This window comes from Oncorhynchus gorbuscha, linkage group LG20 (genome assembly GCF_021184085.1).
Source record: "Oncorhynchus gorbuscha isolate QuinsamMale2020 ecotype Even-year linkage group LG20, OgorEven_v1.0, whole genome shotgun sequence".
Classification (NCBI taxonomy): Eukaryota; Metazoa; Chordata; class Actinopteri; order Salmoniformes; family Salmonidae; genus Oncorhynchus; species Oncorhynchus gorbuscha.
In genome coordinates, this window is record NC_060192.1 from 35312243 (window position 1) to 35383664 (window position 71422).

Genomic DNA, 71422 nt, shown 5'->3' on the forward strand with positions numbered 1-71422 from the left:
ACGTTCACGTGCTCGACAGAACTAGAAAACTCTTGAAATGTCCAACTTGCTAACTATTTAGTTGTACACGTGACGCATTCAACCACTTACCAAGTCGTAAATGTCAAGAGTTCCCGACTGGCACGTGAACACGGCATCACAGCCATGATTATTCCCAGACAGGACAACCCATAAGGGCCATTCATGACTGAATGTATTATTGTCTGGCTGTCAATTAGACACTTGTGTTGACATAGCAGTGATGACATTCCTCCTGGGAGGAACCCTGTGGATAATATAGTCAATACAGAATCAGTTGACCCTACATCAGACGAGTTCATTGATGAGCTATATTACAGGTAAACACACCAACAACAACACTCTACTAGCATCACGATAGGTAAACACACATCAATCTACTCTACAGTAAAGCCTCCATCCTGAGAGAGATGGAATCTCATTTCTCATATATTTACCCTCTGATATTTTTCCACTGTTGGAGTGTGAGAGAGAGAGAGAGAGAGAGAGAGAGAGAGAGAGAGAGAGAGAGAGAGAGAGAGAGAGAGAGAGAGTGTGACATAGCAGTGAAGATGACATTCCTCCTGGGAGGAACCCTGTGGATAATATAGTCAATACAGAATCAGTTGACCCTACATCAGACGAGTTCATTGATGAGCTATAGCTGCATTGGCTTGAGTTACGACTTCCATCCTCGCCCATTCTATTCAAACGTCCGTACGACACATTCAAAGGCCGGAAAAACAGGAACAGTATGATTTGTATATATTAACCATGATAATCATCTAGTGGTGCTCCATCTACAAGAAAACATTTAATAATAATTAAAAATATATATATATTAAAAAAAATGTTTATTGATGTCAGAAGCAATTCAGAATCAACCAAAACAGATGTAATCCTTTGTTGTTGTCGTTGTAATTACAGTGGTATTCAAACAGTACAGTAAAATAACCTTGATAATACGGTATCTAAAAGAAGAGAACAAATACACCGGCCATTGAAAACAGAAGAACTTCTAGGACCCCCACGTATAACTAGGTAGTGTGCTGCTGTGCATTGCTACATAGGGAAAATAGACCCATCGGTTTCCCCAGACATTTTTTTGCGTGTGTTTTTTAAATTAATTTTTTTTTACAACCGCTTTAAAACTGTACCAGGTAAAGTATGCGTACCAAATGGCAACCCTTTCCCTATATAGTACACTACTTTTGACCAGAGTCTCATAGTGAACTAAATAGGGAATAGGGTTTCATTTGGGATGCAGCCCAGGGATAAGTGGTATAAATAGTACCTACCACTGGAAGAGAAGAGCACTAGACAAACACAAATGACACTGTTGTAGAAAAGGAGAAAAAAAACTGTACAGCTTAAAAACAATTCTTATACACAGCGGTTACGATTTTGTTTTGTGTTTTCTTTTTTGGTACAGGTTTTTTGTGTCTTTTTTTCTTTCTTTTTTTTAAATGTTGTTTTGTTTTCAGTAAGTGTTGTGTGTACAAGGGGGGGGGTTAAATGCTTTATAAACAAGACATTGTAAGTGCTATACGTAACAACGATAATCTACTCGTCATCCTCATCATCGTCATCATCGTCATCCTCATCATCGTCGTCGTCATCATCGTCGTCGTCATCCTTGGCGGGTGCGGCGGCCTTCGCTGGCATGCTGACCGGCACCTTACCCTTGTTGCGGTACGCAGTGATGTCCTGAGAATAAGGAGAGATTTTGTGAATGACACGTGGCTAGTGTTTCAGATGACTGGGGTTTAATCATTACTCCAAACAGTTGCAAAATGTTCCAATTTTAGAACAAAAACTTGTATTTTATTGGACAGGATCAGCATACGGAGGGGAGGGAACGCTAGTTTACGTTGCAAAACAATTACACCCCTGGTGTTAGTAATAGATCTTTTCGACTGTTAACATTAAGGTGTTTCTAATCAAACTGTAGAATTTATTGTTGGTTACTTGGGTCCCGAACCCCATGTTGAAATCCACAAGTCTAACTTGAATTGTCACACTATTGACATGAACTACGAGAAAGTCCAAATTAGACACAGCCCTCAGTATACACCTGTCACTGGCTGACTGCACTGTGTTACAGGTCCTCCAAATTGACGAAGGAACAAAAAAGGGTTGTTTGTTTACCTTCTCGTACTTCTCCTTCAGCTTGGAAGCCTTCTTCTCATAGGGTACCTTGTCCTCCGCTGTTAGGTTGTTCCACTTCTCTCCCAGCTTCTTGGCCACATCACCGATAGACAGGCCCGGGGTCTCCCCCTTCACCTGGGGTCTGAAGTCAGCGCAGAAGATGAAGAACGCAGACCTGGAGGATGGGAGAGACGACGGTGGAAGAAAGAAAATAGAATTCTTACTAATGTTGTTTGGATATCATGAATTGATTGTTGTTGCCAAAAAACATGGGACACCCTGATTTTAATTGTGGTGTTAAATGGGTGCATTAAATGCAGTAGTTGTTTTATTCAAATGTAATCCAATTCAAATCACGTTTATTGTTCATTATTTTATTATAGTAATTATTTCATTAATTTACTTTAGACATGCTTCTCTGAGACATGAGCCATGGGGGGGAGATGACTGTCTTTTTCTGTCAGGCAGTACTCACGATGGTCTCTTGGGGGCGTTGGGGTCCTTGAACCTCTTCTTCTTCTCTCCCTTGGGAGGAATGTAGCTCCTCATCTCCCTCTCATATCGCACCTTGTCCAGTTTGGCCAGATCCTCAAACTTCCCCTTCTCCTTGGCGGACATGGTCTTGAGAGAAGAACAACAACATGAAGAAGGTATTTAAGTAGTAAACACTGGTGGTAAGATGCCAATAGTGAAGCGTGTGTTTTGTGTCAGGTAGGGGCAACACACAGTGGTAGAGGAAGACAACGTTTACAAGAGAATGATACACAAGGGGTGGCAAATAAGTATGGAACAACTTAGCTGTGACACCATTCATTTGAAACTAAGTTGTACCAAAGACAACTATCAAGGGATTGATAGTGGTACAGGACAGTTTCAACTAAAGGGGCTGGCTCCCAAAATGGCACTATATTCCCTATTTAGTGCATTACTTTTGACCAGGGCCCATGCGAGGTGCTGGTCAAAAGCAGTGTACTAAATTGGGAATAATTCAAAAGGGTGCCAATCAATCACAGCTGAGATGTGTTCCATACTTACCTTCCATCTCTCAGAGCACTTCTTGGAGAACTCTGAGAAGTTGACGGAAGCTTCTGGGTGTTTCTTCTTGTGCTCCTCCCGACAGGTCTGGACAAAGTAGGCATAGGAGGACATCTTGCCCCTCGGCTTCCGTGGATCTTTCCCCATCTCAATATCTAAAAAGGAGATGTTTTAGAAATTAGCAAAACAGGCAAAGAAAAATTTAACAACGTTAAATATTATAAACATTGTAGGTCATTTTATTCAGTATTTTTTGACAGAAAAACTATTTACTGCCATATATATATTATTTTTTTAAGTGTCACCTAAATGCTTTTCTGCAAACTCTGCACGTGATTGGAGATCGCTGTTTGCTTTCTGTAATGTTCTTCTTCTTTCCGATCGGCCATACCGGCTACATTTGGCGAATGATCGAGCTATAGTTGATTCATGGACATTTTCTCCCATCTCAGCCATGGAACTCTGCAGCTCTTTCAACGAGGCAGTTGGCCTCATGGTGAGTTCCAGAGCAAGAATCCTTTTCGCCCAACTGCTTATTTTGGAAGGCCGTCCTGATCTGGGCAGAGTCTCAGTGGTGCCATACACCTTCCACTTCTTAATGATTGACCTGACTGTACCCAATGGGATACTCAATGTATGGGAAATTTTCTTATAACCTTCCCCTAATCTGTGCCGATCTACAACTTTATCCCTGAACTCTTCTGAAAGCTCTTTGCGCCTCATGGTTTAAATTGACTACCTGACTGAGGGCCCTCACAGACCCAGGTGTATATTACACACAGCTGGAACCCCTTTCTCAACTTATTACAAATATTTGTTGTAACTGAGTTAATTAGATTTGCTTTGATAAATGGGTTGAAGAAATTAAATTATATAGTATTGGTTATTGATTTTGATTATTCATTTTCTAATCATTTGGATCCCCCTAACAGCCTGCACTAAAGACGGTTTCCTTCCCTCACTCTTGGCATCAGAACTGTAAACGCAGCCCTCTGCGAATAAACACCTCTGGTTCGTTCGTTCTGTCTGCTTGACGATACGTTTGTGGGAAACAAACCCTTTCTAGAGTGTTTGTCACAGGGACAGTGCCCTTTGCCGAAAACGCATCCGTTATGTTTACTGGTCAAATCATGACAAATGTAACTTTTTAATACAATTTAATTAAAACTATTTTCATGCATTTTTGTTGACTAAATTAGTCACATTTTATATATTTTTATTTAATGCAGAATGCTTGTCATTCGATGATTTGAGTTTTAGCTACAGAACGTTACAGAAGTTCTCAGTCTAGATAAAAATGCGTGCAACATTGGATACTATTCTGTATATGTATGCAAATAATTGAAATGTTTCACGCACTAAAGCGGAAAGAAAATGAGAAATACGTATCGCCACGTTTCTGATTAATTCGTGTATAATGTTAAAATTATAGTGCATTTAAGTCTACAGAAATATATTCCTTAGAAAAACAAACTCCGAAAAATCGAGAAAAATACCCTAAAACCCACAAAATAACGTTAAAAGATGCTTCCCTTTCACTCTAAACTCGATTTGGCAACATTTGAAAAAAAAAACATAAAAATTGGGGAAAAATCCCTAATATTTCCTATTGTATATTACTGGTAGCTATACAGTACATCTGTGTTGTAACAAAGCAATGCCTTTCTATCTGCCGAGTGAAGTAGTAATGGCGCATAGGCTTCTCGTTGAGGAAAAGGAGGTCAACAACGACGGCAATATTTCTTCTTCCATTTTGTAAGAATGCCTTCTTCGTGAAAGAAAGTCGCCCTGAAATGTCTCGACCCGCATTCCCGGTCGCTTTATTAATCGACAAACATGTTGACAAAGCCCGCGAGCATGACAATACTTTTCCCCGGTAGATTCCTATTGCATTAGCCGCCGTTTATAGCAATACACTGGGTCTGTGCTATGCCTATGTGCGGGCTGTGTTGAGTTAGTTTCCTATTAGCTCGGAATGGCCGCTTGTCTTCATCCACTAACATGGAGAATATGGCTCCTTCTCTTTGTGTCAATGCACAGCCATTACACGGTTTACACTAGATACCACAGCCACAAAAAAAAAAAAATTGTTAATCGTAATATTAGTGAAAACAAAAATGTGCTTTTTGGTCTTAATGGAAGGTAATTGTTAGGCATAAGGTTATCAGTGTGGTTATGGTTAGGTTTAAGATAATATTTTAAGAAGATAAATTGTAGAAATAGGCGGGGTTTAGGACTTTTTGGCTATGGTAACTAGTGACGAGCCCATTACACAGATAGAACAATGAACCAGATGTTTCACCGGATGTACAAATCCAGCAAGCAATTCCACTAGCCACCAAATATGGTGATGAGAGGAAGCCTAGTGACCGGCAGTGGGAGAAGATGGAGTGAGATGGATTTGTCCAACATTCTGCACATTTTCTAATCAATGAAACATTTGATCTCAATAAAGTAATTTGTTCCCATTACTAGAATATGTAAAGAACAGATTGGACTATGTTTTATAGACTTTACCCGTTGCTGAGTTTCATAAAATTGCGTTGTTTAGAACGACTTCATGAGCGAATGGAGTTATTGCACACGCGCACTTCATAGTAGGCGTTCTCTAACGGAAATATGCAAATAAATGCATACAACGTGCCAATGGGATCTTGCTAACTTGTGCTTTGCTCTGCCCACCTCCTTGCTTGTTCTGCCCACTATGATTCATTTGCTCCCATTGGAAACAACAGGCTGTGGTCTATCTTGGGTTAGTTAAATCTTTGCCCATTACATTGCATACAGTAGAGGGCAGCGCAACCGCGGGTACCCACCTTAATTTCAATCTGTGATTTCAACCCTTTAATCTCGACGGAAAAATAAAAAAATACTGTCGTTGGAACAAGGACAGATGGGACTTTAATTTCCAATCGTTAGATTGTACAGTTTTACACGTGTTTTGTGAGAAATCACGGTTGGAAAAAGTTGAAGTGAACTGCGCTTGTATGGCTGTCTGCATGTTTTCCTATGCGAGAACAGTCAGCCATTACAGTAAAGCGCAGATTCCTGAGGTAATTTTTTTCTCTCACTCTTTTATGAGACGATTAGTGAAAAATAACTATTAACAGCTTTTTTTCTTCCCCCCTCCCCACAATGTTTTAAAAAACTATATTTTTATTTTCGATTTTCCCACGATTTCATCTTCGCATGAGAGGCATCACAGCCTCGTAACACTGCAATGGCTGGAGCTCCTACCATCAACCGTGTCTTCCACCAAGAACATGTTACATAGCCAGCTGTCCGCTGCACATTACTGATTTTTAATTCGATAAATAAACCACATTTTATCATAACAATGCAACACTTACCTGACATGAATTAATACAATAATTTGCATTCAAGGAAATCCACGTTTGTATTGAAATTCCACCCGATTAATTTTGTTTTCTCCTTTTTTATCAACGAGCGGCTAATGTGTGCTTTACTGTACAGTAAGTAACGTTAGCTGGCTAATTTCTTGTTTTTTTTTAACGTTCGCTTCGAATGAAAAATCACAAAATTGTTTCCAACCTAACATTCAAACATGGTCAATACATTTCTGAGGTATTTCTGTATTTTCTTATCACTTTCTCATCCTTACCGAGACTTAACATTTTTGTTCGTGCCTGATTACTTACCAAAGCGGTTGCCGCTGTATCTCAATGCACTGCAATGGCTGTATGTGGAATTACCAGCGATACGCAGTGTCTTCAGTCTTAGCTTCTGTAACATTACTGTCGATGGTGCTCGCCCCCCATTGGCCACCGCCAAGTGTATCGCACGTCTGATTGGATATAACTTTTTCATTGCCCTAATATCAGACGATGCGCCATTGGCTATTTTTTTGAGAAACGTCACGGGAGTTTTCAGTGGCGCGGTGATACGAAACATGTTGCTGGTGCTGAGCTTGGGGCGCGCAGCTCGCTAGATAGTGTAGTAGTGTGTTTGCTGTAGAATTGAGTTATGTGTTTTGAACACGGTGTAGCAAATGAATGGGGCAACGTGGAGCCTTCTAGTGAGCTACAGAGAGGTAAAAGTGAACGCGATACGGGTGTTGGTGAGCGTTTCCCCTGATCATCAATCACAACCATTGACTATTCACACCACCCAATTTTAACTTTATTAGCAAATTATGACTTTGTTCATTTAAGATTAGGATGGTGGGTTTTAAATAGGAATACAAGAAAAGTGTTTGAGCGAGCTCTTGGTAGGTTGATATGTAATGTGGAAGAAATTTTAGATAATTTGGCATTTGTTTTTGACCCAATCAATAGGCTATAGGCTACACACAAGATACACTGCTATCAATGCAGGTGTATCAATGACTGTCTAATTGTTTAGCCTACTTAAGCCGCCATCGCGCTGCTTGTCGATACGAGATGGCGTTTACTGTGTTAATAGTGATTGTTTAAAATAAATACAATATTATTTATTCGCATAGGTTAATTTAATGCACATGGGGTATATTGCTATCAGTGGGCGCACCACAAACATAACAACCTGTTTCATGTGCGCTCTTCTGGCTATATGAAGCGGTGAGATGCGCAACAGGCTACAGCTCTGACTCGAACCGTTACTTTGTACCGTTATTTTTCTGCTATTGTAACTGTACGTTTTGTTACAATGTAGCTAAAGGCTAAATATTTTGAATACATTTATTAGGATACAAGCAAGAGCATCGCGGGAGACCTACTAAAATATCTTTGATGTCAACGCGCTTACAGTCGCCTATGCGTGTATGTTGCAACCCAATGTTCCAATTATCACATGCGCTCGCGCTCCAATGAATAGAACTGTATTGAATGCCACAGCCCATGGGGTATTCCAATCTTAACCTACGAGGTCCGGAGCCTGCTGCTTTTCTGTTCTACATGATAATTATTTGTACACAACTGGTGTCCCAGGTCTAAATCAGTCTCTGATAAGAGGGAACAATGAAGAAATTGTGTGGAACTGGCTTCGAGGTCCAGAGTTGAGTATGAGGGGCCTTGGTCCCTTATAGGTACATTCTATTCACACATATAAGATCAATCCATGGATTGATTGAAGCCTAACTTACAATTTAAAAAAAAACAATAATGTGTCATCGATAATGATGCTGGTAATGAGGATGATAATTATTTTGGTGATGGTGATGCTGATGATGATGACAATGCTGATGTGATGATGCTGGTGATGATAAGGATGGTGATGATGATGGTAGTGATTATGATTATAGTGATGATAATGATGGTGGGGATGATGAAGTTATTGATAGTGATAATGTTGATGGTGGTGATTATGATTAAATGATGATGATAATGGTGATGGTGATGCTGGTGATGAGGATGATGCTGGTGGTCATGATGATGAGGAGGATGCTGGTGATGAAGATGGTAGTGATGATGATGCTGATGGTAATGATGGTGGTGGGGGTGATGGTGATTATGATGATGATGATGCTGTTGATGCTGATGATAATGATGGTGATGATGATGTTGGTGATGATGATGATGAGGAGGATGCTGGTGATGAAGATGGTAGTGATGATGATGATGATGCTGATGGTAATGATGGTGGTGGGGGTGATGATGATGGTGGTGGTGATGATGGTGCTGGTGATGCTGAAGGTGTTGATGATGCTGTTTGATGGTGATCATGATGGTGGTGATGACGATGATGATGCTGATGTGACGATGCTGGTGATGATAATGATGGTGATGATGATGGTAGTGATCATGATAATGATGATGCTGGTGATGATGATAATGATGTAAGGATGTATGATGGTGATGATGGTGATGATGATGGTGTTGATGATGATGGTGTTGATGATGATGGTGTTGATGATGTGATTTTGTGATGATGGTGTTGATGATGTGATTTTGTGATGATGGTGTTAATGATGGTGTTGATGATGATGGTGTTGATGATGATGGTGTTGATGATGATGGTGTTGATCATGTGATTTTGTGATGATGGTGTTGATGATGATGGTGTTGTGATGATGGTGTTGATGATGATGGTGTTGATGATGGTGGTGATGATAATGATTGTGTTGATGATGGTGGTGTTGATGATGATGGTGTTGATGATGATGGTGTTGATGATGATGGTGTTGTGATGATGGTGTTGTGATGATGGTGTTGATGATGATGGTGTTGATGATGGTGTTGATGATGGTCCTGTGTAGCTCAGTTGGTAGAGCATGGCGCTTGTAATGCCAGGGTAGTGGGTTCGATCCCCGGGACCACCCATACGTAGAATGTATGCACACATGACTGTAAGTCGCTTTGGATAAAAGCGTCTGCTAAATGGCATATATTATTATTATTATATTATGATGATGGTGTTGATGGTGATGATGATGGTGATGTGATTTTGTGATGATGGTGGTGATGATCATGATGGTGATGATGGTGGTGGTGGTGATGTAATTATGGTTGTGAGGAGGATGAAGCTTTCCTTTCACATTCTGATATTAATTTGCTGTTTGTTAGCCACATTTGTTGGCATCATTATCATCATCTTAAACTCAACCATCCTTGATTTATATTTCTACAATCAATTTCTATGTACCAGGGCCTGTATGCATACTCTGTTGCCTGCTGTTATGTCAAGCGTCTCCATTTTCTTTCGAGGCTACATTGATACCCTTAGACCTACAGAACAATCGAAGGGTGGCACCAATCAGAATTTGCCATAGGAATACATTCTAGCACAGTGCAATTAAAAATTAAGGGAGGGGATATGTACACCCAATAGGAACAATTGAGGGGAGGGACCTAATAGACTTATTTGACATATAAGAATAAATACAGTCCAGTTTTTTTTCTTTAACAAAGGAACACAAATTAGGGGGAGGGGCAATTCCACCGCTCATATCTACGAGTAGGATTCAGGACCAGAAACTGGTCCCAGATCTGTACCTAAGGGCAACTTTTATCCAGAGACCCACTTGTCTCTGTCTGGCTATCATACTGTCATCTGTCCCATGTAGCAGCAGTAGCAGCAGCACCGGTAGTATAATGACAGAAAGCCAGCCAGCCTGTCCATGAAGCACAGGGAGGAAAGGAGAGAAGAGGAGAGGAAAGGAGAGGAACGGAGATGAGAAGATGGGAGAAGGAGAGGTGAAAATGGGAGAAGAGAGACAAGGAAAGGAGAGGTGAAGATGGGAGAAGAGAAGCAAGGAAAGCAGAGTAGGGGGATAAGACAGCCCACCACCAGTGTATTTATGCATTCTATTGAGGCCTCTCTGGGGGAAAAAAAATATGCAAATTAATTTGTCATCAGGAGGACAGCAGCGGTGCATACAGGAGGGGCTGAAAGAAGGGGTGTCGGAGTGTGTATGTGCCTGAGTGTATGCGTCCATGTGCAGGGGGGAGACAGGAATAGGGGGGTGGAAAGGAGGACAGGAGAAGGGGAACAGAGGAAGGGGAACAGGAGAAGGGGGGACAGGAGAAGGGGGTCAGGGGGATGGTGTGACAGGGGAAGGGAGGACAGGGGAATGGGGTACAGGGGAAAGGGGGACAGGAGAAGGGGAACAGGGGAAGGGAGAAAAAGGGGAAGAGGGGATTTTTTTGAGGGGGGGCGGGGGGCAGGAAAACTGAGATATACATGAAAGGGGGATTGTTTTTCAGAGATTTGTAGTACCTACCCCACCGCCCGCCCTCTCACCTCTGTACACTGAGAACCCCCATACTCTCCTTCTATAAATTAAAATAAAAAAAAGATGCTGAAGGTTATGTGGATAACAAAAGATGACATACTGTAGTTGCATTAGTACAGCAATTATTATTAGTAGTATTCATATTAGTACAGCAATTATTAGTATCAGTATTCATATTAGTACAGCAATTATTAGTAGTAGTATTCATATTAGTACAGCAATTATTAGTAGCAGTAATATTAGTACAGCAATTATTAGTATCAGTTTTCATATTAGTACATCAAATATTAGTATCAGTTTTCATATTAGCACAGCAATTATTAGTAGTAGTATTCATATTAGTACAGCAATTATTAGTAGTAGTATTCATATTAGTACAGCAATTATTATTAGTAGTATTCATATTAGTACAGAAATTATTAGTAGCAGTAATATTAGTACAGCAATTATTAGTAGCAGTAATATTAGTACAGCAATTATTAGTATCAGTTTTCATATTAGTACAGAAATTATTATTATAGCAGTTATTAGTATCAGTATTCATATTAGTACAGCAATTATTATTATTAGTATTTATATTAGTACAGCAATTATTAGTATCCGTTTTCATATTAGTACAACAATTATTAGTGTCAGTAATATTAGTACAGCAATTATTATTAGTAGTATTCATATTAGTACAGCAATTATTCACATTATGATGACCATGTAATCTTATATTATTATCAAATCTACTAAATAGATTGGACCTGTACTCCACAATGTCTGCTGTGTGTTGCAGGCAACTGTGCTGAATCTGCTGTTCTTCTTGATTTCAATCAAAATGTACCAGTCTCATAGAGGTAGATAGAGGACTCATCCTTGTGTCTGTGACAGATTTATTATTATTATTATTTGTTTTATTTATTTCACCTTTATTTAATCAGGTAGGCTAGTTGAGAACAAGTTCTCATTTACAACTGCGACCTGGCCAAGATAAAGCACAGCAGTTCGACACATACAACAACACAGAGTTACACATGGAATAAACAAACATACAGTCAATAATACTGTATGTTTGATTTGATTTGATTTGACAGTAGAAAAAAGAAAAGTCTATATACAGTGAGTGCAAATGAGGTAAGATAAGGGAAGGAAGGCAATAAATAGGCCATGGTGGCGAAGTAATTACAATATAGCAATTAAACACTGGAATGGTAGACGAATGTACAAGTAGAGATACTGGGGTGCAAAGGAGCAAGATAAATAAATAAATACAGTATGGGGAGGATGTAGTTGGATGGGCTGTTTACAGATGGGCTATGTACAGGTGCATTGATCTGTGAGCTGCTCTGACAGCTGGTGCTTAAAGTTGGAGAGGGAGATACGAGTCTCCAGCGCCAGTGATTTTTGCAGTTCGTTCCAGTCATTGGCAGCAGAGAACTGGAAGGAAAGGCGGACAAAGGAGGAATTAGCTTTGGGGGTGACCAGTGAGATATACCTGCTGGAGCGTGTGCTACGGGTGGGTGCTGCTATGGTGACCAGTGAGCTGAGATAAGGCGGGGATTTACCTAGCAGAGACTTATAGATGACCTGGGGCCAGTGGGTTTGGCGACGAGAATGAAGCGAGGGCCAGCCAACGAGAGCATACAGGTCGCAGTGGTGGGTAGTATATGGGGCTTTGGTGACAAAATTATGGTACTGTGATAGACTACATCTAATATGTTGAGTTGAGTGAGGCTATTTCATAGATGACATCGCCGAAGTCGAGGATCGGTAGGATGGTCAGTTTTACGTGGGTATGTTTGGCAGCATGAGTGAAGGTTGCTTTGTTGCGAAATAGGAAGCCGATTTTAGATTTAATTTTAGATTGGAGATGCTTAATGTCTGGAAGGAGAGTTTACAATCTAGCCAATGGGCAGTACCATTGAGACAATCCGTTCTGAAGTAATCCATTTCCTTTTTCACGCTTGTCTGATCCTTCCTGATGTCCCGGTTGGACATGGATCAGCCAATGAAGTTAGAAGTCCCACCCAGTTGATTATATTAAAATGGTGGAAGTCCTCAGTGACACCGCCCATGATAAATAGCCTTTTTTGCCACTAGAGGCCTCTATCCTTATCTATGACCAGTCTAGCCAGTAAGGTGTTATACATTGTGTGACCATTGGGGGGTGGTACACCAACAACTTTTTCCCCGTTCGAAAGGAAGCTTGCTACACAACCAGCGCCAGCTATTTTCATTAGCTACCACAGCCACAAAGTAAAAAAACCCCGCCCATTTTATACAATTTGTCTTCTTAAAATCGGATTTCCAACCTAACCTCCACCTCATTTTTAACCGTATATCTAAAAAAATAAAAAATACATAAAAATTAAGACCAAATTTGTAGCTTTTCATGAATTTTCTATAATGCAGACAATTTTGACTTTGTGTGTGGGTTATCTAGTGGAACGCCCCCAACCGGAAACACAACGTTTCGACCCCGAAAGAGCGGTGCACATGGAAAAACACCGGGGACTCGAGTTGATGAATGAATTAAATTCAGATGGATTATTGGAATCATATTCATCTCTAAATTGGATATAATAAGCGCTTTACTGAGGTATGTTAAAATATTAGCAAGGTTTGAGGTTTTCTCAAACTGCTAGCTAGCATGGCATTGCTAACAACTAGCAAAAAGCGCACCACGTTACAGCTAACGTTACTATTTTATTTCACAGCGAGATTAAATCACATTCCCTGCATTGTCATATCAACTGTGTTACGGACATTAGTATGAACGATTATGGGTGTATAACTTTTAGCGATTAATTTAGCTAACTTAGTTAGATATCCAAACGTAATGCCAACGTTTATGTACTTTGCCAATGTACTGTCTGTCAGCGTGACATTTGTTAACTTTGACGAACAGACCAGCATCTGCGTTAGACCCTTCTGACTCCCAGAAAGCTCCGACTCAAACTCCCATTCACTAGCTCTGCAAGCGTTATAATGGCAAAAATGCGTTCATTGAATTTCGCTGAGAAACTACCTTCATTTACTCCCGTTATGGCCGGTATAAAAAAGGCTTAAGTAAATCGGTCCAATAAAAATATTAGTTCAAATACCTTTTCAGTATATCCTGTTACTATCATCCGTAAAATATATTTTCAAATCAACTGGTCCTGGTTAAGCATGATCAACAGTACAACTATAAAACTCGAATAACCAAAATAACTTCGCTCATTGGTTTATAATTATAACGCCTATGAATCGGAGCATTCTGGACTTTAGAGGTCCCTAACGTAAAGATACTGGTTGAACTAGGTAACAACTACTTAATCATGAAACCCTGTATTCTACCCCTGAAAGACCGTGCTTAGCTACACTAATCTTCAGTTCTGGTGGCTAGAATAGGGCTGTGTAGTCATTAGTGTGCACATCTGAATAAATATGGTAGTCAATTGCAGGTGTCTTGTCAGTAGGCAGGTGTTCCATTGGCTGACATGGGTTCATTCTCTGACTCTTCTTCTTTAGATACATACATCTCTTGGTAAGATGACACTACTCACTGTGCCTAACATCTTCTGCTTTGTTGTTGTCCCTCCCCCATAGCCTACCATGCTGAAGTGGTGAGACTGGGTGGTCACAGTGATATGGTAATGTAAAGTGAATGACGCAGGACACTGACAGTACTGGCTACAACAACAAGACACAGCAGTGGTTTGCCTGTGATGAGTGGCGACGACACTGGTTTGGGGGCCCCTGGCCCGCTAGCAGGGTATTGGGAAAAAGTCAGTTGAACTCGTATTGTCTTCCTCTCACTTACTGTCACTTGTGCATAGCTATTTTGGGTCTGAGAGATGCTGTCTGATTGGGAAGGCAGAATCCTCTTGTATCCCAAATCAACATTCAAAATCGAGAAACTCAACAAAACAAAGAAACCGAAACTTTGGTTTCAAAAAGAACGGTTTTGATCTGTTGTGTGGGTGCTTTTGAGGGATAGATTGATTGACATTGACTGCCGGGTACAATGCAAAACTTAAAAAATTATTCTCATCGACTGGATTGTAAATCCACTGTAATAAATGATATCTTGAGATACAAAAAAAAAAAATCTATGATACTGTGTCCTCTAATCTGATACTACACTATCCTATATGAATTAAGATACTCTCTGATTCTAAATGATACTGTGTACTCTAATCTGATACTACACTGTCCTATATGAATTAAGATACTCTCTGATTCTAAATGATACTGTGTACTCTAATCTGATACTACACTGTCCTATATGACATTAAGATACTCTCTGATTCTAAATGATACTGTGTCCTCTAATCTGATACTACACTGTCCTACATGACATTAAGATACTCTCTGATTCTAAATGATACTGTGTCCTCTAATCTGATACTACACTGTCCTATATGAATTAAGATACTCCCTGATTCTAAATGATACTGTGTCCTCTAATCTGATACTACACTGTACTACATGACATTAAGATACTCTCTGATTCTAAATGATACTGTGTACGATACTCTGATGGCACTCAATTCTATTTTGACGATACCATTATCGGGATCCCCCCCCCCCTAACCCTAACCCCCCCCCCGATGCATTAAATGAAAACACAAAGCAGGTTATACTCTTTGGTCCTTTATAAACCTGCTGTTTGTAAAATACTGTGTGCTATAACCTGGAAAACAACATGGATGACAACATGTTTACATCTGTTTACAACATTATCTTCCTAAAGAAGTAAAAATCTGCTTCGTATTTTTGTCTTCTGGCTAAGGTACTAACAAGTATCACGATACTGGTCATACTCTGTTGTATTCAATGATACTGTACAATACTCTTGTGTAATTACTGTATGTGGTCTCTCCGTTGACCAGGTTACCCTCCCCTACTGATATCTATCAGGGGTATTAACATGTTTTGTGATTGGTCCCTGCAGATCCAGGAACGCTCAGCTTTGTTGGAGACGTGTCCATGGTGTGCTGCTAAAGGACAGTGTCTGGCCCTGCGCTCCTACAGGATCAACTCCCAGGAATTCATCACTCTCTGCACTGACCCACAGGTAGGGTAACGTTAACACACACACACACACATGTGCTCACGTACACAGACACACACGTATACACACACACACATGTGCTCACGTACACAGACACACACAGACACACACGTTAACACACACACACACACATGTGCTCACGTACACAGACACACACGTTAACACACACACACATGTGCTCACGTACACAGACACACACGTATACACACGTTAACACACACACACATGTGCTCACGTACACAGACACACACAGACACACACGTATACACACACACATGTGCTCACGTACACAGACACACACGTTAACACACACACACATGTGCTCACGTACACAGACACGCATGTTAACACACACACACATGTGCTCACGTACACAGATACACACAGACACACACGTTATCACACACACACATGTGCTCACGTACACAGACACACACGTTAACACACACACACATGTGCTCACGTACACAGACACACATGTTAACACACACACACGTGCTCACGTACACAGACACACACGTTAACACACACACACACATGTGCTCACGTACACAGACACACACGTTAACACACACACACATGTGCTCACGTACACAGACACACACGTTAACACACACACACACATGTTAACACACACACACGTGCTCACGTACCCAGACACACACGTTAACACACACACACACATGTGCTCACGTACACAGACACATACGTATACACACACACACATGTGCTCACGTACACAGACACACACAGACACACACGTTAACACACACACACATGTGCTCACGTACACAGACACACACGTTAACACACACACACACATGTGCTCACGTACACAGACACACACGTATACACGCACACACACACATGTGCTCACGTAAACAGACACACGTGTTAACACACACACACACACATGTGCTCACGTAAACAGACACACACGTATACACGCACACACACACATCTGCTCACATACACAGACACACAATCAGCACAACGTCAACAAAACACAGGGGTGTTTCACCAAGCAGGATCAATGGGTGAATCCTCAACTGTCTGAACAAGACACTGGGTTTAGTAGTTTCCTAGAGAAACTGGCCCTTGCCTGGATTTGTTTTGTTGTCCGCCATAGTGGCAGTATTATGAGAGAGTCAAGTTTTGGCTGAATTCTGTGTTACTGTCAGCGCAGTAAATGCATTCAGAAACTGTGCTAAATTATCCTTTCACTCTGCTAGTTTATAGTCTGAGTGTTGTCCTCTAGTGTTTTCCTGGGCCCCATCCTTCAATGCAAGAGTGAAAACAAGTGGTAGGGTAAAGAAACAATATGAAGCCAATGTGAATTTTGAACTTCCCCGACAGTTACCCATCATTTCTTCATTCAGCCTCGCCTCTTGCCAGGCCATTGTAAATATGAGTTTACTTGCCTGTTTTAAATAAACAAATAAATCAAAGTAACTTATTCTCCCCTACAGTGCCTGTTTCCCTTGGTCTCTCGTCCTTTGGAGGATGTCCTGGCCAGCCTGGTACCCCCTCTACACCAAACTCAGACAGGGAGCAAGAGGAAGAGCCCCTGCGGATTGGAGAACGGAGACCCTGCACCTTCCCCCAAACATGCACGATCGGTGGAGTCCGAAGTGGCCGAGGACGCCGTATCACAGAGTGCAGCTCTATCAGTCAGCGGCATCACCAACAAACTCAATGGGGAAGAAGAGCGCTTTAATGGGAAGAAGGAGAGAATCCGCCAATCAGAACACACCAACATGGACGTGGTGAATAAAACCCTCAAACACACACTTCCTGAGACTGAGAGGGGAGGGGCCAACGCATATCACGCGGATTCTGGTTGGTTGATGCCAGAAGAAATGGACCAGGAACTCCTAGAAGAGGAACAAGATGGTGTCTTTCGCCCAGAGGACGGTACACCAACTTTAGACGAGGGTTTTCCTCTCCAAAATAAGACTTTACCAGTCTTACAGGTGTCCGTTTCTGCTGTAGAGTCTGCTGTAGAGTCTGCTGTAGAGTCTGCTGTAGAGTCTGCTGTAGAGTCTGCTGTAGAGTCTGCTGTAGAGTCTGCTGTAGAGTCTGCTGTAGAGTCTGCTGTAGAGTCTGCTGTAGAGTCTGCTGTAGAGTCTGCTGTAGAGTCTGCTGTAGAGTCTGCTGTAGAGTCTGCTGTAGAGTCTGCTGTAGAGTCTGCTGTAGAGTCTGCTGTAGAGTCTGCTGTAGAGTCTGCTGTAGAGTCTGCTGTAGAGTCTGCTGTAGAGTCTGCTGTAGAGTCTGCTGTAGAGTCTGAAGGTGCACAAAAGGAGGTTCTCTCTACTATACAGGAGGCTGTATTTGCCCGAGAAAATACTTTTTCTGCCCCGCAAGTAGCCATTTCTCTCCCAGAGAAGATTTCACGTCCCTTACATGTGGCCGTTTCTGCCTCAACGTCTGCCCCAGAGAAACCCGTGGCCAAGGCTGCCTTAGTGGAGGTTGTCCCTACCTTCGAGGACACAGTGTCTCTTTTAGAGGCTCTGACGGCCCCAGGGGAAGTTACACAATCACGTCAGAAGGTTCACCCTCCCTTACAAAGGACTGTCAAGGTTGTGTCTGCGCCAGAGGAGGTTGTGCCTGCGCCAGAGGAGGTTGTGCCTGCGCCAGAGGAGATTGTGCCTGCGCCAGAGGAGGTTGTGCCTGCGCCAGAGGAGGTTGTGCCTGCGCCAGAGGAGGTTGTGCCTGCGCCAGAGGAGGTTGTGCCTGCGCCAGAGGAGGTTGTGCCTGCGCCAGAGGAGGTTGTGCCTGCGCCAGAGGAGGTTGTGCCTGCGCCAGAGGAGGTTGTGCCTGCGCCAGAGGAGGTTGTGCCTGCGCCAGAGGAGGTTGTGCCTGCGCCAGAGGAGGTTGTGCCTGCGCCAGAGGAGGTTGTGCCTGCGCCAGAGGAGGTTGTGCCTGCGCCAGAGGAGGTTGTGCCTGCGCCAGAGGAGGTTGTGCCTGCGCCAGAGGAGGTTGTGCCTGCGCCAGAGGAGGTTGTGCCTGCGCCAGAGGAGGTTGTGCCTGCGCCAGAGGAGCTTGCCATGGCTCCACCTGCCATGGAAGCTGTCCTGGTGTTGCAGGATGCTCTGTCTGTCTTAGAGAATGCTTCACCTGGCATAAAGGAGGGTCTCTCTGTCTTAAAGAAAGATGAGGAAGAGGAGTGTTTAATCGAGGAGGAAGACGTGGCTATACTTGTGGCTTTGGATGATGTCCCTGCCTCAGAAGAGGTTGAGAAGGCTCTACCTGCTTTAGAGAAAGATGAGGAGGAGGTGGCTACACCTGCCTTGATGGATAATGAGTGCGGAGAGGATGATCTGTCTGTCTTTGACGAGGAAGTTGGCTCCCCAGAGGTGATGTGTAGGCCCTGTAGTGTGGACCTCAGTCAGAGCAAAGTGCCTGTTGAAGTTCATGATGATGATGATGGTCCTATCAAAGCTAGAAGAAGAGCTCAGAACACCCGGCAACTAATCAGTAGCGATGACGAGATGACCGGCGAAGCCATGGAAACAGAATGGGAAGGAAGCGTCACTGAGGAAGTGGAAGTCGTGCCATCACCGCCAAAAAAGAAAATGGGCCGGCCGAGAAAGACTCCTATTATTAAATACACGCATGTAGTGGTGCCCAACTTTGACCCGGAAGTGATCTCGACTGAGGAGTTGGTTCCGGTTCCCGGGCCTCACCTATTCTGGAGGAATGAGCATAGTCTGTGTTGGCTGGACACCTTGCTGGTAGCGCTGGTCCACCTTCACACCCTGAGGGACAGACGGCCCACCAAGAGGCCCACTGTAGGTCAACCTGTCTGGGACCTGTGTGAGAGTTACAACCGGGCCTGTGGGCTCATCACAGCCTACCAACACACTGGCACAGGTGGGTGGACTTAACTATTTAGTAAGGTTTATTTGAATTGATGTACAACATTGGCAGCTAAGAGCTGAATATCTATTTTGAATGGGGAAGAATGTATCCGCACACAGACTATCCCTTTGATACAATACATGTATTGATTGAATTGCCCCTCTACAGACTTAGCCCTGTCTAAGCTCGGTGGCGGCGGGGTTGTACTAAGCTATATGGAATTGTTTTAAGAAGGTCATACCAACGATAATTTATTTATTTGATTTTGAATTTTAAGACTCCTTGAAGTGTCATTAAAAAAATATAAATATATTTTTGTTGGCTTTTCTGCTGTTAGCCCATACAAATGAATTGCATAAAATATTTACTACACGGATAAAGAGATGGTCCACCCCCCCAAAAAAAATCTGAAGTAAGTTTGTTCTGAAATGTCTGTCCTATATTTGAGAGAGAGATAAAATAACAGGAAATACAGTGCCTTGCGAAAGTATTCGGCCCCCTTGACCTTTGCGACCTTTTGCCACATTTCAGGCTTCAAACATAAAGATATAAAACTGTATTTTCTTGTGAAGAATAAACAACAAGTGGGACACAATCATGAAGTGGAATGACATTTATTGGATATTTCAAACTTTTTTTAACAAATCAAAAACTGAAAAATTGGGCGTGCAAAATTATTCAGCCCCCTTAAGTTAATACTTTGTTGCGCCACCGTTTGCTGCGATTACAGCTGTAAGTCGCTTGGGGTATGTCTCTATCAGTTTTGCACATCGAGAGACTGAATTTTTTTTCCCATTCCTCCTTGCAAAACAGCTCGAGCTCAGTGAGGTTGGATGGAGAGCATTTGTGAACAGCAGTTTTCAGTTCTTTCCACAGATTCTCGATTGGATTCAGGTCTGGACTTTGACTTGGCCATTCTAACACCTGGATGTGTTTATTTTTGAACCATTCCATTGTAGATTTTGCTTTATGTTTTGGATCATTGTCTTGTTGGAAGACAAATCTCCGTCCCAGTCTCAGGTCTTTTGCAGACTCCATCAGGTTTTCTTCCAGAATGGTCCTGTATTTGGCTCCATCCATCTGCCCATCAATTTTAACCATCTTCCCTGTCCCTGCTGAAGAAAAGCAGGCCCAAACCATGATGCTGCCACCACCATGTTTGACAGTGGGGATGGTGTGTTCAGGGTGATGGGCTGTGTTGCTTTTACGCCAAACATAACGTTTTGCATTGTTGCCAAAAATATCAATTTTGGTTTCATCTGACCAGAGCACCTTCTTCCACATGTTTGGTGTGTCTCCCAGGTGGCTTGTGGCAAACTTTAAACAACACTTTTTATGGATATCTTTAAGAAATGGCTTTCTTCTTGCCACTCTTCCATAAAGGCCAGATTTGTGCAATATACAACTGATTGTTGTCCTATGGACAGAGTCTCCCACCTCAGCTGTAGATCTCTGCAGTTCATCCAGAGTGATCATGGGCCTCTTGGCTGCATCTCTGATCAGTCTTCTCCTTGTATGAGCTGAAAGTTTAGAGGGACGGCCAGGTCTTGGTAGATTTGCAGTGGTCTGATACTCCATCCATTTCAATATTATCACTTGCACAGTGCTCCTTGGGATGTTTAAAGCTTGGGAAATCTTTTTGTATCCAAATCCGGCTTTAAACTTCTTCACAACAGTATCTCGGACCTGCCTGGTGTGTTCCTTGTTCTTCATGATGCTCTCTGCGCTTTTAACAGACCTCTGAGACTATCACAGTGCAGGTGCATTTATATGGAGACTTGATTACACACAGGTGGATTGTATTGATCATCATTAGTCATTTAGGTCAACATTGGATCATTCAGAGATCCTCACTGAACTTCTGGAGAGAGTTTGCTGCACTGAAAGTACAGTTTTTTTTATTATCTTTGTGGCAAAAGGTCGCAAAGTTCAAGGGGGCCGAATACTTTCGCAAGGCACTGTATATATATATATTTTTTTTACATGCATTTAGCCATCATAATTATGAAATAACACATGGAATCATGTAATAACCAATCTCAAATCTCAAAATAGCACTTAAACAAATTAAAATATTTACTATTTGAGATTCTTGAGATCCTTTGCCTTGATGACAGCTTTGCACACTCTTGGCATTCTCTCAACCAGCTTCATGAGGAATGCTTTTCCAACAGTCTTGAAGGAGTTCCCACATATGCTGAACACTTGTTGGCTGCTTTTCCTTCACTCTGCAGTCCAACTTGTCCCAAACCATCTCAATTGGGTTGAGGTCAGGTGACTGTGGAGGCCAGGTCATCTGATGCAACACTCCATCATTCTCCTTCTTGGTCAAATAGCCCTGACACAACCTGGAGGTGTGTTTTTGGGTCATTGTCCTGTTGAAAAACAAATGATAGTCCCACTAAGTGCAAACCAGATGGGATGGATTGTTGCTGCAGAATGCTGTGGTAGCCATGCTGGTTAAATTCTAAATAAATCACAGACAGTGTCACGAGCAAAACACTCCCACACCATTACACCTCCTCCTCCATGCTTCACGGTGGGAACCACACATGCAGAGATCATCCATTCACGTACTCTGCGTCTCACAAAGACGGAACCAAAAATCTCACATTTGGACTCATCAGATCAAAGGACAGATTTCCACTGGTCTAATGTCCATTGCTCGTGTTTCTTGGCCCAAGCACGTCTCTTCTTCTTATTGGTGTCTTTTAGTAGTGGTTTCGTTGCAGCACTTCGACCATGAGGCCTGATTCAAGCAGTTTCCTCTGAACAGTTGATGTTGAGATGTCTGTTAATTGAACTCTGTGAACCATTTATTTGAGCTACAATTTCTGAGGCTGGTAACTCTAATGAACTGATCCCCTGCAGCAGCGGTGATACTGGGTCTTCCTTTCCCGTGGCGGTCCTCATGAGAGCCAGTTTCATCATAGCGCTTGGAAGGTTTTTGCGACTGAAACTTCCAAAGTTCTTGACCATTCCATATTGAATGACCTTCATGTCTCAAACTAGTGATGGACTGTCATCTCTCTTTGCTTATTTGAGCTGTTCTTGACATAATATGGACTTGGTCTTTTACCAAATAGGGCTATCTTCTGTACCCCCCCCCCCCCCCCCCACACACACACACACACACACACACACACACACACACACTATCACAACACAACTGATTGGCTCAAATGTATTAAGAAGGAAATCAATTCCACAAATCCACTTTCAACAAGGCACACCTGTTAATTAAAATGCATTCCAGGTGACTACCTCATGAAGCTGGTTGAGAGAATGCCATGAGTGTGCAAAGCTGTCATCAAGGTAAAGAAGGTGGCTACTTGGAAGAATCTCAGATATGAAATGTTTCGATTTGTTTAACACTTTCTTTGGTTACTACATGATTCCATGTGCGTTATTTCATATAAGTCTTTATGTAAGTCTTCACTATTCTACAATGTAGAATATAGTACAAAATAAAGAAACCCTTGAATTTCGTAGATCAAAACGGATAACGCCGTCATCTTCGTTAGTTTCATTTTGTTGAGCAGACCTTTTTAAATGGAATGTCTCATGGTCTGGCGGTCACCGCTCTGGCTCTGTGACCTCACAGATACGGAAGTGTGACCTCACAGATACGGAAGTGTGACCTCACAGATACGGAAGTGTGACCTCACAGATACGGAAGTGTGACCTCACAGATACTGAAGTGTGACCTCACAGATACTGAAGTGTGACCTCACAGATACTGAAGTGTGACCTCACAGATACTGAAGTGTGACCTCACAGATACTGAAGTGTGACCTCACAGATACTGAAGTGTGACATCAACGGATGTGGTGGATTGAGATGATTCCAATGCAATAAAAACACATCTCCTAAACTGACTGATTTTTTTTTTTTTGGGGGGGGGGGTAAAAAAAAAGAATTACATTTCCGCGGGGGTGTGGACATGAGCAACGTTTCGTCAGTAAGCTGCCTTCAGCAGGGCTTCTTGTGTGTTAATCTATTACCTAATCCTTAATACATGTTTACACCTGGTTTGTGTTTGTCTCCCTCATCTCTCTCCAGACGGTGTTCTCAGAGTGCCCTCTGCGGTGTTACAGAGGGTTCAAACTGAGATGCAAGCCATCAGGATGTCTATCTTTAGACTGCTGGAGCCGCTACTGAAATGTAAACTGGGTAAGAACCTGGCTGGGGGCCTCCCGAGTGGTGCGTTGTTCCAAGGAACTGCATCGCAGTGTTAGCTGTGCCACTAGAGATTCTGGGTTCTAGTCCAGGCTCTGTCGCAGCCGGCCGCAACCGGGAGACCCATGGGGTGGCGCACAATTGGCCCAGCGTCGTCCGGGTTAGGGGAGGGTTTGGCTGGCAGGGATGTCCTTGTCCCATCGCGCACTAGCGACCCCTGTGGCTGGCCGCTCGCAGTGCACGCTGACCCGGTCGCCAGGTGCACAGTGTTTCGTCCAACACATTGGTGCGGCCGGCTTCCGGGTTAAGTGGGCATTGTGTCAAGAAGCAGTGCAGCTTGGTTGGGTTGTGTTTCGGAGGACGCACGGCTCTCAACCTTTGTCTCTCCCGAGTCCGTACGGGAGTTGCAGCGATGAGACAAGACTGTAACTACCAATTGTATACCACAAAAAAACAATTAAAATTAAAAAACAAGAACCTGGCAGGGAATCAGAGGTGATTGGTGATGGCTTTCAGCAGTTCATAGGTCAACCAACATGTGTGAAAGCTAGAGTCTTTCTGGATAAGAGCATCTGCAAAATGAATCGAATGTGTAATAGGCTATTTGTGCATGTGACCCTGCTCTTACCTACTTAGTCTAAAGTAATATACAGAGCCTTCAGAAAGTGTTCATACCCCTTGACTTATTCCACATTTTGTTGTTACAGCATGAATTCAAAATTCATTAAGTTATTAGTTTTCTTTTTGTGCAAATGTATTACATTAAATACAGAAATATCTCATTTACATAAGTATTCACACCCCTGAGTTAATATTATATTGAAGCACATTTGGCAGCGATTACAACTGTAAGTCTTTCTGGGTAAGTTTCTAAGAGCTTTCCACACCTGGATTGTGCAACTTTTGCGCATTATAAAAAAAACAAAATGATTTGAGCTCTGTCAAATAGGTTGTTGATCATTGTTAGACAACCAGTTTCGGGTTCTTGCCATAGATTCTCAAATAGATTCACTGTCCTCTCGGTAAGCAACTCCAGTGTAGATTTGGCCTTGTGTTTTAGTTTATTGTCCTGCTGAAAGGTGAAATCCTCTCCCAGTGTCTGATGGAAAGCAGACTGAAGCAGGTTTTCCTCTGTGATTATGCCTCTTCTGTTTCTTTCATTTTTATCTTGTAAAACTTCCCAGTTCATAATGATTACAAGCATACCACCTTCTCAACCAACTCTTACATTCAGAACTAACACAAACATACCACCTTCTCAACCATCTCTTATCTTCAGAACTAACACAAACATACCACCTTCTCAACCATCTCTTATCTTCAGAACTAACACAAACATACCACCTTCTCAACCATCTCTTATCTTCAGAACTAACACAAACATACAAACATACCACCTTCTCAATCATCTCTTACCTTCAGAACTAACACAAACATACCACCTTCTTTATCCTTTACCTTCAGAACTAACACAAACATACCACCTTCTCAACCATCTCTTATCTTCAGAACTAACACAAACATACCACCTTCTCAATCATCTCTTACCTTCAGAACTAACACAAACATACCACCTTCTTTATCCTTTATCTTCAGAACTAACACAAACATACCACCTTCTTTATCCTTTACCTTCAGAACTAACACAAACATTCCACCATCTCAACCATCTCTTATCTTCAGAACTAACACAAACATACCACCTTCTTTATCCTTTACCTTCAGAACTAACACAAACATACCACCTTCTCAACCATCTCTTATCTTCAGAACTAACACAAACATACCACCTTCTTTATCCTTTACCTTCAGAACTAACACAAACATACCACCATCTCAACCATCTCTTATCTTCAGAACTAACACAAACATACCACCTTCTCAACCATCTCTTACCTTCAGAACTAACACAAACATACCACCTTCTCAATCATCTCTTACCTTCAGAACTAACACAAACATACCACCTTCTCAATCATCTCTTACCTTCAGAACTAACACAAACATACCACCTTCTCAATCATCTCTTACCTTCAGAACTAACACAAACATACCACCTTCTCAATCATCTCTTATCTTCAGAACTAACACAAACATACCACCTTCTTTATCCTTTACCTTCAGAACTAACACAAACATACCACCTTCTCAACCATCTCTTATCTTCAGAACTAACACAAACATACCACCTTCTCAACCATCTCTTACCTTCAGAACTAACACAAACATACCACCTTCTTTATCCTTTACCTTCAGAACTAACACAAACATACCACCTTCTTTATCCTTTACCTTCAGAACTAACACAAACATTCCACCATCTCAACCATCTCTTATCTTCAGAACTAACACAAACATACCACCTTCTTTATCCTTTACCTTCAGAACTAACACAAACATACCACCTTCTCAACCATCTCTTATCTTCAGAACTAACACAAACATACCACCTTCTTTATCATCTTTACCTTCAGAACTAACACAAACATACCACCATCCATCTTCAGAACTAAACAAACATCTTCTTTATCTTTCAGAACTAACACAAACATACCACCTTCTCAACCATCTCTTACCTTCAGAACTAACACAAACATACCACCTTCTCAATCATCTCTTACCTTCAGAACTAACACAAACATACCACCTTCTTTATCATCTTTACCTTCAGAACTAACACAAACATACCACCTTCTCAATCATCTCTTACCTTCAGAACTAACACAAACATACCACCATCTCAATCATCTCTTATCTTCAGAACTAACACAAACATACCACCATCTCAATCATCTCTTACCTTCAGAACTAACACAAACATACCACCATCTCAATCATCTCCTTTACCTTCAGAACTAACACAAACATACCACCATCTCAGAACTAACACAAACATACCACCTTCTCACCATCTTCTTAATCTCTCTTATCTTCAGAACTAACACAAACATACCACCTTCTCAATCATCTCTTACCTTCAGAACTAACACAAACATACCACCTTCTTTATCCTTTACCTTCAGAACTAACACAAACATACCACCATCTCAACCATCTCTTATCTTCAGAACTAACACAAACATACCACCTTCTCAACCATCTCTTATCTTCAGAACTAACACAAACATACCACCTTCTTTATCCTTTACCTTCAGAACTAACACAAACATACCACCTTCTTTATCCTTTACCTGCAGAACTAACACAAACATTCCACGATTGATTAAAAATGTACCTGATTTTACTTTGTGAGCTGACCCTGATTTTAATTTTTAATTTAATTTTTTTTAAATATATTTTTTAATCCCTGACCTCACCCTGACCCCTGCTGTCTCCTCTCCTGCAGGTCAGAATGAGACACCTGTGTTTGCCCTGCCCCTCCTCCTCAGGGCTGACTCCTGGGCAGAACCTCTCTTCCAGCAAGCTTATGAGTGGCAGTTTGAGTGTATCTCAACAAATTGTCAACATGCCACCAACACCAAGTAAGAGCCATCTTGAACTTTTAAGGCCAGTTTTCTAGACATAAATATATAACCTAGTCTTGGATTAAGAAGCACTTTCGATGGTGAATCGTCATCTCTCTGTGATTTAGTGATCAATATCATTATTAGTCATTATCCTAGAAGATATGTGGGGCGGCAGGGTAGTAACCGGAAGGTTGCAAGTTCAAACCCCCGAGATGACAAGGTACAAATCTGTCGTTCTGCCCCTGAACAGGCAGTTAACCCACTGTTCCTAGGCCGTCATTGAAAATAAGAATTTGTTCTTTAACTGACTTGCCTAGTTAAATAAAGGTAAAATAAATAAATAAAATGTGTTTGACAACTGTTAACAACTTTCTTTAGTTTTCATAAGAAGCCTCGTAGTCCCACTGCAATACTGTAGACCTGGTCATATTAACCTAATGGTCAGTACTGTAGATTCTGTCATATTAACCTAATGGTCAGTACTGTAGAATCGGTCATATTAACCTAATGGTCAGTACTGTAGATTCTGTCATATTAACCTAATGGTCAGTACTGTAGAATCAGTCATATTAACCTAATGGTCAGTACTGTAGATTCTGTCATATTAACCTTATGGTCAGTACTGTAGAATCGGTCATATTAACCTAATGGTCAGTACTGTAGAATCGGTCATATTAACCTAATGGTCAGTCAGGTGAGAGAGCAGATTTATAAGTGTCTTGTCTTCTCTCACCTACCTTCAGTAGACCTGGCTGGTAACAGCACAATGTAGGATAGGCATGGAAATGGGAATGTAGGTTTGCCAATATAGACTGTGAAGCAGGACCTGGCTGGTAACAGCACAATGTAGGATAGGCATGGAAATGGGAATGTAGGTTTACCAATATAGACTGTGAAGCAGGTTTACCAATATAGACTGTGAAGCAGGTTTACCGATATAGACAGTGAGGCAGGTTTACCAATATAGACAGTGAAGCAGGTTTACCAATATAGACAGTGAGGCAGGTTTACCAATATAGACAGTGAAGCAGGTTTACCAATATAGACAGTGAAGCAGGTTTACCAATATAGACAGTGAAGCAGGTTTACCAATATAGACAGTGAAGCAGGTTTACCAATATAGACAGTGAGGCAGGTATTTGGCAACATTTTAGCAGTGCAAAGAGCAAACAATACTGTGAACCTATTGGTCTAATTAAGACTCTTCAAGGAACTTGGCCCAGTAGCTACAATACAGATGGTGAAAAGGGTAGCGATTTAGTCTGTTGAAACTAATCCGTTATTTACTGGGGCGGCTGGTAGCCCTGCGGTTTAGAGCATTGGGCAAGTAACTGAAAGTTCGCTGTTTTGAATCCCAGAGCCGACTAGGTAAAAATGTTCTGTTCCCTTGAGCAAGGCACTTAAACCTTAAACCTGTTAGTAGGCACTTAAACCTGTTAGTCGTTCTGGATCAGAGCGTCTGCTAAATGACTAAAATGTCAATCTCATTGAATATTTCCTGTAGTTTTTGGTTTGGTATCTTTTGAAGAGCTTGACTCAGTACAAGTTTACCAGATGATGAAACGAGTCGATATTATTTGTTGAAACCTTCATCTCTTATATTTCTGTGTGAATTAAAATGTAATTGGTTTAGATGGCTTATAATACTTTTTAAAGTGAGATGAAAACTATAAACAAAAAAACTCGTTCCCATACCGGGAGTCGAACCCGGGCCGCCTGGGTGAAAACCAGGAATCCTAACCGCTAGACCATATGGGAAGCTGTGTCTGTCTGTATTTTAAATGGGCTTTTGAATGGTAACAAGAACAATGATGTAATGTTGACAGAAAGGGAGTGTACAAGGACATTTAAGAAAATAATTTTCATTAAACAAATAAAGGGGGAAACTGACTCACTCAACTGGATCAAATGGTCTCTGTGTCTTTTATTTACTATCAAATTTCTTTCAGATGTAAGAAGACCCTCACCACTTTCACCAAGGTGCTTTCTGATTGGCACCCTCTCAACGCAGCCCACCAATCACGTTGCAGCAAGTGTAATAAGAGGAAGCAGACCAGGATGTTGGTGCTGGAGAGGTGAGGGCGCAACCTGTAACCTTTCATACCTGGGGTGTATCTCAACCAGGGTTGGGGTCAATTTAGTTGTTTTTTTAAATTCAGGAAGTGAATGAAATTGAAATTCTGTTCACGAATTGAGAAGTCCTCATAGAAAACAATGGGCAACTTCCTATTCAGTGGAGGAGTAGAACTGAATTGACCCCAACCCTGATCTTAAGTGAATTCCGCTCCGGGGATTTCCAGGCCCTTTTCTCTTTACCTATTCATTCAGTGCAGATGGACGAGATGAGTAGTGGACTATTGAGATGGAGCCGTGTAGTTGATATTGTAGACGATTGAGATGGAGCCGTGTAGTTGATAATGTAGACGATTGAGATGGGGCCGTGTAGTTGATATTGTAGACGATTGAGATGGGGCCGTGTAGTTGATATTGTAGACGATTGAGATGGGGCCGTGTAGTTGATATTGTAGACGATTGAGATGGGGCCGTGTAGTTGAGGGCTTGAAGTTGACGTATGCTGCCACCTGGTGGCCATGTTGGAAGACCACCGCATTAATTCTTCCGATAACAGCTGACAAGCTTTCAGAAAGAACATGATGACAGTGCCTAAAACGTCTTTGATTCATCAGTATTTGGCTGCTCTAACATGGCAGGAAAGACAACGGGGGGGGGGGGAAGACATGTTTATGGATTCCCCTCAATCATGAAACACCAGGATACACCAACTGTGGGAAAAGCGAAGAAACCTTTTTGCCTGTCAAGACCTGAACCCAGACAACTGTCAGTACAGGGTCTGCTACGATCATTTCATCACTGGTAAGTCAAGTCTGATCAATTTCCAGTTTAGTTTAGCCGTTATGCTAACCAGGTGTTGACAACACTGTTAGACAAAATTAGCTAGAAAGATAAAGCTAGTTGTAGTCTAGCTATTAGCTTGTAGTCTAGCTATTAGCCTGTAGTCTATCTATTAGCATGTGTTACGTGAGTTTAACGTTTTAGGGGGAGCAATTTTTGCACCATTAAAACATGCACCTTTTATAACATGCATTTATCATCGCATTTGCAAACTAATGTAAGTCTAGTATTCCTAATGTGATGAGTAGATTGGATGGTCATAATGTAGGCTATTAATAAGTGGGTTGTGGCATCGGCCTATAGGTTATTCTAGAGACCTTTCTGTGGCCTTATGACAAACATTTCATGGACTTGTAAAATGACTGGAGACATTAGCAGAATATATATTTTTAAATACGATGGTAGTGTAGGCCTATGCTATGCTATGTTAATTATCCTAACCTGCTATGTTAATTATTGTAGCCTGCTATGCTAATTATCCTAACCTGCTATGCTAATTATCCTAGCCTCCTATGTTAATTATCCTAGCCTGCTATGCTAATTATCCTAACCTGCTATGTTAATTATCCTAGCCTGCTATGTTAATTATCCTAGCCTCCTATGTTAATTATCCTAACCTGCTATGTTAATTATCCTAGCCTGCTATGTTAATTATCCTAACCTGCTATGTTAATTATCCTAGCCTGCTATGTTAATTATCCTACCCTGCTATGTTAATTATCCTAGCCTGCTATGTTAATTATCCTAGCCTGCTATGTGAATTATCCTAGCCTGCTATGTTAATTATCCTAGCCTGCTATGTTAATTATCCTAATTTACTACGAAAAGCCAAATGACGTAGTCGGATCCCTTCTAGCGATGACCATGAAAAGAGAAGACACAAATTGTACAATATGAGGCTCTTATAGCCTGGAGGAGGACATTATTTCACATTTGTAGAGAACTTGATTCATAAGTAGAGGTAAAATGTATGGACATTACAGCATAGGACAAATGCCTCACTGGGATATGACAACCTGTTGTGTTGACTAATGTTCCAGCCCAACAATATATTTAATATTTATATGACACTAAAACACCTGAACGAATTAAGATGTGAAGATGAGTAATGCTGCATGCTGGACCATCAGTTTCTCCCTGTGAAGATGACCAATGTTGCAGCACCATCAGTTTCTCCCTGTGAAGATGAGTAATGCTGCAGCACCATCAGTTTCCCCCTGTGAAGATGAGTAATGCTGCAGCACCATCAGTTCCCCCCTGTGAAGATGAGTAATGCTGCAGCACCATCAGTTTCCCCCTGTGAAGATGAGTAATGCTGCAGCACCATCAGTTTCCCCCCCTGTGAAGATGAGTAATGCTGCAGCACCATCAGTTTCCCCCTGTGAAGATGAGTAATGCTGCAGCACCATCAGTTCCCCCTGTGAAGATGAGTAATGCTGCAGCACCATCAGTTCCCCCCTGTGAAGATGAGTAATGCTGCAGCACCATCAGTTTCTCCCTGTGAAGATGAGTAATGCTGCAGCACCATCAGTTCCCCCCTGTGAAGATGAGTAATGCTGCAGCACCATCAGTTCCCCCTGTGAAGATGAGTAATGCTGCAGCACCATCAGTTTCTCCCTGTGAAGATGACCAGCACCATCAGTTTCTCCCTGTGAAGATGACCAATGCTGCAGCACCATCAGTTCCCCCTGTGAAGATGAGTAATGCTGCAGCATTTATACTTCTTCGTCCTTTTCCAGATATGAAAGGAGATCATCCTTCAGTTAGACACATTGGTTGTCAAATGCTCTACTTTGGTAAATCTGAATAATTTATGTTGTGCCATTGGTTTCCATTGGTTGTGCCATTGGTTGTGCCATTGGTTGTGCCATGGTTGTCTCATTGTGAAGATTGGTTGTGTCATTGCATTGTGTCATTGGTTGTGTCATTGGTTTGCCATTGGTATGACATCCATTGGTTGTGCCATTGGTTGTGCCATTGGTTGTGTCATTGTTGTGCCATTGGTTGTGTCATTGGTTGTGTCATTGGTTGTGCCATTGGTTGTGCCATTGGTTGTGTCATTGGTTGTGTCATTGGTTGTGCCATTGGTTGTGTCATTGGTTGTGCCATTGGTTGTGCCATTGGTTGTGCCATTTGAGTAGTGAGCACCTTGTCATGACAAAATAAACCGTATGATTATATACAATGTAATTTGAAACAACATGTAAAATACTAATGTTTATGATATTGTTAACATACTGCATTTTAATATATAGTTGTATAGGTGATATTAAAAGTATATTGTGTGTCATCTCTGCTTCACCCCATTGAATAAAATGTATTTCTTATAGCCCAACTATTGTCTTTCTTTTTACGATTTAAACACATTTAGCATAGACAATGTAATTGTTGTGGTAGTCTTTGGCAAACCATCTTCATTATCACAGTGGAACCTCCAAGTGCCGCTCAGGCCTTCTGGCAGACAAGTATCTGGCATGGAACTTGGTGGTAGTAGTTTGTATGTTCTAAGATCAGGATCCCATCATCTCCTACCAGACATTTCACCACCAAGATTACAAGGGTTGGATTTGCACTAAAACAATGTCATGTCAACACAAGGCATGTAAAACATCTGGTGTAGTCTTCGCCTCTACAGTGCATTTGGAAAGGATTCAGGCCCCCATTGACTTTTTCCACATTTTGCTATGTTACAGCCTTATTCTAGAATGGATACAATTTTGTTTTCCTCAGCAATCTACACACGATACCCCATAATGACAAAGCAAAAACAGGTTTTTATAAATGTTTGCCTTGAGACAAAAATTGAGCTCAGGTGCATCCTGTTTCCATTGATCATCCTTGAGATGTTTCTACAACTTGATTGGAGTCCACCTGTGGTAAATTCAATTGATTGAACATGATTTGGAAAGGCACACACCTGTATATATAAGGTCCCACAGTTAACAGTGGATGTCAGAGCAAAAACCAAGCCAAGAGTTTGATGGAATTGTCTGTAGAGCGCCGGGACAGGATTGTGTCGATCTGGAGAAGGGTACCAATAGGCATTGAACGTCCCCAAGAACACAGTGGACTCCATCATTCTTAAATGGAAGAAGTTTGGAAACACCAAGACTCTTCCTAGAGATGGCCGCCCGGCCAAACTGAGCAATCGGGGGAAGGGCCTTGGTCAGGGAGGTGACCAAAAACCCGATGGTGACTCTGACAGAGTTCCTCTATGGAGATGGTAGAACCTTCCAGAAGGACAAGTGTCTCTGAGGACCACCAATCAGACCTTTATGGTAGAGTGGCCAGATGGAAGCCACTCTTCAGTAAAAGGCACATGACATGGCCTGCTTGGAGTTTGCCAAAAGGCACCTAAAGGACTCTCAGACCATGAGAAACAAGATTCTCTGGTCTGATGAAACTAAGATTGAACTCTTTGGCCTGAATGCCAAGCATGAAGTCTGGATGAAACCTGGCACCATCCCTACGGTGAAGCATGGTGGTGGCAGCATCTTGCTGTTGTAATAGTTCTCAGCAGCAGGGACTGGGAGACGCGGCAGGATCGAGGGAAAATGAACGGAGCAAAGTACAGAGAGATCCTTGATGAAAACCTGCCCCAGAGCACTCAGGACCTCAGACGGGGGTGAAGGTTCACCTTCCAAAAGGACACTGGCCCTAAGTGCACAGCCAAGACAAAGCAGGAGTGGCTTCAGGACAAGTTTCTGAATGTCCTTGAGTAGCCCAGCCAGAGTCCGGACTTGAACCCGATCGAACATCTCTGGAGAGACCTGAAAATAACTGTGCAGCGACACTCCCCATCCTACCTGACAGAGCTTGAGACGATCTGCAGAGAAGAATGGGAGAAACTCCCCAAATACAGGTGTGCCAAGCTTGTAGCGTCATACCCAAGAAGACTCGAGGCTGTAATCGCTGCCAAAGGTGCTTCAACGAAGTACTGAGTATAAGGTCTGAATGCTAAATGTAAATGTCATATTTCAGTTTAACCATTTTTGAACGCTGTAACGTAAAATGTGTAACAAGTCAAAGGGTCTGAATACTTTCTGAATGCACTGTACATTGTTGACTGGTATAATTGTTTTTCTTGCACATAATAGCTAAACAATCTGTAAATTATGTTAATTGATAATGCTTCAGATGGGACAATGTCAAGGGGTGCATTGCAAAATGCCTACAAGGCAGCGTTTCTCAATCTCGGTCCTTGGGACACACAGCGGTGCACATTTTGTTTACACAGCTGATTCAAATCTTGATAACTTAATTATTTAAATTAGCTGTGTAGTGCTAGGGGCAACAAAACTAAATGTGCGTACCGAGGACCAAGTTTAGGAAACCCTGCGATAAAAGACTCACACTGTAGGCCAGAGGTTCCCACTCCGGTCCTCGAGAACCTTCAATAGCACACGGTTTTATTGTAGCCCCGGACAAACACACCAGGCTGCAACAAAAATGGCTGGGAACCACTGCTGTAGACCGATGGCTGCATTTGGCGTTGCAAAATGGGTTCACGTGGCTGATATCCTGAACAAAAGTATAATAATACTAATAAATAATACTAATTGTAAGAACAAAAGGTCATGTTCATTTGAGAATATAAAATACAAATTAGACAGGATTGTGAGCTGTGATGAATCAACATTGACACCTAGTTCATCTTGAATAATAGTTTTAAAGTTAACAATTAAAACAAGTTTAAACACTTCACTTCAAAGAATCAACACTATTTCATATTCTTTTCAAAGTGTTTCGTGTAAGCTAACTCCTATGTAAAGGTTAGACGTGTTAGTAACAAGGAGGCTATTATTACTAAAGCATAAAACCACAGGTGAACAAAAACATGTAAATACCAGAAGGGGCCAACTTTGCTCCACTGATCCCTGATCTACTGGCTGGGAGGACTTCTATTCCAGCCCAGCAATGGCACACTTCATTTTGATAAATTGAATCATGTATGTTAGTGCTGGGTTGAAACCGAAGCCTGCATGCCCAGCCTTCTCCAGTTGTAGGAGGTTTCTACATTGTGTGTGTGTGACCTTTTTTTAAATGTATTTTTCTTTACTCAATATGCCAACACAAGTACACATATAATCCTTGGTTTAAAAGGATCCATATTCTCTTGGGATATTCTTTAGGACCTCTTCATCTGCAGACAGGGTTTCACCGCTCTCTGTATCGGAGGACTGAACACATCACATAGAAACAGGCCGCATTCTACTCCAATGAGACAGACCTAAATATTATGTTGCTGTGTCTCATAGTTTTTCTCACTAGGGACTGTAAAGTGGGGAATCTTTTCGTAGTGTCCTCCCGCAAAGGTACCTGCCCATATCCAGAGTACTATTCTCCTGGAACTGCCATCTATTCCTTCCACCCGTTTCCATGGCTGTTTAGCTAGCTAGCTAGCTAGCTACAAATGCATTTTGAGTTTCAAAAATAAATAGATCAAGATAGGTAGCTAATCTGAAGTTATCTTGCTGGTGATATTTAATTTACTTGATTAGCTATACAGTATGTAAAATCAGCTAGCGAACATTACATTAGCTCATTTGAGTTAGCCTGCAAGCTGTCATTTTCAAAATTATATTTACTTGAATAGGTTCTTCCACTGCCTCCGTTTTCTGGGTCCTTAGAAAAATTTTATTAATGGGCAATCTTCCCGATGTTTACGGTAAAACGCAGCCAGCCATGTGGGACGATTGGAGGACTTCCGCCAGACTTGCTGGTCTTCCAAAGCTAGGTGATTTGCGAAGCAACTGCAAGCGCTCGAGCTTGTCTTGGTTTTCCTTTTTTCCTTTTTTCTGTTGCAGATTGTCGTTCTGTTACCAGTCGGTGCAGATGGAGGATAGGAAATGAGTAGAGGATTTATCATCCGACGATGGGAGACACCATGTTGTAGATAATGTCTTACTTTCTCTACCTCTGTTTCCTGAGGCTGATATGTATTCTGTCTGTCCCTCCAGGGTGTCTCCTGTGTTTGTCCTGCACTTTGTAGAAGGTCTTCCTGACAACGACCTCTGCGTGTACTCCTTCACCTTCCAGCAGCAGGAATATTCCGTCACCACAGTCATACAGTATGACCAGCAACTCAAGCACTTTGTCACCTGGATACACAGAACTGACGGTCAGTGTGACTTTGTCATTTAGTTCAGTATAACTTTATTTGTAAAGTTTTTGTTGTTGTTTACTGGTCAACAAGTCAATTTGTGTTCTTTGTAAATGTATATGTCGGGATTATCAACTTCCCCAGTCAGATGAACTCGTGGCTACCATTTGTATGTCTCTGCGGACAGTTTGAAGGAAATTGCTAACTAGTGTTAGCGCAATGACTGGAAGTCTATGGTAACTACTAGCATGCTTATAGATTGTTAGTTAGCATTGCCTCGCAAAACTACCTCTTAACTTCCTTCGTACTGGATGCAAGGACATAAAAATGGTATCCCTGAGTTCATCTGACTCTGGAAGTAGATAAAGGGCTTAATTGCCAAAATCTCAAAATAACCCTTTTAAGAATGCTATATATAGCTTATTCATACCTCCGTTATCAATGGATAGAAGCAATTATATTTCATAATTGAAAAGTAATGTCAGTCTCTGTCTAATTATGTGTAGCATTTATGAAGTGCCAATCAGTAGGTCTCTACATTGTGTTGGGTTAACTCTTTAAAAGAGATGGACAGCACACCAAAAACCTTCATTAATCCTTTTAGTTATCACAAGGATTCAGCACCTTCCTACGATTGAGGAATGATCAGAGTGAGCATGTTATCCAGTCCTCTGTGACTGTGGTAACTCTCCCCATCCACAACCAGTGTATAGAACCCAGTCCTCTGTGACTGTGGTAACTCTCCCCATCCACAACCAGTGTATAGAACCCAGTCCTCTGTGACTGTGGTAACTCTCCCCATCCACAACCAGTGTATAGAACCCAGTCCTCTGTGACTGTGGTAACTCTCCCCATCCACAACCAGTGTATAGAACCCAGTCCTCTGTGACTGTGGTAACTCTCCCCATCCACAACCAGTGTATAGAACCCAGTCCTCTGTGACTGTGGTAACTCTCCCCGTCCACAACCAGTGTATAGAACCCATTCCTCACTCTTCTCTCTTGCTGTCTCTCCCCGCAGGATCGTGGTTGGAGTTTGACGATCTGAAGCACCCTAACTGTGTCTCCCACACCCAGCTGGTGGTCCCTCCTAGAGAAATCCATGTTGTCTTCTGGGAGTTGAAGACCGACAGACCGGACAACCCACAGACACCCTGCTCTTCCCCTGTATCCCTGACAAGCACTTTACTGATACACAAAGAACTGCAGCAACCTCCCTTAGCCAAACTCTTTGTCAACAATGAATCTGAAGACATGTCTCAGACGGTCTCTGATGATGCGGACGATGACATGGACACCACCATCACTGCTGGCTATATTGCTAACGATATGGACGCAACATTAACGAATAACGTTAACTCTCCCATCGCCATCGGTTCCACCAGTGTGCTTCATGGCGTACCGGTTCAATCCTGTTACCACAACCTCTCTCTCCCCCTCCTTCACAACGACACGGCCGTTGTCGAGGCACTGACTGTGTCTGACGATACCGACAACGACATCATGGACGCCACGGTAACCACCGGTAAAGCTGGTAACTCGTCTATCAGTAGCACCACACTGCTTGACACCTTCGAGGGCCTCTCCCACGATGACGTTGTCACCCTGACGCTCGTAGAGGTCAAAGTTGGCTCTGATGGGAGGCCGTTGGACGACAACGATGTCTCCCTGGCTCCCAGGCAAAATGGAGACCTCTGTCCTCCTCTACCTGCTCCTACACCTGAGGCTGAGAACCCTGCATCTGCCCATGAAATGCCCCCTGAAGGTGAAACGCCCCCTGAAACAGATGTTGTCGTCATCAAAAGGCCATCGTCCCCTGATACTGCCAGTGGGTTTCTCCATGACAGCAGTGACGGTCCTTCTGAGCCCGACTTTGAAAAGCCCACTCCTCCTAGTCCTCCCAGGCTCAGAAGGGGCAGAAGCACCAGCAATAAAGCCAAAATGATGGCATCCAACACTCCAGTTGCACCAGCAGCTAAGGTGGTCGCAACAACACCACCAAGAACAGCTACACCAATGGCACTTCCTGGAAAGTGTGGTGGAATAATCCTGCCCTCAGTTGTATCTATGATGTCACCGTCATATGTGGAACCCAGCACCCCAGCACCAGAGGCCCCTACTCCTCCTTCTCCCCCGCCCCACTCCAAACCCGCTACTACCTCCACCTCTCTGCAGAGCAAACCCGGCCTCCCTCCACCCCCGGACCCCAACTCTCGCTGGTCCTACCTGCTTAGCCTCCACCCCACCTCCATCCCCAATCCCCCAAGACCAACCAGTCACTTCAAACACTCAACACCCAACCGGTTCCAGCAGCTTTCACATAGCTGGCAGACCCCAAAGATGGCTCCCCCCAACCCAGACGACAGGTTGAAGAAGCCTCCGCCTCTACCCAAACCCAAACTAAGTAAGGTGGACAACGAGGCCCTGCCGGTGAAGGCTGCCGAGATGTACGGAGGGTTCCAGGCCAGAAGCAGGATCGTAAATATAAACATGAACAGCCCCTCCAAGACTTCATCACCCACCCAGCTTCTCTCTCAAAGAACTGACCATCAAAATGGAAGAATACCAAGTCAACCTCCTGCCCTCGTCTCGCAAAAACCCCTTATCAACCACACCACTTCAGCAGTGCCTATTGTGACCTCACTTCCTCCCTCTCCAGGAGTCACGGAGATCCCTAACATCTCTTCCTCCAGGAAACACAGCCCCGGGGGTCAGGTCAGTGAGACCGATGCCCTCAGGTACAAGCTGCTGAAGAAGCTGAAAGCCAAGAAGAAGAAACTAGAGAAGCTGAATCAGATGCTGGGTTACCGGGGGGGTGCGGGAGGACGGGGGGAAGTAACCTGCACAACAGACATTACTGATCGGAGTCCCTCCCACACCGTGAGCTCTAGTACCTCTGTCTACGACAGCCCCGCATACGACCAGTTCTTTGCTGACCTTCTGTCGCCGGCGACGACCGCCAGCAACCTGTCGCCGGCAACGACCGCCAGCAACCTATCGCCGGACAGCACGGGTTTGCTGGAGATGCTGACCACCAATGGGCAAGAAGGGGGCGGGGACTTGGCGTGTGGGGGAAATGGTATTAGTGGAGCCTCACAGGTGGTGACACCTGTGATCTTGCATCCGGCCAATCACGGTGTAGTAGTGCCACAGCCCGGTCTAGCCGAGCCAATCCCGACCTCTGGTGAGTACTTCCTGGAAGAGTTCATATCCGGGTCGGCCAATCAGCAGACGGAGATGGAGACTGATACCCTTAGTGCTCTCGACCTGTTCTTTTAGGCACGTTAACTACAGGTCTAGGATCTGCTAACAACTCTTCCCCAACCCCTAAGCTTAAACGTTGGGGGGAAATGCAAAGCTTACCTCAGATCAGTGGCTAAGGCTACGTCTCAAAAGGCATGCTAATCCCTATATAGAGCCTCTGGTCAAAAGTAGCACCATAGAGATCCTATTAAATTAAACGATTCTAATGCCTAATTATATGAGTAGTGCACTATAAAGGGAGTAGTGTGCCATTTTGGATGCATTCAGACAGTTTCTAGGATAAACTGCATGCTACTATTCCTTTCAGTCGGGAGAGTGTGTGTGTGGCATCAATGGGTTGTTCTGTTCTGGGTAACATGTGTTACATGAAGCGGAATCAAACTGCCATTTTAAAGAGAGAGTTCACCTAAATTAAAAAGTGACATATTGGTTTTCTTACCCTGGAAGCAGTCAATGGACAAGGTACGATGGCGATCCCATGCTTTGGTTTAGTTTCCCTGGCATTGTCTCCACTAACGTTTGTGACACAAATCCCATTCAAGTCATGGGACCGGTGTATTCTCTTCTACACATCCTGTTCATATCATATTTAAGTGACTTTGTTTAGATTCACAATGAATTTTAGATCATTTTGGATGGTTATATATATATATATATATGCCATTTAGCAGACGCTTTTATCCAAAGCGACTTACAGTCATGTGTGCATACATTCTATGTATGGGTGGTCCTGGGGATCGAACCCACTACCCTGGCGTTACAAGCGCCATGCTCTACCAACTGAGCTACAGAAGGACCACAACAGATGTTTGGTTAGGACAGGATGCATGAAAAATGCTAATATCGGTCACTTGGATGGGATTTCTGATACAAATACTAAAACGTTAGCATATGGAAACAATGCCAGGGAAACTTAACCAAAGCATGGATTGCTGTCATCCATAGACCTGCTTACAGGGTAAGGAAACCAATGCATCATTTTGTCATTTGGGTGAACTGTCCCTGTACCTCTGGTAAGCACTTGGATATCGCTCATGGTTTTTTTCTGTGGTTTATCAAGAATGTTGAAGTTGAACATGGAGTAATGTTAATATTCACTGAGGGTTTGTCCTAAATGGCACCCTATTCCCTACATAGTGTCCTGCTTTTTGACTCAGGGTCTATAGGGATCTGATCAAAAGTAGTGTACTTTTTTTAAAGGGAATAAGGTGCCCATTTGTGATGGAGCCATTGTACTTACAGGTTCTGAGGCTTTAAGGGAGATTAAAAATGGAGGTTGTTTCAGAGTATTCTGGAACGTTAATAGACCCAATTATTTGATCCTGCTTTGTGGAAAAAACTCCTGAAGACAACATATGCTGTTTTTGTTTGCTTTTTTAAAATGTTTAGTTTGTCTGAATTACTTGAAAACTAGGGGGAAAAACCTGACATCTAGGATAAAAAATATGTTTGTGTTTTAAAGGGTGGTTCGAACTCTTATCTTTTGAATGTATTTTTTGTAATAAAAAACTGAGACAGAGTTCTAAAATGTTGTACTGAATCAGATACTGTATGTAATTCTAATAAAATATTATTTACATGGATACACATGTTTTGGGGGGTATTTGTCTGAGCCAGAATCGAATAATAGTTTTTATATTTGCGTGAGTCCGTGTGATGTAGCTGTACCTCTTGGACAGAACGCTTGTCGGTCTTACCCCCCCCCCCCCACAAACTATTTCCTTATTTATTTGTGAATGGTAAGTAGTGGAAAATACTGTTGACTCCTTGTAGCAAATCAATCAGGAGGCAAAATGCTCCATATTGACCATTTCTAGAAACTAGAAGAAATTGTTCTTGGGGAGAGTTGTGAGAAATGAACTAGCCTGGTCCCAGATAGGTATGTGCTATGATGGCACAAGAGACAGGTAGTGATACCCAGGCTAAGAATCATCAGCAACCTGCAGGAAAGTATACAGACTTTACTAAACTAAAATGAAGGGAAAGATAGGAAAATGTGGTGATGTAGCTTTGTAGTTATGGTCTCATTACAGGGTGATAAATTGATGTCTGTGTGTGTGTACATGCTGTGTGTTAAGTGTTTACTAGAAAATGTGGTGATGTAGCTTTGTAGTTGTGGTCTCATTACAAGGTGATAAATTGTACTGAATATACATAGTTTGGTAAGTAGTTTCACCACCGCCTGTTTACCTTTAATACAATTTCACTAGTAGTGACGCTACAAATAGCACACTTTACTTCACTATAGCAGGCTCTTCTATAGTGCTAATGCGCTCCCTAAAGACCATGTCCATTTACCCAACTTCAGTTTTTCAATATTCTACCAAAGATGGAAGATAAATAAGAGTTTATCCTGCTTTTTTTTTTTTTCAAGGTTCTTGTATGTGTAAGTTGGCGTTACCTCTTTCGCGTGAGCCTGCTTTTCCCACGTGTGCTCACAGGTCCTCCATAATATCTGACATACTCATGCAAAAAGAGAGGAATGCAGCTTAAGCCCCCACCCTCTTCAACATACATATCAACGAATTGGCGAAGGCACTAGAATAGTCTGCAGCACCCGGCCTCACCCTACTAGAATCTGAAGTCAACTGTCTACTGTTTGCTGATGATCTGGTGCTTCTGTCACCAACCAAGGAGGGCCTACAGCAGCACCTAGATATTCTGGGCCCTGACAGTAAATCTCAGTAAGACAAAAATAATGGTGTTCCAAAAAATGTCCATTCGCCAGGACCACAAATACATATTCCATCTAGACACCGTTGCCCTAGAGCACACAAAAAAACTATACATACTAACCAAGAATTCACAAAATGGGATAAACTTCAAATTGAGACTGCATGTAGAATTCTGCAAAAATATCCCCTGTGTACAACGTAAAACACCAAATAATGCATGCAGAGCAGAATTAGGCTGATGCCCGCTAATGATGAAAATCCAGAAATGATCTGTTAAATTCTACAACCATCTAAGAGGAAGCGATTCCCAAACCTTCCATATCAAAGCCATCGCAGAGAGATGAACCTGGAGAAGAGTCCCCTAAGCAAGCTGGTCCTGAGGCTCTGTTCACAAACACAAACAGACCCCACAGAGCAGCAACACAATTAGACACAACCAAATCATGAGAAAACAAAAAGATAATTACTTGACACATTGAAAATAATTTACAAAAAAACAGAGCAAACTAGAATGCTATTTTTCCCTAAACAGAGAGTACACAGTGGCAGAATACCTGACCACTGTGACTGACCCAATATTAAGGAAAGCTTTGACTATGTACAGACTCAGTGAGCATAGACTTGCTATTGAGAAATGCCGCCGTAGGCAGACATGGCTCTCAAGAGAAGACAGGCTATGTGCTCACTGCCCACAAAAATGAGGTGGAAACTGAGCTGTACTTCCTAACCTGCCAAATTATAGACATATTTCCTTCAGATTACACAGACCCACAAAGAATTCAAAAATAAACACAATTTTGATAAACTCCCATATCTACTGGGTGAAATACCGCAGTGTACAATCACAGCAGCAAGATTTGTGACCTGTTGCCACAAGAAAAGGGCAACCAGTGAAGACCAAACAACTGTAAATACAACCCATATTTATGTTTATATATTTTCCCTTTTGTACTTTACCTATTTGCACATCGTTACAACACTGTAAATAGACATAATATGACATTTGAAATGTCTTTATTCTTTTGGAAATTCTGTATGTGTAATGTTTACTGTAAATTTGTATTGTTTATTGCACTTTTGTTTATTATCTACTTCACTTGCTTTGGCAATGTTAACATATGTTTCCCATGACAATAAAGCCCTTAAATTGAATTGATAGCTGGCTCTGGTCTACTTATTGTCCCCTCCCGCTCGCGCCATCCGCCCCGACCATTTTTGTTGTTGTTGCCAGTGACATATGTCGCCCTGGGGGCACCTGCTCCGCGGGGCGAGGGAAATAAGTAGACCAGAAAGAATTACGGAGTGTGGTGTCTCGCTTTCTAGCTACAGTATGTAAATTATTATCAAAGAAGGTATTTTATCAGTTGGAGGAATCAATGTTTTGTTTAATTTATTGACATAAATTATACATGTGTAACAGTCAGTACTAGCTAGACTGATGTATTGGATGTTCTCTCGACTATTTTACGGTTACTAACGCAGAATACTCCTCGCCAATTGGAACGTCATGCATGCATTAAAAGCATAATTGTAAAAATATGTAAGTAAATTGAATCGTCTATAAAACGATTTATTGGTGAGAAGACTAGTAAAGAAAAATACTCGTTCCCATACCGGGAGTCGAACCCGGGCCGCCTGGGTGAAAACCAGGAATCCTAACCGCTAGACCATATGGGAGTATGATTTTGTTTGTTATCAATGGGCTTTTGAATGTACTACGCAATGACAACAACAATGAAGTAATCATGACGGAAAGGTGAGGGAGCTCCGTTACCAACACACACATCAGTAAGGAAATCATGTCTGAGAAATAGTTTGCATAAAAACGGAGAAAAAAACGGACAGTCTAACAGGAAGTGCAAAGAGAGAGAGAGAGAGAGAGAGAGAGAGAGAGAGAGAGAATGTGTGCGTGTGAGACAGACACAGAGAGAGTTATAACTGTTGTCCCTCCTCTATCCTTATATTCAATAAGCCTGTCCTCCCTCTGTTCTATCTGTCCCTCCGTTCTGAGTCGTCATGTTGTCCATAGTGGTGGAACACATCTTTCTCTTGGTCATCGTCACTCTCATTAGCGTTCTACAGAATGGTAAGATAATTAATACACTTCATATACATTATTTAGGTTATTATTTTTTTTTATTTTTTTTACATGTTTGACTACATTTTTAAAATTTGATTTAAACTAGGATGTCCTATTTACACGAATAATATGTGTATAGAAAGGAGGGCAAAAAGACCACTGTGGTGAAGTGCATTGTCATTGTCATTGTCAGCGAGAGAATAATGTAACTTTATGGGTCTTTTCCCCAGACACACATTAAACCTAATCCTGGTATAAAAATCACTTTCAATGCCGATTTTTTAGTCCAGGACTAGGCTTAATCTGCGTTTGGGAAACCGGCCCTATCTCAGGTAAGAGACTATAAATGTAATATATTTTTTGTTTGAACCAGGAAGTCCCATTGAGATAAATAATATCTTTATAAATGGTGACCTGTGGAGGATTTACTCACATTGTAAAGTAGCTTACTATGTGATTTATTACAGATATTAGTAGTGGTGTTCTTTGTTTTTCATACTGTAAAATGTATTTATCATTTAACCTCTCGTTTGATGCTTTGAATTGAATACTATGCCTTACTTTTAAATGACTGTTATATCACTTGATAACCAAGTCTTTTTCTTCACTTCTCTGATCGACGATAAAATACATTTCTGAACTGTTGGTGTTTTATCTGTCGTGTTATTTCCAGCTTTCTTTGCAACAAAGGTAGAGAGGGAGGGTAAAGAGCACAACAACAAAACTGCTTTTGAGAGAGTGTCCTGCGCCAAGTAAGTAACTTACACACACGCACACCCACACACACACACACCATTTTTCCCAGACACACATTAAACCAAATCCTGGAATGAAAATATTGCTTTTAAATGCCAGTAAAACGAAGTGCATGCTCTTCAACCGTTTGCTGCCTGCACCCTCCCGCCCGACTAGCATCTCTGCTCTGGACGGTTCTGACCGAGAATGTGTGGACAACTACAAATACCTAGGTGTCTGGTTAGACTGTAAACTCTCCTTCCAGAGTCACATTAAGCATCTCCAATCCAAAATGAAATCTAGAATCGGCTTCCTATTTCGCAACAAAGCCTCCTTCAATCATGCCGCCTAACATACCCTCGTAAAACTGACCATCCTACCGATCCTCGACTTCGGCGATGTCAATTACAAAATAGCCTCCAACACTCTACTCAGCAAACTGGATGCAGTCTATCACAGTGTCATCCGTTTTATCACCAAAGCCCCATATACTACCCACCACTACGACCTGTATGCTCTCGTTGGATGGCCCTCACTACATATCCGTCGCCAAACCCACTGGCTCCAGGTCATCTATAAGTCTTTGCTAGGTAAAGCCCCTCGTTATCTCAGCTCACTGGTCACCATAGCAACACCCATCTGTAGCATGCTATTATTACTTACCCTCTCGCTCTTTTGCACCCCAGTATCTCTACCTGCACATCATCATCTGCACATCTATCACTCCAGTATTAATTATAAATTGTAATTATTTTCGCCTCTAGTGCCTATTTTTTGTCTACCTCCCTACTCTTCTACATTTGCACACACTGTACATATATTTTTCCTTTCTTGTGTGTTATTGACTCAACGTTTGTTTATGTGTAACTCTGTGTTGTTGTTTTTGGTCACACTGCTTTGCTTTATCTTGGCCAGGTCGCAGTTGTAAATGAGAACTTGTTCTCAACTGGCCTACCTGCTTAAATAAAGGTGTTCTCAACTAGCCTACCTGGTTAAATAAAGGTGTTCTCAACTAGCCTACCTGGTTAAATAAAGGTGTTCTCAACTAGCCTACCTGGTTAAATAAAGGTGTTCTCAACTAGCCTACCTGGTTAAATAAAGATTAAATTAAATAAATAAATATAAAACACACACACATAATGTACAATTATATTCTTTCCCTGTGTATTCAGAATGTCACGTCCTGACCTTAGTTCCTTTTTTATGTCTCTATTTTAGTTTGGTCAGGGCGTGAGTTGGGGTGGGTATTCTACATGTTGTTCTATATTTGTGTATTTCTGTGTTTGGCCTGGTATGGTTCCCAATCAGAGGCAGCTGTTTATCGTTGTCTCTGATTGAGAACCATACTTAGGCAGCCTGTTTTCCCACTATGATTTGTGGGTAGTTGTTTTCTGTCTTTGTATGTAGTTTACCAGACGGAACTGTTTCGGTTGTTCTTTTGTTGTTTACTTTTTTATTTTTAGTGTTCAGTGATATGGATTAAAACGACGAACACTCACCACGCTGCATATTGGTCCGATCATCCCTACTCCTCCTCCTCAGAAGAGGAGGAAAACCGTTACACACAACCCTACTCCTCCTCCTCAGAAGAGGAGGAAAACCGTTACACACAACCCTACTCCTCCTCCTCAGAAGAGGAGGAAAACCGTTACACACAACCCAAACAAGGATGTACCATTTTAACAGTGTTTAATAATAAATAAATAAAAATAATATGCCATTTAGCAGACGCTTTTGTCCAAAGCGACTTACAGTCATGTGTGCATACATTCTACGTATGGGTGGTCCCGGGAACCGAACCCACTACCCTGGCGTTACAAGCGCCATGCTCTACCAACTGAGCTACAGAAGTTTAACTGCTGGTTATCATTTCTCTAATGCTTATTTCATTTACATAAATGCTACTATCCCCGTGTATCAAGCCATAACCTAATAATAGCCATGCTGTAACCCACACAAGACTGTGTGTGTTTCTGTACACATTAGTTGCGTTGCCAATGGGAGAAGGGTTTTGCATATCCCATGTCTCCTCTCTCTCTTCCATCTGGTCACCTTTTACATGTGATTTCCATCTCTCTTAACATTACTAACCATCACATGGAGTTTCCTCAAACTCCAACCAGGTTATAGCACCCTATTTTATATTTATAGTGCGTAACTGTTGACCAGGGCCCATACAGTAGTGTGATATATAGGGAATAGGGTGTAGGGAATAGGGTGTAGACTCTGCTTACTGTGTGGATCTGCCCTGGGTCTGTAGGGGAGATTAGACTGCTTACTGTGTGGAACTGCCCTGGGTCTTTAGGGGAGGTTAGACTGCTTACTGTGTGGAACTGCCCTGGGGTCTTTAGGGGAGGTTAGACTGCTTACTGTGTGGAACTGCCCTGGGGTCTGTAGGGGAGGTTAGACTGCTTACTGTGTGGAACTGCCCTGGGGTCTTTAGGGGAGGTTAGACTGCTTACTGTGTGGAACTGCCCTGGGGTCTGTAGGGGAGGTTAGACTGCTTACTGTGTGGAACTGCCCTGGGTCTGTAGGGGAGGTTAGACTGCTTACTGTGTGGAACTGCCCTGGGTCTGTAGGGGAGGTTAGACTGCTTACTGTGTGGAACTGCCTACTGTGTGGAACTGCCCTGGGGTCTGTAGGGGAGGTTAGACTGCTTACTGTGTGGAACTGGCCTGGGTCTGTAGGGGAGGTTAGACTGCTTACTGTGTGGAACTGCCTACTGTGTGGAACTGCCCTGGGGTCTTTAGGGGAGGTTAGACTGCTTACTGTGTGGAACTGCCTACTATGTGGAACTGCCCTGGGGTCTTTAGGGGAGGTTAGACTGCTTACTGTGTGGAACTGCCTACTGTGTGGAACTGCCCTGGGGTCTTTAGGGGAGGTTAGACTGCTTACTGTGTGGAACTGCCCTGGGTCTGTAGGGGAGGTTAGACTGCTTACTGTGTGGAACTGCCTACTGTGTGGAACTGCCCTGGGGTCTTTAGGGGAGGTTAGACTGCTTACTGTGTGGAACTGCCTACTATGTGGAACTGCCCTGGGGTCTTTAGGGGAGTTAGTTAGAACTGTCTTACTGTGTGGAACTGCCTACTGTGTGGAACTGCCCTGGGGTCTTTAGGGGAGGTTAGACTGCTTACTGTGTGGAACTGCCTACTGTGTGGAACTGCCCTGGGGTCTTTAGGGGAGGTTAGACTGCTTACTGTGTGGAACTGCCTACTATGTGGAACTGCCCTGGGGTCTTTAGGGGAGGTTAGACTGCTTACTGTGTGGAACTGCCTACTATGTGGAACTGCCCTGGGGTCTTTAGGGGAGGTTAGACTCTGCTTACTGTGTGGAACTGCCCTGGGTCTTTAGGGGAGGTTAGACTGCTTACTGTGTGGCACTGCCTTGGGGTCTTTAGGGGAGGTTAGACTCTGCTTACTGTGTGGCACTGCCCTGGGTCTGTAGGGGAGGTTAGACTCTGCTTACTGTGTGGAACTGCCCTGGGTCTTTAGGGGAGGTTAGACTGCTTACTGTGTGGAACTGCCCTGGGGTCTTTAGGGGAGGTTAGACTGCTTACTGTGTGGAACTGCCCTGGGGTCTGTAGGGGAGATTAGACTGCTTACTGTGTGGAACTGCCTACTGTGTGGAACTGCCCTGGGGTCTGTAGGGGAGATTAGACTGCTTACTGTGTGGAACTGCCTACTGTGTGGAACTGCCCTGGGGTCTGTAGGGGAGGTTAGACTGCTTACTGTGTGGAACTGCTCTGGTTCTTTAGGGGAGGTTAGACTGCTTACTGTGTGGAACTGCCTTGGGGTCTTTAGGGGAGGTTAGACTCTGCCTACTGTGTGGAACTGCCCTGGGTCTTTAGGGGAGGTTAGACTCTGCTTACTGTGTGGAACTGCCTTGGGGTCTTTAGGGGAGGTTAGACTGCTTACTGTGTGGAACTGCTTTGGGGTCTTTAGGGGAGGTTAGACTCTGCTTACTGTGTGGAACTGCCCTGGGGTCTTTAGGGGAGGTTAGACTCTGCTTACTGTGTGGAACTGCCCTGGGGTCTTTATGGGAGGTTAGACTCTGCTTACTGTGTGGAACTGCCCTGGGGTCTTTAGGGGAGGTTAGACTCTGCTTACTGTGTGGAACTGCCTTGGGGTCTGTAGGGGAGGTTAGACTCTGCTTACTGTGTGGAACTGCCCTGGGTCTGTAGGGGAGGTTAGACTGCTTACTGTGTGGAACTGCCTTGGGGTCTGTAGGGAGGTTAGACTCTGCTTACTGTGTGGAACTGCCCTGGGGTCTGTAGGGGAGGTTAGACTCTGCTTACTGTGTGGAACTGCCCTGGGGTCTGTAGGGGAGGTTAGACTGCTTACTGTGTGGAACTGCCCTGGGGTCTTTAGGGGAGGTTAGACTGCTTACTGTGTGGAACTGCCTTGGGGTCTGTAGGGGAGGTTAGACTCTGCTTACTGTGTGGAACTGCCCTGGGTCTGTAGGGGAGGTTAGACTGCTTACTGTGTGGAACTGCCTTGGGGTCTGTAGGGGAGGTTAGACTCTGCTTACTGTGTGGAACTGCCCTGGGGTCTGTAGGGGAGGTTAGACTCTGCTTACTGTGTGGAACTGCCCTGGGGTCTGTAGGGGAGGTTAGACTGCTTACTGTGTGGAACTGCCCTGGGGTCTTTAGGGGAGGTTAGACTGCTTACTGTGTGGAACTGCCTTGGGGTCTGTAGGGGAGGTTAGACTCTGCTTACTGTGTGGAACTGCCCTGGGTCTGTAGGGGAGGTTAGACTGCTTACTGTGTGGAACTGCCTTGGGGTCTGTAGGGGAGGTTAGACTCTGCTTACTGTGTGGAACTGCCCTGGGTCTGTAGGGGAGGTTAGACTGCTTACTGTGTGGAACTGCCTTGGGGTCTGTAGGGGAGGTTAGACTCTGCTTACTGTGTGGAACTGCCCTGGGGTCTGTAGGGAGGTTAGACTGCTTACTGTGTGGAACTGCCCTGGGGTCTTTAGGGGAGGTTAGACTGCTTACTGTGTGGAACTGCCTTGGGGTCTGTAGGGGAGGTTAGACTCTGCTTACTGTGTGGAACTGCCCTGGGTCTGTAGGGGAGGTTAGACTGCTTACTGTGTGGAACTGCCTTGGGGTCTGTAGGGGAGGTTAGACTCTGCTTACTGTGTGGAACTGCTCTGAGGTCTGTAGGGGAGGTTAGACTCTGCTTACTGTGTGGAACTGCCCTGGGGTCTGTAGGGGAGGTTAGACTCTGCTTACTGTGTGGAACTGCCCTGGGGTCTGTAGGGGAGGTTAGACTCTGCTTACTGTGTGGAACTGCCCTTGGTCTGTAGGGGAGGTTAGACTGCTTACTGTGTGGAACTGCCCTGGGGTCTGTAGGGGAGGTTAGACTCTGCTTACTATGTGGAACTGCCCTGGGGTCTGTAGGGGAGGTTAGACTCTGCTTACTGTGTGGAACTGCCCTGGGGTCTGTAGGGGAGGTTAGACTCTGCTTACTGTGTGGAACTGCCCTGGGTCTGTAGGGGAGGTTAGACTGCTTACTGTGTGGAACTGCCTTGGGGTCTGTAGGGGAGGTTAGACTCTGCTTACTGTGTGGAACTGCCCTGGGTCTGTAGGGGAGGTTAGACTGCTTACTGTGTGGAACTGCCTTGGGGTCTGTAGGGGAGGTTAGACTCTGCTTACTGTGTGGAACTGCCCTGGGGTCTGTAGGGGAGGTTAGACTGCTTACTGTGTGGAACTGCCCTGGGGTCTTTAGGGGAGGTTAGACTGCTTACTGTGTGGAACTGCCTTGGGGTCTGTAGGGGAGGTTAGACTCTGCTTACTGTGTGGAACTGCCCTGGGTCTGTAGGGGAGGTTAGACTGCTTACTGTGTGGAACTGCCTTGGGGTCTGTAGGGGAGGTTAGACTCTGCTTACTGTGTGGAACTGCTCTGAGGTCTGTAGGGGAGGTTAGACTCTGCTTACTGTGTGGAACTGCCCTGGGGTCTGTAGGGGAGGTTAGACTCTGCTTACTGTGTGGAACTGCCCTGGGGTCTGTAGGGGAGGTTAGACTCTGCTTACTGTGTGGAACTGCCCTTGGTCTGTAGGGGAGGTTAGACTGCTTACTGTGTGGAACTGCCCTGGGGTCTGTAGGGGAGGTTAGACTCTGCTTACTATGTGGAACTGCCCTGGGGTCTGTAGGGGAGGTTAGACTCTGCTTACTGTGTGGAACTGCCCTGGGGTCTGTAGGGGAGGTTAGACTCTGCTTACTGTGTGGAACTGCCCTGGGGTCTGTAGGGGAGGTTAGACTCTGCTTACTGTGTGGAACTGCCCTGGGGTCTGTAGGGGAGGTTAGACTCTGCTTACTGTGTGGAACTGCCCTGGGGTCTGTAGGGGAGGTTAGACTCTGCTTACTGTGTGGAACTGCCCTGGGTCTTTAGGGGAGGTTAGACTGCTTACTGTGTGGAACTGCCCTGGGGTCTGTAGGGGAGGTTTGACTGCTTACTGTGTGGAACTGCCCTGGGGTCTTTAGGGGAGGTTAGACTGCTTACTGTGTGGAACTGCCTTGGGGTCTTTAGGGGAGGTTTGACTGCTTACTGTGTGGAACTGCCCTGGGTCTGTAGGGGAGGTTAGACTGCTTACTGTGTGGAACTGCCCTGGGGTCTGTAGGGGAGGTTAGACTGCTTACTGTGTGGAACTGCCCTGGGTCTTTAGGGGAGGTTAGACTGCTTACTGTGTGGAACTGCCCTGGGTCTTTAGGGGAGGTTAGACTGCTTACTGTGTGGAACTGCCCTGGGGTCTTTAGGGGAGGTTAGACTGCTTACTGTGTGGAACTGCCCTGGGGTCTGTAGGGGAGGTTAGACTCTGCTTACTGTGTGGAACTGCCCTGGGGTCTGTAGGGGAGGTTAGACTGCTTACTGTGTGGAACTGCCCTGGGGTCTGTAGGGGAGGTTAGACTCTGCTTACTGTGTGGAACTGCCCTGGGGTCTGTAGGGGAGGTTAGACTGCTTACTGTGTGGAACTGCCCTGGGGTCTGTATGGGAGGTTAGACTGCTTACTGTGTGGAACTGCCCTGGGTCTGTAGGGGAGGTTAGACTCTAATGGGTTCCTGTACAGATGTTAAACCTAGTCCTGGACACTCAATGGAAACAGCCTCATTGTAATCTCAGACCAGGAAATCGGCCCACAGGGTGCATCTCAATAGTATGAAGTGTCTTCCTCTCCTTGTCTCCTTTCCTTCAAATATTCTGGTCAAAAAAAGGAATAACGTAGATAAAGACATGAAGGAACAGAGGATCAGGACTGTTGTTTCATTGGAGGACCATTGTTGTTGCGATGAGGTACTTCCTGTATTACAAAATGAAGCAGTGGACCCACACCCTTTCTCTGCTCCTCACCTTGTTGCATTGTCCAGAAATAACCTGCCTGTAAGCATTTCATTGGACGATGTCTATCATGCATATCTCGTACATATGACTAATGCAACTTCTCTGTAGAGAAGACTAAGTTAAGATGGTTAGGCTGACATTGCGTGTGAAGAAACACACACACACACACGCACACACACACACACACACACACACACACACACACACACACACACACACACACACACACACACACACACACACACACACACACACACACACACACACACAAAGTGAAACATTTCACAATAAAAAACAGTTCAGGAAGTTGCTGTGTGGCTGCGCTGTCACACAGGAACCATATTTTTGTATTTTCAGGAAGAGGTGGTGTTTTTATTGCAATAGCCATTTCCGATTGAGCCGACATATGTAGTCTCCGCTAAAGCAAGAACATTGCCTTTACATGTCAATCGCGCTGTAATGCTGAGTTTCCACTGTATGGATTAGAAGCCGAACACCTCATACGAGTCGAGTCTCAGTGTGTGTTTGTATTCACTGTAATTTCAGCATCAAACTGTCTAAGCCTAAGGGCTCTATTTCAATCAGATCTGCATTAGCCAACATCCACATAGCGGTGGAACTTAGGTAGAGCTGTCGAAGCCACAAGTGGCTTCCGTGTGGACTCGGTTGGGTAGATTGGGGTATTTGCAACACCAGCATTCACACACACCGCACACACACGCACACGCACACCGCACGGGCACGCACACCGCACGGGCACGCACACCGCACGGGCACGCACACCGCACGGGCACGCACACCGCACGGGCACGCACACCGCACGGGCACGCACACATTTGGGGGTGGGGTTGTCTGGGGGAAGTGAGGGATGTAATCATGTATTTATTTGTTAATAACATGTCAGAATGTTGGGTTGACTCCTGTCTTAAATATAACTATTATCTGGTTAAGAGCCTCTGCTAAAGGACTAAAATGTAAATTATACCTAAAGCGGGCATTGCCATTGGCTATGCTGAGTCACATCAACAGAAATCCCATGTAAACTGTAATCTACACCTCCATTAAGATGCTAGAAATCATTATTTAATTGAATGATTTTTCAGTTGGAGCGTAATTATTTCTGTATAGCCTACACTTTCTCGCTCTGAACTTCTAACACGAGTCGGGCAAGTGTGGAATTTTACTTTTTAACCTTTAAATAACTTGTCAATTCAGTTAAGAACAAATTCTTATTTACAATGATGGCCTACCCCGGCCAACGCTCAGCCAATTGTGCCCCGCTCTATGGGACTCCCAATCATGGCCGGATAGTGATACAGCCTGGATTTGAACCAGGGACTGTAGTGACACCTCCAACATCGCCAAAACACACTGCTATGCATGTGTCTCCTAGCGCCGGTTAACCCTTGATCTGATTGAATCTAGGCCTAACTGGGGTTTTCATCATGTGTTTCTCTTGTCTGTCTCCACAGTCGTAACTGTATGGATTCCTACCCTACCTTCCTAGCAGTGATGTGGTGTGCTGGGCTCTGCCTTAACCAAGGTAAATCATCACACAGATACTGTAACATTCCCCAGTCTCTCTTTTCATCGAGCTAACACTGTCTGTGATCTTGGTGTGTTCAGCTCCTGCTGCCTTCGCAGGGATCATCTACCTGGTGGCCAGGCAGAAGTACTTTGTCGGGTACATGGGTCAGACATCTCAGAGGTGAGAGTGTGTGTGTGTGTGTGTGTAAAGTATGTATTTGTAACTGACTGCTGTTTTGTATGTGTGTGTGACTAATCAACTGTGTTTCTGTCTGACAGCACTCCAGGGTTCCTGTTTGGGAAACGCGTCCTGGCCTTCCTCATCTTGATGTGCATTGTGGGTATCTTCAACTTCCTGCTGGTGCGTTACTTCGGCAACGACTATAAAGACACCATGGAAACGATCACCAACGCAGCCTCTGCTCTACTCCTCATTCCCTGAACTACAGCAGTTACTATAAAGTCTGTTTTGTGTCTGTGTTGAGGTACTACGGAAAGTGACTATAAAGTCTGTTTTGTGTCTGTGTTGAGGTACTACGGAAAGTGACTATAAAGTCTGTTTTGTGTCTGTGTTGAGGTACTACGGAAAGTGACTATAAAGTCTGTTTTGTGTCTGTGTGTATTTGCACAGTGCAAGGGTAGCAAGTGTGGTGATGTGATGGGTGATTCAATGTGGTGCAATTATCCACTTCTGTGCTCAATCATTTCATGTTTTATATTCTTTATTTTTAAAATATTTTTGTCTGGGAAATAAAAACACAACAGCTACATAGTATTGAATTCTATTGAAAATGTATAAAATATGTTGATATGCCACAGCTATCCCTCTAAATGACATTTGAACAGTTTCTAAAGTCCGTCCAAGGTGACCCTTCATCTGAAGAGCATACAACATCTCAACATCTACATTCAAATGTTCTAGAAATCACGTCGCCTGATGTTCTAGAAATCACGTCGCCTGATGTTCTAGAAATCACGTCGCCTGATGTTCTAGAAATCACGTCGCCTGATGTTCTAGAAATCACATCGCCTGATGTTCTAGAAATCACGTCGCCTGATGTTCTAGAAATCACGTCGCCTGGTGTTCTAGAAATCACGTCGCCTGGTGTTCTAGAAATCACGTCGCCTGATGTGATGGGCAAATGGGCAACATTTGCCCATTATTCTTTTTAAAATTCACTGCTCAACTGAGGGATATTACAGAGAATTGTGTGTTGGGTAGAGAGATGAGGTAGTCATTCAAAAGTCATGTTAAACACCATCATTGTACACAGTGAATCCATGTAAACTTATTATGTGGATTGTTTACTTCTGAACTTATTTAGGACTTGCCATAAGAGGTTGAATACTTAAAACTATTTTTTTTAATTAATGTTTTTTTTTTTATTGTCTAAAAACATCCTTCCACTTTGTCATTATGGGGTATTGTGTGTAGGTCAGTAACAAATACTCAATTTAATCCATTTTAAATTCAGGCTGTAACACAACAAAATATAGAAAAAGTCAAGGGGTGTGAATACTTCCTGAAGGCCCTGTTCTTTCAATACTTTCTTGCCGACTGGCTCACTCCATCTTCCCAGTGACATAACAGTGCAGCCGAGGGTTAAATTCTCAACCCAAAGCAGCAGCATTGAACTGACCATCCATGTCTTACACTAAACGAGATGATCCAGTCTACAGATAAACAGCTCCTCCCAGTGGTGGAATCCTGCATAAGCAGGCAGAAGGTATCCCAGCTTCTCACTTCAACTGACAGGTGTCGCTGTCCACTGAAACATGGGCCTTGGAAGAGGCGAAGCGAGAGGATTTTACCGCCCTAAATATGTCCGTGTGAGATAAGACCCTTTTTGTATGGAGGTCTATGAGTGTAGAAATACATGGGGCTAATTTGATTTCAATAGAAGTTTGTAATTTTTAGACTGTTTCAAATGTACTGATATAAGTGGATGCAGGTGGCATTCCGACAGCTTTGCGAAAAATGACTTGGTTGTGCCTGTTGTTCACACACATATCTGCCCTCTCATTGGCTAGTATGGTCCCACCTGACCTCAGTTGCATTCAAGCATTGAGGACATGCATTTCCATTGTTAAGGAGTGGTCACTCGGCTACCTTGTCAATATAATAGATCATATTTGGCCCATGTCCAGTCTTCTTGCCCATCAAATAGTAATTATTGATTCTTGCTGAGGTCTCATCTTCCATGGTAGGAGATCTACAGGGAAGAAATCACAAAGTAAATAAACATGTGTTGGTTTTACTTCCTCCCAGAGTGGACACCCTAGCTATGGCCCATCTCCTTCCTCCCTCCCAGAGTGGACACCCCAGCTATGGCCCACCTCCTTCCTTACAGAGTGGACACCCTAACTATGGCCCAATCACCTCCTTCCTCCCAGAGTGGACACCCTAGCTATGGCCCAATCATCTCCTTCCTCCCAGAGTGGACACCCTAGCTATGACCCAATCACCTCCTTCCTCCCAGAGTGGTCACCCTAGCTATGGCCCAATCACCTCCTTCCTCCCAGAGTGGTCACCCTAGCTATGGCCCAATCACCTCCTTCCTCCCAGAGTGGACACCCTAGCTATGGCCCAATCATCTCCTTCCTCCCAGAGTGGACACCCTAGCTATGGCCCAATCATCTCCTTCCTCCCAGAGTGGACACCCTAGCTATGGCCCAATCATCTCCTTCCTCCCAGAGTGGACACCCTAGCTATGGCCCAATCATCTCCTTCCTCCCAGAGTGGACACCCTAGCTATGGCCCAATCATCTCCTTCCTCCCAGAGTGGACACCCTAGCTAGGGCCCAATCATCTCCTTCCTCCCAGAGTGGACACCCTAGCTATGGCCCAATCATCTCCTTCCTCCCAGAGTGGACACCCTAGCTATGGCCCAATCATCTCCTTCCTCCCAGAGTGGACACCCTAGCTATGGCCCAATCATCTCCTTCCTCCCAGAGTGGACACCCTAGCTATGGCCCAATCATCTCCTTCCTCCCAGAGTGGACACCCTAGCTATGGCCCAATCATCTCCTTCCTCCCAGAGTGGACACCCCAGCTATGGCCCAACCACCTCCTTCCTCCCAGAGTGGACACCCTAGCTATGGCCCAATCATCTCCTTCCTCCCAGAATGGACACCCTAGCTATGGCCCAATCATCTCCTTCCTCCCAGAATGGACACCCTAGCTATTGCCCAATCATCTCCTTCCTCCCAGAGTGGACACCCTAGCTATGACCCAATCACCTCCTTCCTCCCAGAGTGGTCACCCTAGCTATGGCCCAATCACCTCCTTCCTCCCAGAGTGGACACCCTAGCTATGGCCCAATCATCTCCTTCCTCCCAGAGTGGACACCCTAGCTATGGCCCAATCATCTCCTTCCTCCCAGAGTGGACACCCTAGCTATGGCCCAATCATCTCCTTCCTCCCAGAGTGGACACCCTAGCTATGGCCCAATCATCTCCTTCCTCCCAGAGTGGACACCCTAGCTATGGCCCAATCATCTCCTTCCTCCCAGAGTGGACACCCTAGCTAGGGCCCAATCATCTCCTTCCTCCCAGAGTGGACACCCTAGCTATGGCCCAATCATCTCCTTCCTCCCAGAGTGGACACCCCAGCTATGGCCCAATCATCTCCTTCCTCCCAGAGTGGACACCCTAGCTATGGCCCAATCATCTCCTTCCTCCCAGAGTGGACACCCTAGCTATGGCCCAATCATCTCCTTCCTCCCAGAGTGGACACCCTAGCTATGGCCCAATCATCTCCTTCCTCCCAGAGTGGACACCCTAGCTATTGCCCAATCACCTCCTTCCTCCCAGAGTGGATCTATTCCCTTCACTGATTTGAAAGAAAATGACCAGTATAAAATAAATATTGCGGAGCAATGGGCTGGTGGAAGTGTCCACCATATCTCAATGCTTTTAGATTGGTGGGAAGATGTGAACAAGTGCACACTTCAGGAGGACAGAGATATTATTGTGACGCACCCTTTGATGGCCACAAGTAAGACTCAGAGAAACACAGATTATTCAGCAGTAAACTGTCCGCAGTAGAGAATATACATCAATAAGCTAAGAGGAACGTTCCAGATACATTCATAAATAAATAGTCCTTATTCATTTATTGTATTTGACCTTGAAATGGCGTTTACTGAACCCGAGCCAGTGTGGGAAGTCGAAGAGGGCATCCGAGTAATATTTCAGGGTGAAGCAGGTATCCTTCCACACGGGTGTGACCTTCTCTCTGTTGCCTAGGAGACAGAAACTCTCCCCTGCCCAGCCACGCAACGCATCACACAGGTCAATCTGAAAACAAAAAAAGCAGAGGGGAAAATGCATTTCAACTTTACATAAAGTTATAATAGATATGAATATGCCATTTTCAATGTCAACATCTTGAGAGGTGGCTGCGTAAAGAAAAGAAGCTTGTTATCTAAGAATCACTATTTAAATGTTATTTTTATAACAAAAAAAATGACAAACTCACGTCGACCCTGTAGCTCTCCCCAGCCACAGAGGAGATAGTCCTGTCCAGGCCTCTCTCAATCTCCCACTTGATCAGAGGGTTACGGCCATCAATGGACACCACATACTGCTGGAGCACTGGGGGGGAGGGAGAAAAGGAGAGAGAGTCAGAGAGAAAGAGCATCAGAAAGAGCCAGTCAGTCCTGTGAAGGCCACTGTGTTAAGTTAGGCTGTGAGTCACACTTAAAAAAGGTCACTCTGCACCGCCTGCAACCGGTCAAAAACCACAGTTACGTCCCAAATAGCACCATATTCCCTTTATAGTACAATATATTGGCCATAGCCCTGGCCAACAGTAGTGTACTATATAGGGAATAAGGTACAATTTGGGAAGCAGGGAGTGACTCATTATAACCTCCATATGGAAGGGCCAGCCCAGGTTAAAAATACATAAATAACGTTGTTGTTTCACTGCATGGTTAAGATGTACTGCTGATATCCACCAACACACATATACTGTATCGGGCTAACATTTACTCCTGTACCTATGCAATCTGGTATTTGATGCAGTAAAGAGTAACGTTATGAAAAGTCATTTATGAAAACCATGGACGACAGCGCAGAGCACTCCGTGCCTGCTGCAGCCTACAGGACCATTATAGATAGAACAGTGAAACGTTGTACCTCTTCTGTTTTTGGGAGCTTTCTTATCTGTCGATGGTTTACTTTCACATGCAGACACCAGTATATATATCTTTTTTGAGGTTAGGTTCTTCCTGAAGCGAGTGTAATCTCCCAAATTGCGCACTGTGATTTTCCTGAAAGAAAATAAATTGTTGGATACATTTTCGATTACTAGTTAAGAAGTTGATGATGCTCAGCTGAATTAATTATATTTTCAAGGCTGACTAATGTATCAAACTTTTAAAATGAACATATTCCTTACTTTCCCTGCGAGTGTTGGAAGACTACTTTTCCTCCTCTGGATAACTCGAAGTCATCGATGAACACGCAGCAGTTTTCAGGATCGCTTTTCACGAATCGGTAGCCAGCTTCTACGGTGAAACCGGGCGGAGGGTTCCGCAAGAATTCCTCAACTTCTATAACTTCCATCGTACAACGGGAGACGTCTGTGATCGTCATGTCTTTGGAGTTATGTGGAGTTTTCTGTCTCGAGCAATATCTGTTTTTCTGCTGCGATTCCAGATCACGTGATGAGGAAATAAAGGTCTTGTAACCCCAGATGGGCGTTCCGGATCATTTCAGTGAGCCGGTTCATTTGGCTCAAGCTCACCAAAAAGAGCAGGCTCTTTTGACTCCCAAACGGCTCTTTAAAAAAAATATGTTTTGTATTTTTTCAAGTCATAAAGTTTGCGATAGTTTTGACTATGATTGGTGTTAAAATAATTCTAATTAAATGATTAAATGAAATCATACTCTACCCTAACCACAATGTATTTTGAAATGCATTGGTTTGTTATGTAAAATAATGCTATTAAACATTTGCATTTAAAGTATAACATTTAATGTATATAAACAAAGTGCATATCAATCTAACAATTCAAAACAAATACAATCTGAACAACATGATAATAGAATATTGCACCTTATCAAAGAAAAATAATTAACGTGCAAAACTGCAGCATCCCACTTAAAACATTAAACTGGTCCCTCATTTCTCTCTCTTCTTGATTGCCATGTTATAACCAGCAGCACACAGAAATGCTGACTATATTTTGCTTTTTTGAGAGATTTGCATTCAGAAATGCAAGCTGCCTCACTTTCGGCTGATGCGGTTTCTTCTCTCAGTAATTATTTGTCCCGTTTTCGAGAAGACCCTCTCAGAGCCGTTTGGGAGCCAAAAGAGCCGGCTCTTTTTGGTGAGCCGAACAAACCTGCTCACTGACAAGAGCCGGAACGCCCATCACTGGTTTGTTCATCTGCCACTTGGCAGTCTCCCCGTCATGACTTTAGTAAGCCGTGGGGAGACAGAGGCCTTGTTCTTCCACCAGCCCAGAGAATCTGCAGATCATAGAGTTGCACCTCCAAATAGGATCGGACCTCCATTATGGCATCTGCTGAGGGATTCCTTTGTGCTGCATCCCCAGTTGCTCTCTCATCAAACAGCATCCAAACAGGAGATGTTTGTGGCACTACTGCTGGTGCTTCTGCTCCATCTGATCCCTCTTCTTCATGTTGCCCTGGTGCCCGAGACATCTGACTGCTGGGGCTGTCCCTCCCTGCTGCTGAGGTTATTCTTTGAAGAGCCTCATCATTCGCTCTGGCATCACTGAAGGCTAACTTCTTAGTCAAGTGCAGTTTCTGAACAGCACGTGATTATATTCCATTCTGTGGAACTTTCTGTCCGTTGATGAGCACAGGGTGTCCATCAACTCTGTCACATGTCCTGTGGTTACATTTGCTTCTTTCTGGCGGCTGGCTGTGATTGGCTGCAGACCCTTACACAGGAGTATCATTTTTGAGGCTGTCACATTGCTGAAAAGAGAGAACAGTAACTTATTAGTTCAGGTTCATGTTTTATCTATTGATACTACATTCTCATCACTGCTCATATACATATATAATACTGGATTAAATAATGATGTAGTAATAACTGCTTACTGTACATCTCTCCACTGATCTCCACAGTGACCTGCTCAAAGGGTTCCAGGACTCTGCACACCTCCTCCACCACCTCCCATTCCTCTTGGGTCAGAGCATCAACAGGTGCATTGACAACGGCCAGGGTAGAGATGATGGCATCATTTGACTCAAGAAACCGCTTCAACATATAAAATGTTGAATTCCACCTCGTAGTGCAGTCTTGTTTAGGCCTCAGCTCAGGCATCCCCATCTGGCGTTGTGTAGACTTGAGTTTTTTCAGCACCTACTGTGCTCCTGTGGAAGTATTCCACAGCTGCTTCCACTTTGTCCACAGTGGGCTTCATCACCGTTTTATTTCTCTATTTGGTTAGGTCAGGGTGTGATGTGGGGTGGGCCTCTATCCGCGGTGGCGGCTCTGGTGCAGAACGTAGACCCCGTTCCACCTCTGGCGCACCCCACTTTGGTGGCGCCCCTGGTGTGGGGACCCTCGCCACCGACCCCGAACTGGGGACCCTTTCTGCGGGACCCTCTCTACCCCACATCACACCCTGACCTAACCAAATAGAGAAATAAAACAGCTCACTAAGGTCAGGGCGTGACACACCTTCAGAGCATCTCTTACAATCAGGTTGATTGTGTGGACAGGACATGGATGATGGGTCCATTTTAACATGTTCATGGCTTTGGTTATGTTCGCTGCATTGTCGCTAACACAACAGACCACTTTTCCATCTACTTGCCATTCTCTGGCCCCTCTCAACAGTTCCTCTGCCAAGTTCTTTGAGGTGTGTCTGTTGCTGAACTCAAAGCAGTCCGGAAGACAGCGAGACATCAAACCATCTTCAATGAAGTGACATGTAACTGACAGGTAAGAAGTGGTTATCCTTGATGTCCAGCAGTCAGTAATAAGACAAACTGCAGTAGCTTTTTGGACTCTTTCCCACACTGAAGCCTGTGTGCTCTCATACAGTTGTGGAATCAGTGGTTTTGAAAGGGTTTTCCTGCTGGGAATGGTCTACACTGGATTTAGACTATTGCTATCATTTCTAAAACCTCTGTCCTCCACGATCGAAAATGGCTCGAAATCGGTGACAATTGTTTTAGCCAATCAATGCAATATTAATTTAGGCTGGTTTTGCTACAGACATAGACTTTTGCATAAACTGGTATATAGAAGACTGCGTTGCTGTGGGTCGCGGAGTAGGTCTACTTGACTGAGTGGATACATCTCCACGTGTGGGGGTGCTGGCTCCACCACTATCACTAGCAGGCCTACTTGACTGAGTGGATACATCTCCACGTGTGGAGGTGCTGGCTCCACCACTATCACTAGCAGGCCTACTTGACTGAGTGGATACATCTCCACGTGTGGGGGTGCTGGCTCCACCACTATCACTAGCAGGCCTACTTGACTGAGTGGATACATCTCCATGTGTGGAGGTGCTGGCTCCACCACTATCACTAGCAGGCCTACTTGACTGAGTGGATACATCTCCATGTGTGGAGGTGCTGGCTCCACCACTATCACTAGCAGGCCTACTTGACTGAGTGGATACATCTCCATGTGTGGAGGTGCTGGCTCCACTACTATCACTAGCAGGCCTACTTGACTGAGTGGATACATCTCCACGTGTGGAGGTGCTGGCTCCACCACTAGCAGGCCCGCTAGTTTCTCGAAGCTCCGCTACAGCTAGCATCACAGTTGGCTGCACAGTTCGCATATACCGGTGTAGGTTGTGCGTAGAACCGGCTTTATATGATATTTTGTTTTGGAAAAATTCTACCTGTGCTCTAACATTGTCTACATTATTAAAATGCATCCAAATGTTACTGTGATTCCAACTCATTTTCCAGCTGTTGTTTTCACAGCTGTCCTTCCTCTCTCTCCTCGACTGGAGAGAGAGGAAGCGTGAACGACCTAAACACCTGGCTCAAACAGAGGGATGCTATGTTAGCTAGCTGGGTCAAACAGAGGGATGCTATGTTAGCTAGCTGGCTATAACAGAGGGATGCTATGTTAGCTAGCTATAACAGAGGGATGCTATGTTAGCTAGCTGGGTCAAATAGAGGGATGCTATCTTAGCTGGCTGGCTATAACAGAGGGATGCTATGTTAGCTAGCTGGCTATAACAGAGGGATGCTATGTTAGCTAGCTGGGTCAAATAGTGGGATGCTATGTTAGCTAGCTATAACAGAGGGATGCTATGTTAGCTAGCTGGGTCAAATAGAGGGATGCTATCTTAGCTGGCTGGCTATAACAGAGGGATGCTATGTTAGCTAGCTGGCTATAACAGAGGGATGCTATGTTAGCTAGCTGGCTATAACAGAGGGATGCTATGTTAGCTAGCTGGCTATAACAGAGGAATGCTATGTTAGCTAGCTGGCTATAACAGATGGATGCTAGGTTAGCTAGCTGGCTATGGTTATCCAACACAGGAACTCTTCCAAGTCAAGGTAAGCTTTTGGTTTTATTCATTTATTGCCACAGGGCCCACTGGTGTAACTGCTAAACTGCTTGCTGACTACACTGTACTGCATGATTGTAGTGGGTTTACCAACAAGTTAGTTCTAGTAGCGATGTTGACTATGTTGTTAGCTAGCTAATAATGGCGATAACGATCTAGGCTGTGTGTAGAGGTTAGTGGTTATGATATGAAGGTTTAGATATGGAAAGTATTTTTTTCGCCCGGTTCAGTCAGCTATGAGGACACAACAGTTCACCTGACACAGGACTGAATCCAAACATGACACTGTTGATTTTATGTGCATTTTTACATTTACTGTACCTTTTTGCCGTATTCGTAGATAACGAAATCCTCTGGATACATTCATTTAGCAACATGATAATAATATTCCTTGAAAATATGGTGTAGGTGCAGATGACAAAAAAAATGACTTTTTGAGTGAGAGGACTAACTGGTGTCTCCAAGTGGCCACACACCTTTCCAAAGTGTTCACAGTTCCTAAGTCATTTCAACTATAAGGTGCTTTTTTGAGCTCTCCTATTTTTGCTGTTGAGGAACTAGAGCAAACACACTTATAGTTATTTTGTTTGTAACAGCCCTGTATCCCTGCTTTTACACAGCTACTGTTTACGCAATCCTAAAAGGTCCATTATAAATCCCTGGGTCAGGTGGGTCATTATCTGAATGCTTGCACTATTTCCAACATGACTAGCTAAATATTACAAGATGATTCAATGAAGCAGATTGTCATTTTTGGTGCTCATAAAATGAAGTCATATGAGTGCTCTCAGATGCGTGGTCCACAGCATTTTTCACAGCAATACAAAACAAACAGGCTCATTCTGTTCAGGACAGCCCAATGTATAACACCATGTCATCTTGTAATTGTACATCAAACATAGTGATGATGAACTTTGACACTGTATATGAGTTTTATGATATAGAAATGTGAAGTCCACATTTGGACTACTCGTATAACATAAAAACGGTATGTATTATAATCCTCAACATCTCATTTTTCAAAAATACACGGTGTCCTCTTAATTGACAGAATTACCCTCACTCAGACAACAAAACAAATGTTACCCGGTTAGAGGGTACTCTGGTTCAGAACGGCTGTCAGTAAAACAGAGAACCTGAGCTCCGACGTCATGTTTAGCATGTTACTGTACAGCCACTGCGTTCCAATTTAGGCTCTTATCAGTGTCCAAATCTGCCATTTTCAACCAGCATACAAGGTACGAATGTAAAGGGCTACTGAGAGTTCAACAAAGCCAACCAGTTTATTTAATTAACACAGGCTGAGCTGCTAAAGCATTATTATCATTTATCATTATCTTTATTAGTCTTTTGTCTGAAAGGATCTTGGTGTGTGTGTAAAAGTCTGTGTGTGCATAAAGCACTAAATAAACTTCAGTTAGTGCTAAATACGGCTGCTAGAATCCTGACTAGAACCAAATTTTTTTATCATATTACTCCAGTGCTAGCCTCTCTACACTGGCTTCCTGTCAAAGCAAGGGCTGATTTCAAGGTTTTACTGCTAATCTACAAAGCATTACATGGGCTTGCTCCTACCTATCTCTCTGAATTGGTCCTGCCGTACATACCTACACGTACGCTACGGTCACAAGACGCAGGCCTCCTAATTGTCCCTAGAATTTCTAAGCAAACAGCTGGAGGCAGGGCTTTCTCCTATAGAGCTCCATTTTTATGGAACGGTCTGCCTACCCATGTCAGAGACGCAAACTCGGTCTCAACCTTTAAGTCTTTACTGAAGACTCATCTCTTCAGTGGGTCATATGATTGAGTGTAGTCTGGCCCAGGAGTGGGAAGGTGAACGGAAAGGCTCTGGAGCAACGAACCGCCCTTGCTGTCTCTGCCTGGCCAGTTCCCCTCTTTCCACTGGGATTCTCTGCCTCTAACCCTATTACAGGGGCTGAGTCACTGGCTTACTGGTGCTCTCTCATGCCGTCCCTGCAGGGGGTGCGTCACCTGAGTGGGTTGATTCACTGTTGTGGTCATCCTGTCTGGGTTGGCGCCCCCCTTGGGTTGTGCCGTGGTGGAGATCTTTGTGGGCTATACTCAGCCTTGTCTCAGGATGGTAAGTTGGTTGTTGAAGATATCCTTCTAGTGGTGTGGGGGCTGTGCTTTGGAAAAGTGGGTGGGGTTATATCCTTCCTGTTTGGCCCTGTCCGGGGGTGTCCTCGGATGGGGCCACAGTGTCTCCTGACCCCTCCTGTCTCAGCCTCCAGTATTTATGCTGCAGTAGTTTGTGTCGGGGGGCTAGGGTCAGTTTGTTATATCTGGAGTACTTCTCCTGTCCTATTCGGTGTCCTGTGTGAATCTAAGTGTGCGTTCTCTAATTCTCTCCTTCTTTCTTTCTCTCTCTCTGAGGACCTGAGCCCTAGGACCATGCCCCAGGACTACCTGACATGATGACTCCTTGCTGTCCCCAGTCCACCTGGCCATGCTGCTGCTCCAGTTTCAACTGTTCTGCCTTACTATTATTTGACCATGCTGGTCATTTATGAACATTTGAACATCTTGGCCATGTTCTGTTATAATCTCCACCCGGCACAGCCAGAAGAGGACTGGCCACCCCACATATGCTCTCTCTAATTCTCTCTTTCTTTCTCTCTCTCGGAGGACCTGAGCCCAAGGACCGTGCCCCAGGACGACCTGACATGATGACTCCTTGCTGTCCCCAGTCCACCTGACTGTGCTGCTGCTCCAGTTTCAACTGTTCTGCCTTGTTATTATTCGACCATGCTGGTCATTTATGAACATTTGAACATCTTGGCCATGTTCTGTTATAATCTCCACCCGGCACAGCCAGAATAGGACTGGCTACCTCACATAGCCTGGTTCCTCTCTAGGTTTCTTCCTAGGTTTTGGCCTTTCTAGGGAGTTTTTCCTAGCCACCGTGCTTCTACACCTGCATTGCTTGCTGTTTGGGGATTTAGGCTGGGTTTCTGTACAGCACTTTGAGATATCAGCTGATGTACGAAGGGCTATATAAATAAAATTTGATTGATTGATATGTGTAGTGATTGTGTATCGGTGAGTGTGATGTGTGCATCTGTGTGTGTCTCTTTCTTTCTGTGAGAGAGCAGAGTGTGTATTGTGTTGACAGATTGGGGTCACTTGTTCAGCCCACTTGTCCAGCGTAGCCTAGTGGTTAGAGCATTGGACTAGTACCCGCAAGTTTGCAAGTTCAAATCCCCAAGCTGACAAGGTACAAATCTGTTCTTCTGCCCCTGAACAGGCAGTTAACCCACTGTTCCTAGGCCGTCATTGAAAATAAGAATTTGTTCTTAATGGACTTGCCTAGTTAAATAAAGGTAAATTAAATAGTGCTCAAGAGTGTTTTTAAATTTTTATTTTACCTTTATTTAACCAGGCAAGTCAGTTAAGAACAAATTCTTATTTTCAATTTTTTTTATTTTTTTTATTTTTTTTAACCTTTATTTCAATGACGGCCTAGAACTGATTTGACATCATAGACCCCTTCTTTCTCTCTCCACCCCTCCCAATTCTCTCTCCTATTCTCTATATTGAGAGGATAAGGATAAGGATAAGTTTTAAAAAACGGTAATATTGTGAAGCAATATTTCTCTGCCAAGTCCTTTTTTAATTCGTCCTCAAACTGTTGTAGTACACTGAAATCGCCAGAAGAGGTCCCCATTGACCTGTCTCTGACTCCTCAACTGTTATTTTGCAGTGCCTGTTTGACTGCAAAGAATGAGACAAGACAGACAGAAAGACACATAAGAGGGAGAGACAGGAAAGATAGGGGTTGACTATAGTCTACACTAGACACTAGACAAAGAACATTGAATAGTGAACAGAGAACAGAACAGTGAACAGGGAGGGTAAGAACAGAGACAGGAGAGATGAGGAGGGTGCACCTAAAGAGACTAGGAATGAGTAAATGGTAGAAGAAGAAAAAATAATCACAGATTGATGGGAACGAAAGAGGTTGGGGGTTTAACTAAATAATTTATCGAAAGAATGATAGCAGGAGAGAAATACAAAATAATGAAGCTCAGTTGGTAGAGCATGGCGCTTGTAACGCCAGGGTAGTGGGTTCGATCCCTGAGACCACCCATACGTAGAATGTATGCACACATGACTGTAAGTCGCTTTGGATAAAAGCGTCTGCTAAATGGCATATATTATTATTATTATTATTATTAGATGTGTGGGTAAAGAGAGACGTGTGTGGGTAATAAGAGAAAGAGAGGTGTGGGTAATAAGAGAAGAGAGGTGTGTGGGTAAAGAGAGATGTGTGGGTAAAGAGAGAAAGACGTGTGTGGGTGAAGAGAGGTGTGTGGGTAAAGAGAGATGTGTGGGTAAAGAGAGGTGTGGGTAATAAGATCAAGAGGTGTGTGGGTAAAGAGAGAGAGGTGTGTGGGTGAAGAGAGGTGTGGGTAAAGAGAGAGAGGTGTGGGTAAAGAGAGGTGTGTGGGTGAAGAGAGAACGAGAGGTGTGGGTAAAGAGAGGTGTGGGTAAAGAGAGAGAGGTGTGGGTAAAGAGAGAGAGGTGTGGGTAAAGAGAAAGAGGTGTGTGGGTAAAGAGAGAGAGGTGTGGGTAAAGAGAGTGGGTGGGTAAAGAGAGAGAGGTGTGGGTAATAAGAGAAAGAGGTGTGTGGGTAAAGAGAGAGAGGTGTGGGTAAAGAGAGAGAGGTGTGGGTAAAGAGAGAAAGAGAGGTGTGTGGGTGAAGAGAGGTGTGGGTAAAGAGAGGTGTGTGGGTGAAGAGAGAAAGAGAGGTGTGGGTAAAGAGAGGTGTGTGGGTAAAGAGAGAGAGGTGTGGGTAAAGAGAGAGATGTGTGGGTAATAAGAGAAAGAGGTGTGTGGGTAAAGAGAGAGAGGTGTGGGTAAAGAGAGAGAGGTGTGGGTAAAGAGAGGTGTGTGGGTAATAAGAGAAAGAGGTGTGTGGGTAAAGAGAGAGAGTTGTCGGTAAAGAGAGAGAGGTGTGGGTAAAGAGAGGTGTGTGGGTAAAGATAGAGAGGTGTGGGTAATAAGAGAAAGAGAGGTGTGGGTAAAGAGAGAAAGAGACGTGTGTGGGTGAAGAGAGGAAGAGTTGTGGGTGAAGAGGAAGAGAGTTGTGGGTGAAGAGAGGAAGAGAGTTGTGTGGGTGAAGAGAGGAAGAGAGGTGTGTGGGTGAAGAGAGGAAGAGAGTTGTGGGTAAAGAGGAAGAGAGTTGTGGGTGAAGAGGAAGAGAGTTGTGGGTGAAGAGAGGAAGAGAGTTGTGGGTGAAGAGGAAGAGAGTTGTGGGTGAAGAGAGGAAGAGAGTTGTGTGGGTGAAGAGAGGAAGAGAGGTGTGTGGGTGAAGAGAGGAAGAGAGTTGTGGGTGAAGATGAAGAGAGTTGTGGGTGAAGAGAGGAAGAGAGTTGTGTGGGTGTAGAGAGGAAGAGAGTTGTGGGTGAAGAGAGGAAGAGAGTTGTGGGTGAAAAGAGGAAGAGAGGTGTGGGTGAAAAGAGCAGGAGAGAGGTGTATGGGTGAAGAGAGAGGAGAGAGGTACAGTGCATTTGGAAAGTATTCAGACCCCTTCACATAAACTCTCAGACTATGAGACACAAGATTCTCTGGTCTGATGAAACCAAGATTGAAATCTTTGGCTTGAATGCAGTGTCACATCTGGAGGAAGCCTGGCACCCACCGCTATGATGAAGCATGGTGGTGGCAGCATCATGCTGTGGGGATGTTTTTCAGCAGCAGGGACTGGAAGACTAGTCAGGATCGAGGGAAAGATGAACAGAGCAAAGTATAGAGAGATCCATGATGAAAACCTGCTCCAGAACACTCAGGACCTCAGACTAGGGCGAAGGTTCACCTTCCAACAAGACAATGACCCTAAGCACACAGCCAATACATCGCAGGAGTGGCTTTGGGACAAGTATCTGAATGTCCTTGAGTGGCCCAGCCAGAGCCTGGACTTGAACCTGATCAAACATCTCTGGAGAGACCTGAAAATAGCTGAGGAGCAATACTCCCCATCCAACCTGACAGAGATTGAGAGGATCTGCAGGGAATAAGGCGAGAAACTCCCCAAATACAGGTGTATCAAGCTTGTAGCGTCATACCCAAGAAGACTCGAGGCTGTAATCGCTGTCAAAGGTGCTTCAACAAAGTACCTGAGTAAAGAGCCTGAATATATGTGTAAATGTGACATTTTAGGTTATTTTTTTATACATTTGCAAACTTCTCTAAAAACCTGTTTTTGCTTTGTCATTATGGGGTATTGTTTGTAGATTGATGAGGGGAAAAAAAACAATTCAATCCATTTTAGTATACGGCTGTAGCGTAACAAAATGTGGAAAAAGGCAAGGAGTCTGAATACTTTCCGAATGCACTTTATGTGTGGGTGAAGAGAGACTAATTTATCAGCGACCTCAACCCAGAGTCTCAGAGCCTTCACAGTCAGCCCACTAGCACCTCTCTCAGACCACAGTAAAATCACAGTGTATCTGAGAAGAGCAGAACCCAACCATGAAGCATCACGGCCCAATAAATTACATGGTACAAAACAGGCCTATATGGATGGATTGCAAACAGTACAGACATCTTCCCACAAGCTATTAGCAGCCAAAAAAATAAATCTCTCCTGGACAACTTTTTAGCCTTAACATTCTCCTACAGCAATGAAGGTGGACATTTGGCCGTTTATAACATAAACTTTGTATTTTTATTTTATCTAATATAAAGAAACAAAATTATAGATAATGAAAAATGGTTAGATAATGATTGAAGAAATGTAAGGAGGCCATTGAGAAATATATCTAATCAAAAACACAGAGAACAAAAATAGTCACCTTTTAATATGGAGAAACACTGAAGCAATACAAACACCACTTTAGAAATCAGCTGGATGGAATTGAGGAATCTATTCTCCTTATTCTGGAACATCATAGTGATCATGGCGAGTTAGTTGCAATTGTGTTTCTATTGCCGGCAGCTTTTGTGCGACGCTAGCGCGTGCTAGTGGTGGGAGGTGAAAGCGGAACTTTTAGTTGAGAAATTGATAGTTTTACACTGACAGGACCGGACAAAATCCTAAAATTGATCAACATGGCAATCATTATTTGTTCAGTACGAGGCTGTCACAATAAGTGAATGAAAAAGGAGGCAGTTTTACAACAACAATGCTGTGAACACCAACCCCTAAGGCGATCTGAATATACCTGTGGAACCCCAACCGGCATCCACCTCCTGAAGACACAGTCTTTGCGGCTCAAAGCGTTAAACCTAAAGAAACCACCAAAACTTCCCCCTTGTGTCTTCTTCCTATCACTTCTTTGACAAGAATCCTACAGTGGAGCTTCCTTAACCTGATACATGGCCTGGCTACAATGCTCCACTTGTGAAGAAGCGTCAAGGTGTTGGTCAGGCAGTGATCAGTGACAGGTAATAGTCTGACCACACCGCTTGCGTCACATGCACGAGCGTTGCAAAATAATTTTAGAAATCTGTTATTAAATTATTGCACCCACACTACTCCTTTCTATTTCTGACGCAACTCACGCTGCAAGTCCTGCCTCTCCCATCTCCTAATTGGTTTATAGAAGCAGGTACCCACGTGCCATTTCCTCATTGGTTATATGCACGATGTTGGGTTCCGTGTCAGCCTAAGGCTTGAGCAGTTTGCCTGCTCTCATTTTGTGTCTCCCTCCCTCTCTTCTATCTAAGCACAGTCTCATAATAGCACAATTTATTTCCTCTAAAACTCAATAAAACATTCCCATTTTATATATAATTAATTGTTATGATTATTAAATATTATAAGAGCATCCATGCAGTATGGTGTTTTATTGTATGGTTTTGTCATTCATTGTCCATTGACTTGCTTAACGAGCCATACTG

The 71422-nt window shown here is 43.7% G+C and overlaps 4 protein-coding genes across 6 annotated transcripts; 2 read left to right on the forward strand and 2 right to left on the reverse strand.

The window, feature by feature from the left end:
- Positions 1 to 834: 834 nt before the first annotated feature.
- Positions 835 to 6951, reverse strand: LOC124007019 (high mobility group-T protein). 3 transcript variants are annotated; one of them, XM_046317260.1, is made up of 5 exons: positions 6840 to 6951; positions 3181 to 3335; positions 2621 to 2766; positions 2146 to 2320; positions 835 to 1704 (listed from the first exon to the last, which is right to left on the reverse strand). In XM_046317260.1, the coding sequence occupies exons 1-5, from the start codon at positions 6931 to 6933 to the stop codon at positions 1561 to 1563; spliced, it is 714 nt and encodes a 237-aa protein (XP_046173216.1). In that variant the 5' UTR covers positions 6934 to 6951; the 3' UTR covers positions 835 to 1560. The 3 variants fall into 3 exon arrangements, with proteins under 3 accessions (XP_046173216.1, XP_046173217.1, XP_046173215.1); XM_046317261.1 differs by lacking the exon at positions 6840 to 6951 and adding an exon at positions 6531 to 6552; XM_046317259.1 differs by lacking the exon at positions 6840 to 6951 and adding an exon at positions 3486 to 5170.
- A 6342-nt stretch (positions 6952 to 13293) lies between these two features.
- LOC124007167 lies at positions 13294 to 41264 on the forward strand. The gene is made up of 9 exons (XM_046317538.1): positions 13294 to 13433; positions 14426 to 14604; positions 15774 to 15896; positions 17363 to 19766; positions 23817 to 23927; positions 27280 to 27415; positions 29350 to 29475; positions 36274 to 36434; positions 37437 to 41264. The coding sequence occupies exons 2-9, from the start codon at positions 14545 to 14547 to the stop codon at positions 39692 to 39694; spliced, it is 5379 nt and encodes a 1792-aa protein (XP_046173494.1). The 5' UTR covers positions 13294 to 13433; positions 14426 to 14544; the 3' UTR covers positions 39695 to 41264.
- A 2363-nt stretch (positions 41265 to 43627) lies between these two features.
- Positions 43628 to 54800, forward strand: LOC124007163 (arachidonate 5-lipoxygenase-activating protein-like). Its single transcript, XM_046317514.1, has 5 exons — positions 43628 to 44440; positions 45108 to 45186; positions 53978 to 54048; positions 54132 to 54213; positions 54312 to 54800. Exons 1-5 carry the CDS (start codon positions 44371 to 44373, stop codon positions 54472 to 54474), a joined length of 465 nt encoding a protein of 154 aa, XP_046173470.1. The 5' UTR covers positions 43628 to 44370; the 3' UTR covers positions 54475 to 54800.
- LOC124007162 (mesenteric estrogen-dependent adipogenesis protein-like) lies at positions 54737 to 59711 on the reverse strand. Its single transcript, XM_046317513.1, has 5 exons — positions 59437 to 59711; positions 59175 to 59308; positions 58513 to 58628; positions 58161 to 58331; positions 54737 to 56245 (listed from the first exon to the last, which is right to left on the reverse strand). Exons 1-5 carry the CDS (start codon positions 59631 to 59633, stop codon positions 56225 to 56227), a joined length of 639 nt encoding a protein of 212 aa, XP_046173469.1. The 5' UTR covers positions 59634 to 59711; the 3' UTR covers positions 54737 to 56224.
- Between the last annotated feature and the right edge of the window lie 11711 nt (positions 59712 to 71422).

What these genes read in the sequence shown, in the direction of transcription:
- LOC124007019 (XM_046317259.1), bottom strand. Translation starts at nt 3,903, where the DNA reads ATGAGGCGCAAAGAGCTTTCAGAAGAGTTCAGGGATAAAGTTGTAGAT. An exon ending in AGTGCTCTGAGAGATGGAAG is followed by an intron (nt 2,767 to 3,180) that starts GTAAGTATGGAA and finishes TCTTCTCTCAAG; the next exon opens with ACCATGTCCGCCAAGGAGAA. An exon ending in TGAAGGAGAAGTACGAGAAG is followed by an intron (nt 1,705 to 2,145) that starts GTAAACAAACAA and finishes CCTTATTCTCAG; the next exon opens with GACATCACTGCGTACCGCAA.
- LOC124007167 (XM_046317538.1), top strand. Translation starts at nt 14,545, where the DNA reads ATGAGTGGCGACGACACTGGTTTGGGGGCCCCTGGCCCGCTAGCAGGG. An exon ending in CTCTCTGCACTGACCCACAG is followed by an intron (nt 15,897 to 17,362) that starts GTAGGGTAACGT and finishes TCTCCCCTACAG; the next exon opens with TGCCTGTTTCCCTTGGTCTC. An exon ending in CTACCAACACACTGGCACAG is followed by an intron (nt 19,767 to 23,816) that starts GTGGGTGGACTT and finishes ATCTCTCTCCAG; the next exon opens with ACGGTGTTCTCAGAGTGCCC.
- LOC124007163 (XM_046317514.1), top strand. Translation starts at nt 44,371, where the DNA reads ATGTTGTCCATAGTGGTGGAACACATCTTTCTCTTGGTCATCGTCACT. An exon ending in TGGGCTCTGCCTTAACCAAG is followed by an intron (nt 54,049 to 54,131) that starts GTAAATCATCAC and finishes TGGTGTGTTCAG; the next exon opens with CTCCTGCTGCCTTCGCAGGG. An exon ending in ATGGGTCAGACATCTCAGAG is followed by an intron (nt 54,214 to 54,311) that starts GTGAGAGTGTGT and finishes TCTGTCTGACAG; the next exon opens with CACTCCAGGGTTCCTGTTTG.
- LOC124007162 (XM_046317513.1), bottom strand. Translation starts at nt 59,633, where the DNA reads ATGACGATCACAGACGTCTCCCGTTGTACGATGGAAGTTATAGAAGTT. An exon ending in TTCCAACACTCGCAGGGAAA is followed by an intron (nt 59,309 to 59,436) that starts GTAAGGAATATG and finishes ATTTTCTTTCAG; the next exon opens with GAAAATCACAGTGCGCAATT. An exon ending in GGGAGAGCTACAGGGTCGAC is followed by an intron (nt 58,332 to 58,512) that starts GTGAGTTTGTCA and finishes TTTTGTTTTCAG; the next exon opens with ATTGACCTGTGTGATGCGTT.